General features: G+C 28.7%; 2 protein-coding genes across 2 annotated transcripts in view; both read right to left on the reverse strand.

Annotated features, from left to right (window-relative positions):
• Positions 1-13373, reverse strand: part of LOC107449716 (protein madd-4) — a 130328-nt gene extending 116955 nt beyond the window's left edge. The window contains exon 1 of the mRNA XM_087163990.1: positions 13213-13373. Within this exon, the coding sequence (XP_087020116.1) occupies positions 13213-13251 (39 nt within the window). The 5' untranslated portion in view covers positions 13252-13373. The remainder of the gene's footprint in view (positions 1-13212) is intronic.
• Positions 13374-36295: 22922 nt separating this feature from the next.
• Positions 36296-59947, reverse strand: Trm1 (tRNA methyltransferase 1). Its single transcript, XM_043050853.3, has 15 exons — positions 59651-59947; positions 58563-58653; positions 55861-56048; positions 53709-53824; positions 51115-51227; positions 50118-50266; positions 49602-49685; positions 48506-48575; positions 47774-47908; positions 47433-47518; positions 45733-45841; positions 43860-43930; positions 43084-43203; positions 36518-36611; positions 36296-36378 (listed from the first exon to the last, which is right to left on the reverse strand). Exons 1-15 carry the CDS (start codon positions 59881-59883, stop codon positions 36331-36333), a joined length of 1707 nt encoding a protein of 568 aa, XP_042906787.2. The 5' UTR covers positions 59884-59947; the 3' UTR covers positions 36296-36330.
• Positions 59948-72089: the final 12142 nt, after the last annotated feature.

Here is a 72089-nt window from a genome sequence, read left to right on the forward strand (position 1 = left end):
TTAAGACAATGAACATGTGGCGTAACTACCACTATAAATATTGAATACCAATTCACTAGTATAAAAGACATGTAAACTTGATTCTATCTTGAGGTACCTTTTGATAGGAAGGTTGACATAGTCATTAATTAATTCCCCACAAACATAAATTATAATGCGTATTTAAGAAAATTGAAAAGGGTAAAAAAGCGCTTTAAGAAAATGGATATCGTTCAAAATGCGTGTTTAAGACAACGGACATAAATTAAAATGCGTATTTAAGAAAATTGTCAAGGCTAAAAAGGCGTTTTAAGAGAATGGCTATTGCTCAAAATGCCTGTTTATGCCCAAGGACATGCTCAAAATGCATGTTTAAGAAAATAAACATAGGTTAAAATGAGTATTTAAGAAAATTGACTAGGCTAAATAGGTGTGTTTAAGAAAATGGAACATAATTCAAAATTCGTGTTTAAGATAATGAACATAAAATAAAATGCATATTTAAGAAAATTGACGAGGCTAAAAAAGCGTTTTCAGAAAATGGTCATTACTCAAAATGCCTGTTTATGACAAAGGACGTGGATCAAAATGCGTGTTTAAGACAATATAAGACAATAGATCAAAATGCGTATTTAAGAAAATTGAGAAGGCTAAAAAGGCATGTTTAAAAATTGAACGCATGGAAACGACTCACAATGCGTCTTCAAGAAAATAGACATTACTTCAAGCACGTACTCAATAAAATTGACAAGGTTGAAAATGAGTGTTTGAGAAAATGAACACAGTACTAAGTGTGTTTTTCCCATTTCAATCCTAATGTTAGCAACTGAACTGGTAATTTTGCTTACTTTTTTAAACACTAGGTGTAATCATTATGTAGCTAAGCCCGGGACTTTGGGGTCCGGCTGGTTAGTTGTATAACAGATGTAACTTTTCAGACTATCTCCTCGTAAAGTGGTATTTAAAAAATCGCAATTTTTACAACGTAAATTTATTACCAGTATAATAAATTTATAGGACCGGTGGCAACCCCGTAAAACGAAGTGTTGACTTTTAAAGTCCTGTTAGAATAAAAAAAGTTAGGTTAAAAAAGAATTAGGTATAAAAAAGAAAAATTCTCACAAAGGAAGTTTGAAAAATGGAATAAAATACTATGTATATTTTCTTAAATAGCGTCCATTTTCTTAAATGTAAATTTGGAGTCATGACCATTTCCTGAATTTCGCATTTTCAGCTATTTCCATTTTCTTAAATGTGCATTTTGAACAACGTCCATTTTCTTAAACACTCATTCTGAGCTATGATCAGAATAAATATGAATGAGCGATCTTTGAAATGTTGATAATCCAGACAATAATATTGGAGAATGAAGTGTGGAAGTAAGTTGTTAGTGTAATTAAAATTTTATATATAAATTTAATCTTTAAATTAATAGAAAATTTATCATAAAAAAATCAAATTCAATCAATATCGGGAAATTTTTAATGATTTATATAAAACTACGAATGCAAGCAAAGTAAATAAATTGATCATGGTATTGTCATATTTCTTTCTAATTATGAAACTGTTTTCTTTCTTGTCCGACTAAGAATAATCCCAAGCTTTCTTAATTAGCAGAATACTGTTTCACAGACTTCAAGAGGATTTTCTTTTGTTTATGTCAGCTACGGAGAACAATATCATTAATTTGACCCATACTTTATCTATATCTAATTAGTTCAACAGAGTAATTCTTTTACTAAATGAACTTATTCTAAAATTATCTATTTCGCTTAGTTTTAGGGGATGGCTTATAATATATCATTCAGCTATTCTTCAGAGCTTTGCACCGATTGTAGAAATAATAAATACTTAAATTTACACAAAGTTATTATTTATTTATAAACATGTAAAAACCATTCGTAATTAAGGCTTTAGTGAGTAGGTTATCGCGAGTTATGATTGTAGATTATAAACACACTATTAGAACTTTTAACATTAGATCAAATAACTATGGGCAATATGGATAGTAACCAAAAATAGCATGAAGCCGTGGTGGCTGAGGAGATAGAGCATTCGTCTCCCAATGAGGAGACCCTGGTTCGAATCCCACTGATAGCTGTTCGATACGAATGTCGCACCCGGCCCGCACCGACCACATTGCTGACTTAAAATATCCTTAGTGGATCATAGGTAAAAATCCCCTTGCCGTCAGGCAGCCGTGAGAGATTTTCGTGGTTTTTCTCTCCATGTAACGCAAAGGCGGGTAAGTTCCATGAAAAAGTCCTCCCGTAGACCTTGAAAATTTTAAAAAGCGGTAATGAAAATAAAATAAAAAGTCAATATTTCAATTTTTGTGTAACCACCACTAAAATTGTTTTCCAAAGGAAATATGCATGGATGAAACTTCCTACTTCTAAGCAACTTAAACGATGAAGAGGTATATTAAAATTAAAAAAAATTTCTAGCATTAACCATAATTTACTACTACTACTAAAACTTTTCAAGGACCACGGTAACCCTGTCCAGCTGTTTCCTTGTCTTCTGGATTGGGCTGAAAATTACAAGGCTACTGAGTTGAACTATATATGTACTATATATATGTATATATCTATATCTATCTATCTATCTATATATATATATATATATATATATATATATATATATATATATATATATATATATATATATATATATATATATATATATATATATATATATATATATATATATATATATATATATATATATATATATATATATATACAGTTAAAGTTTTTAGGGTAATGAGAGGTTATGCATCGTATTTTATTTCAGCAGTGTAAAATTTAAAAAAAAAATCACAATTTTTTCAGACACCGGCAATTTTTACATTTTTTTGTGAAATAAAGAGTTAAAATTTGTCTACATAAAAGCTGCTTCATTTTTTTTATTGTTAAAAAACTCTTCTAACGAAAGTTTTTCTAGATTTTTGAAACCTAACAGAAATCTAACAGAATTTTATCGAACATATAAGAATTTTTAGACGATAATTTTGTTGAATAATGAGTTTCGATAATGAGTTTTTAAGGAGATCCTCGATTCTAATTTCTGATGCCAAACGCAATAACTAATTTCCAACTAAGGCAATAACTTGCAAAAAAAAATCTTCAAAAACCTATTTTTGAACAAAAGATTGCCTGATTTGATTCTAAGCTGGAATTTTTTTTTAAAAAAATTTTTTTTAACTTTCATAAAAAAATAATTGTTCAATTTCTAATTTAAAATATTGAGTGTTTGAGGTGAAGCTCCACAGTTATAATTAAGTAAATAAAATAGTTTTGTCTTCCTTATCAGATTAGCAGTTAGGAAATATGGCTTTTATACCAATAACATCATATCCCCTAGTACAAATTTAACTAGAACGGTTTTAATTCATTACTCTCTTTGGGGTATTTAAAACTAGATTTACTGCAAAAATAATTGGTTTTGGTGCTTCAATTTACTGCTGGGCAATTTCGAACATCTTCATTTAATCTTTATGTCTTAAAGGGGTTTTAACTATAGAGAAAAATTATTTTATAGTCTACTATAAAGACATATTTACTTATGTTGTTTTAGTTTGCTTATTACTTGAGACTGAGGAATTAATTTTATTAGGTGTCCAAACTAAATTTTTTTTACAATATAAAAATATCTTCTAAATAAATAGTTTAGGTAAATGAATTCGTAATAAAAATAGGATTTAAAAATAAATTTAAGAAGAAAATAAAGCAAATAAATAAACTGTTAGAAACTGTTTCTAGATGTTTTCTTTAGTGAATAAATAGTTATAACTTAAGTGCATTTTGCTAATTTTATTGCACTCGTACTCTGTGATTGCTTCACTCATCGGATTTTGTATTATTTTTATTCTTATAAATATTAATAATAAAAATGTGCAGTCCATGTATACGAGGTAGTTTATGATCACGATTAAAATTTACTAAAATCAATAATAAACTGCATTTTCCTTTGAGAGTTTCTTTTTCCTTTTTATTATATGTTTACAATTAAAGGGCGGTTTGAGGCAATATAGCTATTTTTCTCAAGGGGGGCATTTCTACTTCAAGCTGTTACTAAGTATTGTTTTCATATAGCACAATAATAATATAGCTTACTTATTTATGTTACAAAAAACCTGCATTCGGTACTTAAATGTGAATGATAAATTTTTCTCTCCCTCTTTCATTAAATTATAGCTCGTTTACATAAATTTATTTTTTGTCAAAAATCCTCTGTGCAATTTTTAAAATGTTGAGTTCAAAGGAAGTTTTCACTAAAAAAATTGATGTTTATGTCAATGTTTTACGTTGTTAAAAAAAACTCATTCAAACGTTACATTTACACTAGATTATAAATCAATATTTTTTTTCACTGTTTCTTTCTCCCCTATTTACTTATTTGACTTAATATAATCAAAGATGTTCAGAGATTCAAAAATGTTTTTAAAGACAGAATGGAAACAAAAATTAAAAATAAATAAAAGTTATAATTGCTTCTCGTATTTAGAAAACTATTCTTCAAATTGTCTATTTAAATATACTTCACATAAGAAAATTATATGAATAAGGTTATAAACAAATATAAATTCAATAAAGAAAATGGGTGGTTATATAAAGTATGTTTAAACCATTTCTGTCTTATAACTATTTTCTTGAAACACAATTCAAATCTTCGCATTTCAGATTGTTCTTTCAATCGATGGAAATGATAAATATTTTATGTTTACAGGAAACCATAGGGAAAAAGAACATTATTTTCAAAAGAGAATGGTTTTGAAAATGGAAATTTGCTACCTCATTCCTAAGTTGTTAAATGCTAATGTAGCAGAACGCAGGTGCAATTTTATGTTTTCTGTTTCTAATGAAAACCAAAATAAAGTTAGATAATCTCGGTAAAAATACCACATCTCTTCAAAAATACGTGTATGAGAAAAAAAGGGAATTCGCATTTATATTGAATTCAAATAAACTCCAATGTCAAGGAAAAGTTTAAAAAAAAAGATTCGAATTAATAAAAATATGCTTTGATTAAATAGCTATACCAAGATACTTATTGAGCTTAAGAAATTTTGATAAGAAATAAACTTTAAAATTACTTAATTTTAATGGTGATCTACGGGTAGGATAGAGCCGCGTTGGCTTAATAGTTGCAGCATTGAACTACCATTGTAAAGAACTTGGTCCAATCTCCATTGGCGACTTGACGCCAACCCATATCTGGTATGCTGGTACCCATCAGCTCGATGGGTACCAGCATATCTGGGAAGTAAGGGCAGCCTGTGTGCAGTACTAACCATATTGCCACAATCATGCTGTTGGTCACGAAATTGTGGAGACTATACATACATGACCCCTGGCCCACAGTGGGATGTTGCGGGAATGCTTTCTTACAATATAATAAATTAGTAAATTCACAAATACATTGTATATTCTGCAATATAAGAAGAATTAAGGGCAATGTAATAAGTTACATTTTGAAATTCAGTAGGAGATTTTTTTTCTTTTCTTGTTGAAAATAAGATTTCCATTATGGCAATAAGATGCTTTAGTGAATTGTTTTTTTATGTAGTGAAAATTCCAGTAACTTGAAAAATATTTATCTGCAATTTTATTAAATATTAGTTTGATGCAAAAATGTCCCCTTCGATAAAAATGTGGCCAATCACTATATTGCTCCAAGACCTTCATGTGCACTTAATCTCCTACCCTAAAAAAAACCTGCTACAACCATTTGCTTCACTTTTCGGTATTTATAAAATATTATAATATTTGACGTTAAAATTATTTTAGAGCCACTATGGCTCAGTGGTTAAGGCACTGAACTGTCATTTCGAAGAACTTGGGATTCGATACCCAGTGGCGGCTTGAAGCCCACCCAGCTTCAGATCGATGGTTGCCAGATTGTCTGAGAAGTAAAGGCGACCTGGGAACAATGATGACCACATTATCACAGTTTATCACATTACCACCGTTGGTCACGAAATTGTGGAGCCTTAATCGCCATGACCCCCGCTGTCTCACCGTCGCAGAATGCTTTTTTTTTTTTAAATTATTTAAATGGCCGAAAAAAGATTTTAAAAAGCTTAGAACGCAGTAAAATTTTCTTATTTTTTTTTTTTTTATTATTGGACTTCGAGCAAACTAATTATGCGTGGGGTGGATTCCAAACCAAAGATAAAATTTTAACATAGTTTTATAAATAGTAGAAAATTCTAGAGAAATTACTTCACATTATTCAATATTTCGAATTATTCACGTTCAAATCAAAGAGATTCCGGAACATCAGTATTTGTTTCAGTTATTAGTATCTGTTATCAACATTTGTTTCAGAGATAAATATCAAAAATTTATAATACCATCAACTTTCTTTCAACTAATAGTTTAAAGTTAAAAATCGAAACTTGATATTTCACAACTATAGGTATATTTATATTGGAACTGTTAGAATGTTAATAATAAATTACTGTTTATTGTATTACTACACTTTTTTTTAAAACTTTTTGATGGTTTTACAAACCCTGTACAACTGTTCTTAGCTATAACAGCTATCTCTAATATTATTACCAACTTACTTTTAATTCTATCTGTTATCTTTTACTATCATAAAAAGTAAAATAAGAACCAAATTATTTGGAGCATTTATTAATATCATTCACCCAAATTGTATGATATTATTTAAGATATAATATGCACACAGGATAAATTAGATTTACCGATCAGTTCAAGAAAATGCAAAAGCAATAAAAGATCTTAAATATAACATAATTTTAACGCATGAATTATTTATTACGACATAAACACGCAACTCGATATAGGTCAGTACAAATACTTAGTTTATATCATTTGAAAGGTAATTTTAACTTAATTTTGGTAGAAATATTGAAGTTATGATGTAATCGATCACTAATCATTGATTTCTGTTTCAGTAAATGTCATAAAACTTACATAGGAATGGAAGGTGAAGTTCTGCGACAGAAGTATATCCTACTTTTTACAAACAAATATAATTGCTTTACCTTAAATTTATACCATATATTTTTCTTTTAAATGAGGTTACATTAAATGTTGTTGAGTGAAAAAATATATTTTATTATTATATTGTATAAAATTCTAAACTATTTCATTCCCAACTTTTTATTTTTACTTGTTTGCATAAAAAAAAGTCTTAATGGAAAATGTAGTATATTATATTAATATTAGGACATAGTGTATATTTTCTTCGGATAGGTCCTATTTTGTTTTCAAATGTTTATGCCTTTATAAGGACTGTTTCTATTCTCAAAAAAGTTGAAAAAGTAGCGAAAAAAGTTAAATGTTTCATTATTGGGATTTATTTTTATAATTATTTAGCACAGAAACAGGATAGTTCTGTTTACTATTTTTTTATTAATAATACAAATGTTTATACTTGGATTTGAGTCCCCGTATAGTGCCTTTTTAAAGCTAAAGTGGAAGATAATGGAAAGAAATATCCACGATGTGGTAGTATACGCAAACTACCACATCGGCTAACTGCCATTCTACCACTTTTTTCACTTAGGGATTTTTCACATAGGTCTTTTTCATATATAGACGTCTCTTAGGGCCTGGACGTTACTGGGTTAAGTTGACTGTAAATGTTCTCGTTCTCTATACTCTCTTGCAAGTTAAGAAAAAGCCATTATTTCTATGGAGTGAGTCTGTTTGCATCTAAGTGCACGCCTAATGCATGTCAAGCTTCCAGGGCGAACAGATATCAACATCGCTAACACGCCAACTCTTGAAACGACGTTGCACAACCTTTTTTGCTTCCTCTCTTAAATCGCGTGAAATGAGGAAACCAAGACTTATTGAATGATCAATTAACAAGCTAGAAGAATTAAGAAAAATGATATCGAAAAATCGTGACCAATATATGCCTTTCTGTTCGCATTTAAAGAAACTGTTGAAAGAATAATAAATATTGTTTCATGCAGACGATTTTCTTCTACGGCAAAACGAAAGTAAAAATTCTTTAACTCGCATTTGATTTGTTAAGGTCATGACAGCATGAAACTCCCTATTTTTAGTGGTCCAATCAAATCCAATGTTCTTCCAACGTCATATAATTGTAGATTTTTCAAGAACGAATGTTCTCCTTATTTATGAAAATATGACGCCCAAGTCTAGGAGGATTCCATTAAGACTACAAAATTATATTTTTTAAATATTTCCATGATATATGTCGTAAAAGATAGCACGAATTAAATTTCTATCTGACGTGTTTAACTTTCACAAGCTTTTATATTAATTTGAAAGTATATTTGTATAATTTGAAAAAAAAAACGGAACTATATTCAGTTCCAGATGATTGCTTAAAACTTACATTGCAATGGTCTTTTCTTAACTTGCAACGGAGTATACTTACGAATATTAAAACTGCAGATTCTCCACACAAACCACAATATAATATTTCACATATTTTCTACCACTTTTTACTTTTGTGAAAAAACAAACTATTTAGATTGTCATATTTCATATATACGACAAAGGCACAGAGGTGAATCAGAACAATGGAAAAAATTTCATACTTGCTCCATGAAAACAATTTTTCATTTAGCAGAAAATTTTTTGGAAGATTTTTACATGAAAAAACTGCTTGCACAATTTATGAGCTCTTGCTTGATGCATAGCCATAGTAGTGCTCTGGAACTAGGCACCTGGGCCACAAAACGGTCCCTATCCCATCCGTAATGAATTTGTTTTAACACTGTGAGGTCCGTGTGGTTGCTAAATCTTGCTAGAAGCTTTATTGCTTTATTGAAATTACATACATTTGCAGGCTTGTTTGCTCAATTTAGGCTTATAAACCTTTGTCTAGTAGAAGGACATGTAGAACAATTTAGAGAAAGAAATCATCCCATTCCCTGAAAGGAAGATTACCCCTGAACTCCACCCCCTTCCGACTAACCGCAATTTTCTTTAAAATTTTCCAAAACCTGGACTTTTGGTCACTTTTTTTTCGGTTTTCATGCAAATAAAGTTTGGAATGAGAGTTTTTTTTCCTCTTTTGTTTATATTTGTTCTAAATATCAAAACCAGTCCCCCTTCCCCCTTGTGCTTAATTTTCAAAAATCTTAATTTTCAAGGACATTTCTCCCTTTACATTTATTGCTCTTTTATTTTTATTTTTTTGAATTTTTATGCAAGCAAGACTTATGTTTTCTTAAACAACTAAAACTCAGCAATCAATTAATTTCTTTAAGTATATGACTCTCTTAATATTTCAAATCCAAGGAAAAGTTTATGTGGAGCGAAAATAATAATCTAACAGAGTAAAAACAGTGAGTCTAACAGAATAACAAATCCATACCTCAGGGGGTACTGAATTAGAGACTGATATTTCTCTGGTTCAGGTCAAAATTACGATCTGTGGATGAATGAATGGATTTATGAATGAGTCCGCCCTTTAAAAAGGGCTGTGACGTATGTGAGGCCGAAGACGTATGTGAGGCCATAGATGGCGCCACTGAAAAACACGAAACGGACTCTTTGCCTTAAATTCGCCTAGGTTATCACCAAGCAGGCTTGCTGGTATTTGGCAAGTGGCTTTAGAAACAACAACCGCGTCTATCATTAATTCCGTATTCATGGAATATGTAAAAATTAAAAGATTTCAGGCATATTTCTTTATCTTTATGCATTTATTTGTACAATAATTTAAGCTTTAATGCCTCGATCGCTTCATAGCAGAGAGCCACATATTGATATTTATTGTTACCAACCTAGGATACCTTGGATATTATTAATATTAGAAATGAATATATTTTGCACAAAATATATAATAATATGCTGAATAAAACTATTTGTATGTTTCAATTTGTCTTTACTTTATTACGTCACAATTTTCCTACAAATAAACTTTAAATAAGCTTCTCAATATTATGAGTCAGATTTCAAATTTTGATGACTTAAAAATTAAAAGAAAAAGAACGTTAAATTTTGAAGGAGAAATGTATTTAAATGTTAGGATTTTAGGAGGTATTGCACTCAGGGTTAGGGAGAATTTATTTTTGTTATTTAGAACAAATATAAAATTGGGAGAAAAATTCACATTCCTAACTTCATTTGTATTTAAAATAAAATAAGGAGGCCAAAGATCATGGTTTTTAAAAAAAATTTTAAGAAAAATTATGATTAAGAGGATAATTTAAGAAGTAAACCCTCTTCTCTCAGGAAAATAAATTAATGAAGGGAAAGGGAAAACTCACGTGATTGTTGTTAGAAGCCTAAATTGAGTAAAAATTCACGAAGTTCAGCAAAAAATCAAAAATGGAAAAGACCTTAAAAATTACAATTTTTAGGGTAGTTGAGAAAAAGTTATAGTTATTGGGGGAAGGGGGAGTTTTTCCCACAAGGGGTGAAAATAATTTTTTTATATATTAGATCCGAAAAGAGAATCTTTTATAAATTTCAAATCTCTTTTAATTATTCTTTATTTTTTCCCCTGCTGAGTAATGAGACGTCATTCCTATGCTATAGTCATTATTTTTATACTTATTATTTTATACTCATTTCTATACTCATCTGTACACTCTTTCTATACTCATAATTTCTATACTCATAATTTCTATACTCATATTTATTACCTTGCATACGCATTGAAGGTATTAAATTTGTGGGAAATTTTCTATCGTTAAGTTAGTTGAAAACGGATTTTGCAGAGAAAAAACATATTTCCCGAAGAGAAAAAAATTTTGGTTTCAATATGCGGATTCATATTCAGCACCCCAAAAAACGTAAATTTACTGAAAAATATAAAAATTCCGCCAATTTCATTAGGTAAAGTCCTCTCTGTATTTTTCTTGGAGAGTTCGTGGTGGTTCATTAGTGGTGGATCAGAACGTTTAATGTTTATTTTCGCAAAAATTAAGAGTGAATAGCCATCTGTTGCATTTTCAGGATTATTAAGTTTTGACAAATCAATAACGTGGAAAATATGTTTTCTCTGAGAGTTATTACAGAATGAAGATGCGTGGGAAAAACTGTTCCAGTTCATCTTGAAATTCGTTTTTTTTTTTTTTTTTTTTTTTTTTTTTCAGAATCATTTTGTCTCATAAGCAAAAATTTTGTAATCTATTTAATAAAAATAAAATTTTTATGAAATTATTTTTCATCACACTTTATTTCATGAAACTCATTTGCTTTTTTTTAGAAGAAAAAACATAGTGTTTATGAAATTATAAAAAAATGAAAGAACATAGTTTTGATTTTCATTTATTAAAAATCTAGAACATATTTTTTCTTTTTAAAAAAGTGTAGTTTATTTTTTAAAAATGCATTTTCGGTTTTTTTTTTTAAATAATTTCTTTTGTTAAAACTTTTTAACATGTTTGTAATTAAAAGTGGTATGTAAGCAAAATTCTACAATATATATTTCATTTCTTATTAAAATTCTTTTTTTTTTTAAAAAAAAACTTTGTAAAATAGTGCTTGTGCTTATATTTTTACGATATGCGTATTCCGAAATCACATTTCAAAAATCAAATTGGAAAAAGTTATAATGCTTCGAGCACTCACAAGATGCCATTGTCAAGACCCATCAAGACATGAAAAGATGAAAACAAAACAGATTTGTAAAAGAAAAAAAGAAGAAAAAAAACGACAAAATGTTGCTAGTGAAAAATGGAAAAAAGTAAAGCTGAAACAAATCAAGAAAAAGAGACGATGGCCAAGGGCGATGACGGTGGCAGAAAGAGGTAAACCTTAGCAAGATTCAATTCGGAGCAGAATGAAGGGTGAGAGAGGAACTAATAACAGTAAGAGAATCCACATTCATGTGAATGTAATAAGATTCCAGAACATCAAGTTGAGCTGATGTAACAGAGGTTGAAAGAATTTTGACTTAATCGAAGATAAATTTATACACAAGTTCTTAACAATATACGACAATAGATGATTTATCGAAAAGCCTTGACATAATATTAAGTTCTAGAATCATCCTCATTAAAGAGTACAAAAAATTATGCACGTTGGTGGTCGCAAATCCATATTTCAGTGAAGAAAAAACACTACTGATACCTAACCACTAAGGAGAACAGGACATAAAATATCAAAATCTGTTTGATTGCTGGAGGAAATGGAGAAGAGCTGAAAATCGATAAGTGACCATGGAAGATTTGTAAGGCAATTAAATTGGTTTTGATGATTTTTATCCCATTTTTTCATCTTCGGATTTCGATAGCGTTTCTGCTTCTTTCTGACTTGAACATTTGCAACCCATGTCCTGCGTAATATTTTTATATTTATATTTTGAAAATACATTCTGAAATTACATATTAATTGCTGTGATTACGGGCCACTCAGTTCATCGGAAAGCTCCTATTAGGATCATGTTATACCCAAATAAAAAGTTCTATGCTAAAAGAGATTTGAATTTTTTTTAAAAATTCAAATACTACAACACTTAACAGCTGATAGTAAACAGAGGATAAAAGTAAAATGTAATTCTAATTTACACTAGATTGCCTGGGGAAGTCATTTTGACTGCTTTTAATTTCAATTAGAAAAACAATGATGTATATAATGACACAATTTCTTAGAATTTTACGGACCTTTAATTTTTTTATTGTTAATATTTACTAATAACTTGTTATATAACAGTAAATAATATAAAAAATATTAAAAATTAATTTTAAACAAATTTCTTTACACATTATTTTTTCTTTTACAATCCAGTCATTTTTGACTGCTTTTGGGCAATATAGGTATATACTAAGTTTCAGTCTTTCTAGTGTTAAAAATCTATTATTTTCATTTAAAAGTACTGGAGTTTAGAAATTTCATAAAAAAAACTCAAATATATTTTAATGTATTTTTGGTTACTAGATTAACGAAAGTTCTGCATAAATGATATTGTCCCTTTTTTTACAGCTGATAAAATTATTTTTGTTCATAGGATCTTTCTGAATGTGTAAAGGAAAAAATTAATTAAAAAAACTTAATAACTTGTATCATACTCAAACACAACATTATTATTTTAATATGACAATCATATGAACAAATAATTCTTTAAAGCAGTTATACTTTTAAATCGTTTTAAAAACATAAAGAAAATATTTTTTTTAAAAATTACTTTATAGATCTTTTCAAGAAGGGGAGAAACAAAAAGAATTAGTAATTCAAATACACGTTTCTTTTTTCTTAAAAAAAAAAAAAAAATTAAACGGGAAAAATATTTCGATTGATTTTAAAAATAAACAATATCACTCACCGCCGCAATACAGCCAATGAGAACGCTTGTTTCCGTCATCTGACAAATTAAAATACGTCAAAATTTGAGAGAAAATTATTTTCTGTCATGAGTGAGGTCTAAATTTGAAACGGAGGCTATGGATTCAGATTCCGGATAAGTGAAACACACTCAGGTAAAACATTCAGCGGCGGCATTGCTTCAGATGTTTCGTCGCCAATTTCGCCAAAAAAGTATTTAACTCTGTTTAACGGTAAAACGTACTCCTTTAATACTTGCTATACTCGCTCGATTTGATAGTCGATAAAATTTGAAGTTTAACACTTTACAAAATTGTAAACGAAACGTTCTGACAATATATATTTTGCAATACAAAGTATATAAAAAACATTTGCATTATTTATTAAAATGAATTTTAAAGTGTCCAGTATTGAAACCATCTACAATTTTATTACAGAACATAATGTCGTTTTCTGGTTTAAAGGTACTGTTTAAATTATAACTAATTTATGTAATCCTAAAATACTGTTTAAAAAAATCGCAAAAAATGCAATAATATTGATTTGAATTTAATGAATTATTAACATTCAAAAAGATACATTACATGAAACTAAAATATTTCAAATGTATATTAATCCTGTCTAGACGGGTTAATTATTATATTTTTAGGTAAGAACATTTCGTTAAAATGTAAATCGCAATAAAACGAACGATTACTTGGATTTTAACAATAAATATACTGTACTTGTAAATATATTAACTTAGAAATAGGAAATGCGTGACACAATAAGGAGGAATAAATGAGAAGTAAACTTACCTGTTAATAATCAGTGACAATAAACTTATAACAGCTCATACTGGAAACGGTTTTCGTCTCTCTTTAGTCACTATATTTTTCAAAAAATTTTTATTTAATTTTTATGATTTATATCTGAAGAAACCTAATCACTTTCTTTTATTTTAATCATTTTCTTTTTTTATGTTAGTTATCCGCTAAAGTCAATTGCGAGCTAATAAAATAGAGATCTGGGAAAAGATAAATTTCTCTACACAATGGAGATAAATAGAACGAGGGAACAATTTTTTTTCCTGTTGCATGAGATTTTGGAACGAATTATATATATTCTTGCGTCGTTGATGTTAAGTCTACAATAGGCTTCTCTCTACACCAGAGGTCGCCAAAGTGGTCTATATAGACCCCCAGGGGTCTATTTAACATAAGCGGGGGTCGATCTGAGCCAGAGGGTCGAATGGGGGTCAATCCGAACCGAAAGGGTCGATTGGTCGAAGGATTATCAGTATTCTTCAGATATGTGACAATTAGAAATAAAAGAAGAAGACTTGGAAATATATACAGGAAATCTTCAAAAATTGAGCGACGATTTAAAACTGCGTTTTGTTGATTTGGAAAACATTGACATCCCTGATTGGATTATTGTGCCATTTTCTGCTCAAATTGAAAACGTGGACATCAACCTGCAAGATGAGCTTGCTGAATTATTATGGGGATTTGAAGCGAAGACGCTTTTTAAAAATTTAACAATAGGCAAATTTTGGACAAATATAAATATAATGCAAAAATATGTAAGACTTTGCGAAATAGCTCAGCCATTTATGATAGCATTTCCAAGTTCCTATATGGTTGAAGCCGGTTTCAGTCACGTAAATTCAATCTTAACTAGGAGCAGAAATAAATAAAATGTGGAGTTTCGAGGGGATTTAAGATTAAAATTGACCAATTTTGAACCCAATATAGCGAGCCTTGCAAAAAAAAAAAAAAAAAAAAAAAAACACCAGGCACACCTATGTCATTGATTAAGAAACAATAAATCCGTAGTTACTTATTATTTCTACTTACTTAACTCTAAAAACTCAGTGGCGCGACAGCCCATAGAGGGCCAAGGCCTACTGTGCCCATCTCAGTTTTCTTGACCTTGGGGCTCTGGGGTGCAGGAGCAGATGTTCCGGTCAGGTGGTCAGCCGAACGCGGAACCCCCAGTGTTTAGTTCCCAAGCATGCTTGGTACTCATTTATTGACCCACTGAAGGGATGAAAGGCTGAGTCAACCTTGCCCGGCCCGAGGATCGAACCAGGGACCTGTGGCACGACAGCGCGAAGCACTACCACTCAGCCACCGGGCTTATGATTACTTATTATTTCTACTTACTTATTTATATTTCAACATTAATATATTTTTCATAAAACTATTGTTACACTATGTATATGTACTATTACTTTAATAAATGTTCAAAATCATAAAATAAATGTACAAACTCAGTATCTAATCGAGTTCTATTTTATTAACAGAAAATTACTTTTATGGGGGTCGATGGAGATTTCGAAAAATTATGTAGGGGTCGATGATCAAAAAAGTTTGGCAACCCCTGCTCTACACGCTACAGTTTTTAAGCAATTTAATTATCTGTTCTTAACCAGATTTTTTTTTTAAATTTCACTCAAGTGAATAGTAATTGCTCCCACTTGTTTGTTACGTAGGGAATGGTATAAAGAAGGCAATAATATCTTTCGGTTTATGACGCGTTACACTAAGATTAAAAAAAAAATTAACTTAGGAATAGAGAATGTGTGACTCAATATGGAGAAATAAATGAGAAATAAATTTACCTGTTAATAATCTGTGACAATAACCTTATAATGTATAACAGCTCATACTGGAAACGATTTTCGTCTCTCTTTAGTCACTATATTTTTCAAAAAATTTTTATTTAATTTTTATGATTTATATCTGAAGAAACCTAATCACTTTCCCTTATTTTAATCATTTTCTTTTTTATGTTAGTTTTCAGATAAAATCAACACGAACTAATAAAAGAAAGATCTTGGGAAAGAAAAATTTTTCTACAACAATGGAGATAAATAGAACTAGGGAACAACTTTTTTCCCTGTTGCATGAGATTTTGGAACGAATTATATATATTCTTGCGTCGTTGATATCAAATCTACAATAAGTTTCTCTCTACAAGTTACAATTTTAATGCAATTTAATTATCTGTTCTAAACCAGATTTTTTTTTTTTAAAATTTCACTTTAGTGAAGAGTAATTGCCTCCACTTGCTTGCTAAGTAGGGAGTGGTATAAAGAAGGCAATAATACCTTTCAGTTAATGATGCGATACGCTAAGATCATAAATTTTTTGTCTTAAGTGTTATTTTCAAAGGAACAGTCAACTATATATGTATATACACAAACCTATTCGTTCCTTATAAACGTGTACGGTGAGACAAGTAATAATCTAAACTTAAAATATCATTTTGGGAAAAAAAAATCAGTATCCTTCAAAATAAAACAAATTCCAGATTTGAAATCCCTACACCTGAATTAAGTAAGATCAAGAGCTTGTACAAACACAACAAAAAAAAATTTCATTAGTGTAATCATTATTTAAAACAAAAAAAAAAGGGGGGAAAAAGCGCTTAAAATTGCAATAACTTTCAGACAAATTGAAGTGTTAGGAAAAGGTTGGGTTAAGTTTGTAAACAAAAATGACCCTTTTAGTATTTAAAATTTTAACTCTGTAGTTGCATTATTGCCATCATAGTATTTTTTCTTACAAGTGTAACTATTATCAATTTCAACGAACTAATTATTGAATGTTAAATTTTTTTATTCTATCGTTCTCCCTGTGCATTCTATACACCTTCCTAATTTCAATATTCTAAGTCTAATTTTCTCTTTATTCTTGCATACTCTCTTTTGTTTTTAATGTACTATTTTAAATTTCGATTCTATAATACGTAAAGAGTATTTCTTTTATACTTTTATTTACTACTGACTATTTCTTATCTTTTATATAATAAATTCTACGATAAACAGAGAAAAAATCTTGATAAAATAACGCTTTTCCGTATTTATTCTTCCATTAGTTTAAAATGAGTAATGGCGCCTTACATCTATATAAATACATACTAAAATCAACATTGAAAGAAATGTAAGAACAACAGAAATGATTAGAAGTTAAAATATTTAAAATAAATCGTAATTGACTTCCCAAAATTTATTTTCTTCATCATTAGCAAAAGACATCCTTAACGAATCAACATCTAAGCATTTCATATAACTAAAATAAAACAAATGACCAAACGATTATAAGGAATTTTACAAATACAATTAAAAAATAATAAATAAAAACTATAAACTCACCAATTCATCAATTGGGTATAATATGAAAAAAACACAACTACTTCGATTTAGTAGGAACAACATATGACGCAATGCTAAACGAATGGAATTTAGTTGTTGTTTATTTAGTTATTGTTATTAGTAGTTGTTGTTATTTGTTTTAGTTGTTGTTGTTTATTTAGTTGTATTTAGTTTCAATAACTTTTCTTTATAATGCAATAAAATCTGGCGAGCAGCTATTTAAACGATCGAACACTTCGTTTGTTTATTTGTGGCTTGAAGTTAGGCTCGCAGAAAATGCCGTTCATGGGTTAAATTTAGTAGGAACAACACAACCTGTGACGTAGGCTATATTATACCCAATTGAACTAGGAGTTAAGTTCTTTGCCGGAGGGTGGTGTTAAAACCATTTGGGCCAGACTGTTATACAGCATCGATAAATAAACATATCAGCTTTCATGTGTTCTAAAATTAGAGTGTGAAAATTTATATTTCTCAATGTCAATCATAAATTTGCGTAATCTCATTCTTCCAAACTGTTTTTCAATGTCATGAAGCAGACGATTTTCGAGAAAAAAAAAACAAATACGTAAATTAACACAAGTTATTTAAAATTAAAGAAATATTATGCTTAACCGTCACCGGAAATTTTAAACATAAATAGGCTTATTCTTATTCGTCAAAAGGGCATTTTAATTTCATGACGTGTAAATTTATTAAAATCGAACTATAAAAATTTTTGTTTCCAGTTAATAATAATAATGATTGCTTTTTGACATTTTTTAAACAAAAAGTTTTAATGCTTTAACACTATATTAACGTCCTTTAAAAAATAGTATAAAATCTCTTAAAATAATCCAAATTTAATAGCTAGAGGTCAGAGTTGGCCGTTGATTACAGTAATCGATTACAACTGTAATTGATTACAGATAATTACAGCTATGTGATCAATTACTTGTAATCACGATTACAAGTAATCAATTACTTGTAATCGTGATTACAACTTTCAAAAAATTTTGATTACAGCTGTAATCATGATTACAATTTTGATTACAGTAATCAATTACTTGTAATCACGGTTACAAGTAATCAATTACTTGTAATCGTGATTACAACTTTCAAAAAATTTTGATTACAGCAGTAATCATGATTACAATTTTGATTACAGCTGTAATCATGATTACAATTTTGATTACAGCTGTAATCATGATGACAATTTTGATTACAGTAATTAATTACCTGTAATCACGGTTACAAGTAATCAATTACTTGTAATCGTGATTACAACTTTCAAAAATTTTTGATTACAGCTGTAATCATGATTACAACTTTGATTACAGTAATCACTTACTTGTAATCATGATTCCAAGTAATTGCGATTACAAGTAATCACAACAAAAACGATTACGAGTAATTATGATTACAAGTAATCAAAATATATGATTACATGTAATCATGATTACATGTAATTTGATTACATGTAATTGTGATTACTTGTAATCAAACTATACGATTACAAGTTATTACGATTGTATACTATAGTCAAATTTTTTATGTAAGTATTCATGTGCTTACATATTTTTATGTACATAGAATGTATGCACGCATGAACGTACAATTTGCGATTCTTATACATACAATGTATACACAAACGTTGTTTGTACGTACAATATTCATAATTATATTGTAATATACTTAATGCAATGCGCATATGCCTAGTACATATAATTATGCATTTATGATACATGTACGCAGGCATGTTAGTTTGTACAAAAAGGCAATGTTTTGTATTTTTGTATACATAGACAATGTATGTATGAACGTATATGAAAATAATGTTTATGCGTTTGCATGCTTGTATGTACTTAAGTACATATATTGTATAAATTTACGATAATAGCACGTATATACAATGTACGTATGTATATAAAATTGTACGTATTTACGTACAATATGTAAGAATGTTATTTAAAGGTGCAATATATGCACATAGTTGCGTAAATAAAATGCGTACATGTATACATGCATATTTATATGTACATCGATATATGTGCACGCAATGTATGTACTTATGTACAACTTACGTATGTACTTGTGTAACTACATACTTTGTTAATACTTATGCGCATGTAATGCATGGATGTACAAAAAAATAGTTACATGCACAATGTACATACAACGTATACATGTACATAATTACAAGTAATGTACAAATACATGCGTACATTTAAATATATGTAATTCGCGATCGCAACGAACTATAGGGGGCGTTGTTGTATGAGACGCTTACCTGCGATTTCCATATGAACCGTCATTCAGTTACTCTGGAGACGTCGTTAATGTAGCGTGTAGCATTGCAACGTTCCTTCTTTAATGTGGCTTATTAAATTTAAAAAAGAAAAATGCTTGATCTTCTTTCTTGTACAACCGAAAACAAAATGGTATCTCTTTTTATTAGAGAAGGAATATCCAAAACACATCGGAAAAATATTTGTACATTAACAGAAAAAAATATGTATATTCTTATAAGAGTTAAAACCTAATGCCCGAGAAATAGTATTGCTAAATTTAATGATATAACATGAAAGGCCCATTTAAACTTTACATTCTATAGTTTTAAGAATCATATTAGTTCAAAAATTAAAATGAACAAAAAGTATACATAAGCCTCATAATTTTATGAAATTTAATTTTGTAAACAACGTTTTTTGACAACAATTTTTATCAAAAAATTTCAAGTTTCAATAAAAATCATTATTTAGAAACTAAGAAACGTAAAATAAAGAATGCTGACGAAACAAAAACAAAAAAAAAAAAAACAATTCTTTTTTGTCGCCATTTTTAGTGCTACGAATATTCGTCTTTAGGATTTGCCAAAAACAAAACAAGATGCAATTTTATTTTTTCAGGAGGGAAATATTTTACCGAAAAAACGAAAATGTACCAATTCCCACAACATAAAACTTTATCTTGGCAAACGTACGTTTTGGAAATGTTATTTCATTTGGAATCTTATTCATCAGAGTTCATATGGCGATATGATTGTTTTGAATCTATGCTAAACTCTATATCGGCTCATTTTCCACCGAAATCCAATTAACTATTTTGATTTTAAATAAAGTGTTTTACTTTATGAACTGTCGCAAAAATTTTAAGTGTAGATTGGCGGCACTTAAAAAACGCCAAATCTGTAGCGGCGGTGGCGTTAATACGTCGTAAGTACCGAATTTTTATTCCATACTTTTCTGAATCATATTATTTCAAACATTGGAATATACAAGAAGTATACATAAACACATAATGTTATACCATTTAATTTTTCAAAAGTATTTTGACAACAATTTTTATCAAAAAATTATAAACTAAAAAACGGAAAATAAAGAATTCTTAGGATAAAAAAAACGATTTTAAGAATTATTAACATTGAAATAAAAACTTTCATATTGTTTCTTTTTTTATTATTCTTACAGTTCTTAATCAGACGTAAAAAACCATTCTGTAGAGAACCATCATCAAATGAAAAAAAAAATATTTACAAGCAAATTTTTTATTGTAAAAATCATTGCACTTACCTGATTTATGATTCCCGGAGAATTCCAAAATGATAAGTTCCTTGTTTGAAAACTTTATTCTCAAATAATAGATACATAGTTTATACCTTCATTACTTTTAGATAACATACTACACAGCAAAATTTTATAATTGATATGAATTTGAATATGTAGCTAAAAACAGAATAGCTGAATTCTAGTTGAACTTATTCTTTCAAAATTAAAAAAAACTTACCAAGAAAACGATTTAAATTAATTAAGAATCAGCACAAATGGCACTATTTCAAGTAACTTGGATAATTTTTTATTGTTGTTTTCCGAATTATATGGATACAGAAATATATACTATTCTATAACGAAGAAGAATATGCTATAACTATTACAATTCTGTATTTTCTGAATTCATATTTATTCACTGGAATGACGAAAGCAATGTTGACTTCACTTTAATTCGTAATGAATTGAAGACAGAAGAAATGCATTTTACCTTAATACACACATCTGTAACAGTATCCGAAATCGGAAGTCATCAGTTGCAAGTTTGTTGATAATAGAAATAAAAAATTATTGAGGAATTTTTCTTCAAATGTTTGGCGTGTTCTGTTCCTGAAAGATTTACTAATATTCTGGAGATTTTTTTCAAGTTCTTCGGCCTTTTCCTTAGGGAAATTTTGTTTCTTATTTGCTGCTAAGAAATGGCGTCTGATTCAGTCAATGACTTTGATGGAACTAAATGAAAACGTGATAAATTAATGTCCGATATTTACAGGCTCCCGCTAGACGGCGTACTCGAGCGTTGCGATCGCGAATTACAATATACACATACATTGAGCATACATTAAAAAAATTTATATGAGTAAAGTTATTAAAATTTGTTTTAAAATTTATTCTAAGGCATATGAAACTCGACCTCATATTTTTTAAAAAGCAAACGATAATTTTATTTTGAATTTCTAAATATTAATTCCACACATAAAATTTACCGTTTTTCTTACCATTTAAAAAATTTCTATGAATCATGCATTATGTTATAAAGAAAATAAATCTGTATTGTCAAACATTTCATGAAAATACCTAAAAATAATTTTTTATTCAGAGAATTTCAAAATGATATAGAACAATTAAAGCTGAAAACTAAATTTAAATATCGTTTGATTTTGTCATTTAACTTGCTTGAGTCATTAAAAGCTAACTTACATGCATTTTATTTATTGCATTGTACACATATTTAGACATAAATGTAATCTACATATGTATACGTGTAATGTATGTACGTATGTACTATGTATGTACATACATTCATGTATTGTACGTGCATATATAGTACATATGGATATGCATACATGGAACATACGTGTATTGTACATGTGTGGATACATTCATTGGACATATATACATTGCACCATATGCATAGATAGGGATAGCATGCATGTACACATGTAAAATTTGTACGAAAGAATTATGCCCAATATATTTATGCACATATGTACTGTATATGTACACACATATGTACATTATATGAACATTATATGTTCATTTCATCATATGTACATTATATGAATAGACATCTGTACGCTATATGTATATACATCTGTACGCTATATGCATCTCAAATGTGTGTATGTACGTACGTTATGCATGTCGAATGTATGTATGAATATATGTAAAATATAAATACGCCCAATGTACGTACAATCGTACACAAATGTATTATGCCTATTTGGATACGTACATTGAGCATGAACATATTATGTATATGTACATAAATACACTGGACATGCATATCATGTACATGTATACATACATATATTGTACATCCTACAGATATACCTATATTGTACATACATACATATATTATACTGTTCATAAATAAATTGCACATGCATGCATGGGATATACATTGTACAGACAATGTATTTATGTTCGTACAAACACAAGTACTTGTATATATATGCGTACATGAACATAGATATACATTTTACATACACAAATATTTGCATAAAATGAATATATTCATTGTGTATAAATTTACATGTCTACATTGTTTGCACATACATACGTAATTATTATCTATATACATAAGTACATATATTTTATACCTACAATATAAGTGTATGTACATGTGTGTGAAACTAAAATGTCTGAATATATGCACTAGATAAAATCATATGTACATACATTTTAGTTACATTCATTTGTACGTATACAAATACATAGAAAATGCAGTACATGTTAATACGTGCAAAATGTATCATTATAAAATACATTCTACTATCTACTGTAAAATATAATCATTTATAAGAATACAATAGTCTTGTAATCGTGTATTTAGATTACATGTAATCACAATTACATGTAATCACAATTACATGTAATCAAATTACATGTAATCATGATTACATGTAATCATATATTTTGATTACTTGTAATCATAATTACTTGTAATCGTTTTTGTTGTGATTACTTGTAATCGCAATTACTTGGAATCATGATTACAAGTAATTGATTACTGTAATCAAAATTGTAATCATAATTACAGCTGTAATCAAAATTTTTTGAAAGTTGTAATCATGATTACAAGTAATTGATTACTGTAATCGACTATGTAATCAAGATTACAGCTGTAATCAAACTTTGTAATCACGATTATAAGTAATTGATTACTGTAATCAATATTGTAATCAAAATTTTTGAAAATTGTAATCATGATTACAAGTAATTGATTACTGTAATCTAGAAAAGTAATCGATTACATTTTTGGCCAACTCTGAGGTTAGGCACTAACAGCGGATAGCTGCATTAAAGGTACATAATTAATATGTTTGTGAAATCACATTTAAGGATCAAATCAGTAAAATCTCAAATCCTGGGTATAAATATTCGAAAAAAACCAGCAAAGAGTATTTCTTTTAGGCTTAAAAAATTAAGCAAAACTGATTGCCAATCAAAAGTCCATTTTAATTACCAATTGAACGTGTCATATGAAATCAAAGACTGATATTAACTTTTTGATTGTAATACTTATTTAGTTGATAATGCTGGCTTCCAGTTCAACAACACAAATTTTTTAATAAAATGAACAGAATTAAAAGAATATGTAGTAATATTTATTTATCCAAAAAACAAATCGATAAACTCTTTCAAAATCTGATAAAAAAACAATGGATACCCAACTAATGTAATAAAATTTGATATAAAATCATTGAATTAATCGTATAATTTGGTGGATATATTTACTAAACATTTTTTTCGTTAATTTTTATGATTTTCCCATGTGCAAATCCATTTCAGGCCAAAATTCATTGCCAAAATTATTTACTAAATAATTTCTTTGTTAATTTATATAATCTTTCCATGTGCAAATCCATTTCGGGCAAATCCGTGGTTAGAATTATTTACTAAAAATTCCTTTACTAAATAATTTCCTTTGTTAATCTATACGGTTTTTCCATTTGTAAATCCATTTCGGGCAAATCCGTGGATAAAATTGTTTGCTAAAAATTTCTTTATTAATTTATACAATTTTCCATGTGCAAATCCATTTCGGGCAAATCCGTGGCAAAATTATCTACTAAAATGCTTTCTTTGTTAATTTTTCCTTGTGCAAATCCATTTCGGGCAAATCCGGGGTTAGAATTATTTACTAAAATTTCCTTTACTAAATATTTCCCTTGTTAATCTATACAGTTTTCCATGTGCAAATCCATTTCGGGCAAATCCGTCGATAAAATTGTTTGCTAAAAATTTCTTTATTAATTTATACAATTTTCCATGTGCAAATCCACTTCGGGCAAATCCGTGGTTAAAATTATCTGCAAAATTTTTTTCTTTGTTAATTTTTCCATGTGCAAATCCATTTCGGGCAAATCCGTGTTAAAGTTATCTATTAAAATTTTTTCTTTGATAATTTAAATAATTTTTCTATGTGCTAATCTCTATCGTGCAAATCCGCGGCTAAAATTATTTGCAAAGCAGGCAATTTATGTTTCTCTTTTCTATTTTATATTTTTTCTTAAATAAACATCTATCTTCTAAAACTATTTATGATCAATTTTTAAAATTATCCAGTATAATATTACCTTGCGCACATCCATTTCGGGCTCATCCTTGGTAACTAACAAATCAAAACTCATAATAACAAATCACTTCAGCAGTGCAGTAAGAACGACACTTTAAAACCCTCTTGTTATACTCAATTTGCGCTTTTGTTTTCATCTTTTGTTTTCATATTTTGTAATCTGGAAATCTTTCTGCGAAAACATTTTTAAATCATTCTTGAAAAATATAAGTCTATGTAAGTTGTTATGATTTTGCTACTCGCTTTATAGTCCCCCCTTTTTAATGTTTTTTCTTTTTATTTTATTTTATTATCTGTTTTTACATGTTATTTTTACTTATTATGAAATATTTTATTTGTAGTTATTTTATAAAAAAAATTTTGAGTGCTCCTCACACTATTGTATTAATATATTTTGCTTTGGCTTTATTGATACAATATCAGAAAGCACTCTGTTTTGCGGATATAATCGTGTGGGCTGAAGAAAAGATTATATCTTTTTTTTTCGGCTTTTTTTCCGGTTTTTTAATTAACATTTCATTTTTTTTTCTTTAAATAAAATGTTTGTTATTTTTTACTTATTATTTCCCACCCCCCTTTTTTTCATATGTCTATAATTTTTCTTTGTTTTATTTTTCATTTTGAACTTATATATATATATACATATATATATATATATATATTGCTCCAGAATGTATTATTTATTGTTTTTATACCTGTTTCTTATTTTGACCTAAGGAAATTTATAACAGTTAAAAGTTAACTTATAACAGTTTAGCTTAACAAAAAAATTTACAAATAAAAAAATCATTGACTCGCAATTGAATGCTTTAATTGCTAACATAAAGATATTTAATAATAGTAAATAAGTGCATCCACACGATGGTGTTCCCACCTTAACGTAGTGTTGTGGTTTGTGTGTGTTGTCGATCCCGAAAGCTATGCCGGTGGGAGCTTCGGCTCCTGGCAGGGTCACCCAAGCCGGACTGGTCGGAGGGGAGACACCAGACGAAGAGGAACACCCTGGTCCTCCAGGTTGGGGGTTAGGCGTGGGGCTAACAACCTCACCCTGTAAAAAAAAACAATTGTTGCGAGTTCTCAAAAAGCTAATATACCCGGACAGACTTCTCAGAGACGAACTGGAAAAGGATTTAAGGAACTGAGAGTAGGATCATGGAACATACGCTCTTTGTACAGGAATAAAGGACTACAAATGCTGATTGATCAAGTTGAAAACTATCAAATCGATATAATGGCCATCCAAGAAGTCAGATGGACAGGAGATGGGATAATTGAAAAGAAAAATCACACAGTTATCTATAATTGTGATAAGAAGAAACACATATTTGGAACAGGCTTTATCCTGAGTAAAAGGATAAGGCCATTATTAATAGATTATGTCACCAAATCATCCAGACTATGTAAAATTAGGATTAAGGGAGCTTTTTTCAACTACAGTTTCATTACTTTTCATGCTCCAACTGAAGACAAGGACAGTGTGGAAAAGGAGCTCTTTTATGAAGAACTGCATGCTTTATATGCATCCTGCCCAAAAAATGATATCAAAGCGTTACTAGGGGATGCAAATGCAAAAATTGGCAAGGAAAAAGAATTTAGATCAATAATTGGCAAATTTAGTCTCCATGACATCTCAAGCGACAATGGAAAGCGACTTATTAACTTTGCTGCAGATCATAATATGATCATACCAAGCACGATGTTCCAGCATAAGAGGATACATAAAATGACCTGGCGACCTCCTGATGGGATCACATACAATCAAATTGATCATTTTTTGATTGATTCCAGGCATAAATCGGATATTGAGGACGTAAGAACCTACCGAGGTGCCAACTTAGATTCAGACCACTTCGTAATAATAGCAAAACTACGAGATAGAATCTCCAACATTCAAAAGATTCGAGGAAAATGTTTGGAAAAGTTTGACTGTAAGCAACTAAAAGATGAGGCAATTAAGCTCAAATTCCGGAATCAAATTGACAGTAACCTTGAAGAATCTAAGGATAACCATAGGGAGGAAGATAGCATAAACGATAAATGGAACTCTTTGAAGGAAACAATCGTTAAGACTGGTAACGAGGTTGTTGGAAAAGCTAAGAAAACTAAAAGGAAAGATTGGTTTGATTGTGAATGCTTCATGATAACAGAAAAAAGGAATGAAGCATATAAAAAGATACTGAATAAGAGAAATTCTAGAAATGCTGAGATCAAATACAAAGAGGCAAGAAGGGAGGAAAAGAGAATTCATAAAACAAAGAAGAAAGCATTTCTCGAGGATCTTTTAAAAAATATTGAACACTTAAGGGGATCTAATGAAAGCAGAGCTTTCTTTCGGGAAATAAACCTAGGACGAAAGGAATTTAAACCCAGAACTACCTCATGTCGTGACAAGAATGGAGCAATCTTGACTAACAAAATGCAAGTATTGGAGAGATGGAATGAGTATTTTTATGAACTACTGAATGGAGTTAGCGATGAACATGAACCACCTACAGAACATTGAAATTTATAACCAACATATTGTGGAACCGCCAACATTAGAAGAAGTCGATGACGGAATAAAAAAGCTAAAGGACAATAAAGCACCAGGCCCCGATGAAATCCCATCAGAATTTCTAAAAAATGGGCGAACAAGTGTCACGAAGAAAATATATGATCTGGTACGAGCTATATGGGAGCAAGAATTAATCCCTGAAGAGTGGAAAACCAGCATGACCTGTGTGATACATAAGAAAGGAGATATACTGGATTGCTCAAACTACAGAGGAATTAGCTTGCTCTGTACAAGTTATAAAGTATTTTCTAATATCCTTTTCAAAAGACTCTCCCCACTTGTCGAGAATATAATTGGAGATTATCAGTCCGGATTCAGGAAGGGGCGATCCACCTCAGAGCAAATTTTCAACATCCGGCAAATTTTGGAGAAGACAATAGAATTTGGTATTGACACGCACCATCTATTTATTGATTTTAAAACAGCCTACGATAGTGTTAGCCGAAAAACTCTAATATCAGCCCTAAGAGAATTTAATATACCGGAGAAACTAGTGAAGTTGATTAGCTTGACATTAAGTGAAACCAAAATCATGGTCAAGATACAGAATAGTCTTTCCCATCCAATAGAAATTAAAAATGGTGTACGACAGGGAGATGCCTTAGCATGTCTCCTCTTTAATCTAGCATTAGAAAAAATAGTAAGGGACTCAAACATCAACACCCGAGGATATATCTTCAACAAATCAGTTCAAATATTGGCTTTTGCTGATGATTTAGATATTATCGCTTGACCGCAGACAGCACTAACACAATCCTTTTTATGTCTAGAGAAGGAAGCCATTAAGATGGGATTAAGAATCAATGAAAATAAAACTAAATATATGCCCTGCACAAAAGCTGGCTATAAAAAAACACAGTTTGAAATTGGAGCATACAAATTCGAAGCCGTTGATAGCTTCACCTATTTGGGGTCTAAGATTAACAACAAAAATGACACTACACAAGAAATACACACGAGACTCACGATGGCCAATAAGTGTTTTTATGGCCTAAGAAAATATCTTAAGTCAAGCCTAATAGAAAGAAAAACAAAAGTGTTACTCTATAAATGTCTTATACGATCAGTGCTTACATACGCATGTGAGACCTGGACAATAACCCGTGGAGATGAAAATATGATAGCAAGTTTTGAGAGAAAAATACTGCGAAGCATATTTGGTGGAATAAGTAAAAACGGTACCTGGTTTAGAAGATCAAATACGGAACTCTACAAAGCATATAAAGAACCTGATGTCATTAAATTTATCAAAATTCAAAGGATTAAATGGGCAGGCCACATTATAAGAATGGAGGATAGCAGGACAACCAAAAAAGTTTTCTGTGCCAGGCCAACTGGTACAAGAAAAAGAGGACGACCAAACCTAAGATTTTTAGACTGCCTTGAAAAGGACCTACAAATTTTAAAGATAATTAACTGGAGAACCTTGGCTAAGGGAAGAATGTCTTGGCATAGGCTAGTTGAGAAGGCCAAGGCCCATCCTGGGCTGTCGTGCCAATGAGAAGAAGAAATAAGTGCATATTTTTATTTTAACGAAGTTGCTAATTTTTTTATTATTATTATCCATCAAAAGCGCAACTCAACTAATTAGCATATTTTTCATCAAATCTGTTCCTAAAAACATCCAAGATCTAAAAATGCGAATAAGTAAGAGATAAATATTAAATCCACTTTAGAATTGGAAATATGAGCTCACAGTTTACGCTTACATATGCTCTTAATTTTTGATTGTACGATTTTAAATCTCGTGATACTTGAAAGTCTACTTATTCAAAAAGGTAGTTCAGCTGATCGCCGGAGTATAGTAAGTATATATAAGTATTATAGCAAGTATTTACAAGTATTATAGTAAGTATATATAAGTATTATAGTAAGTATATATAAGTATTATAGTAAGTATATATAAGTATTATAGTAAGTATATATAAGTATTATAGTAAGTATATATAAGTATTATAGTAAGTATAATATAGTAAGTATTTATAGATAAATGAACTAAGTATACGAGAATGCTTTAATAACGTTGGTTACCACTTCAATTTTAAACTAAAATAGTCTGATAACTACAGATAAAAACATATAAAAATAGGTTATCGGCCGTTTTCCTATAAATTTCACGTTTTGTAATAATCAGAAAATATCTTTTATGAAAAAAATTGCTACCATTTTATTGAAATGTTTTCGGAAAGTAAATCAGTTGGCATCTGATGCCCAACTAGCATAACAATAGCATACCTGCCAACTTTTACTCTTTCTGAGAATGGATTTTTCAAGTGGTAGTAAAACAATCACCGAAAAGCAATCTTACACAAAAAAATAATTGTATTTTGACTCGGTTAAAATCTGTTTGCATAAAGATTATTATGCTTTTATATATTCGTTGTAATTATTTATATGTAGTGGTGGTCAAACTCATATATAATTATTATTATAATTCAAAAAGTCTAATGGCATGACATGAGTTTCGGTACCACTTTAAATATGAAATTAAAATTTTCCGGGAAAACCGGTAGAGTTGGCAGCTATTCAATAGTATGGAATGATATTACGACCAGTTTTCTGTTGATAGGCATTAATGGGTTAAGAAATAAGTGAATCAGTTTTAATATTTAGATACATTTTATTCAAATTTTATTAAATAAGGATAAGAATTAGTAGTAGTTTTGTTTCTTCAAACTTTCTGAACCACTTTTTAAATTTTTCCTCATCAACGCTACCCTGAAAAAGTAGTACCGAAAGATAGACGAAACAAATAGTTTTTTACTAAATGCTATCTACAAAAATTTATTCGTAAATAAAAGAAAATTTATCTAGGTGTTAACTCATACTAATTATCTATGTGCTAATTATCTTAGCTAATGCTAAGATACTGCTAATTATCTTAGTAATTATCTCTACTCATGTGCTAATTATCTTAGTAGCTAGGGGCTCTAATTCGTCTGTATGATCTAGACGTTAACTAACTAACTAATCAAGTTTTTCAGAGTACCTATCCAGGAATGGATATCTGCTCTTTCATCTAAATTGAAGAATATGTGGAGGAAGGGAAGGGAGATGCTGCGTTGACATAAGGTTAAATCAAGGTTAAATCTCAGAATGAACAATAATCAGACTTGATTGTTGATAATCAAACAATCAAGTCTGAGTTATACATAAAAATAAATCGCAAGTTGATACATAATACAGGGAACAAATTGAAGATAAAGAAAAAATATTTACACTATTTACAAAAGGGGAAGACTCCCTATGCACTCCCTCACCTATTTTTTTTATATAATTTCTAGAATTCAATAAATATTCTGGTTAATAATTATCAAGATATAAAAATTTTATATATTAGAGTGGTATTCTTTAATGAGCCCGGCAATGGAGTGCAAAAGATTAAAGAGAAACTAAAACTTACTAAATCGGATACCTGTAAGTGACGTAATTGTGTGTAAATTGTGGCATTTGTTGATTCAAAAACCAATCAAGTTTGATACACACGCGTGACGTCGCTTACAAGTATCCAATTAAATATGATTTATTTCACATAATAAGGCATAATCACTTCACTTCTTCTCCAGTTTCAAGCCCGCAATTGTGGAATCAGTTTGAATAAAATTTGGTTTGAAGGTAGGTTAAAAGAATGCGAAAAAACGACCATCTAGCAATTATAATTTAAAAAAACAATAAAAAAATTTCTATCGTGATAATTGTATCTTCTTAATACAGTGTAAATAAGACAATTTTATTCGTGTGATATGTTTACAAAGTTCTTCAAATGCTCTACAGCCCATTACAGGTCAAGGCCGCATCATTAAGCTTTCTCCAACGGACCTTATCTGACGCCGCGGCTCCCTAACTTTTGACCTTTAGGCCAGACCTGAAGATCTACCTCAACACAACTTGTGCTAATTCTTCCTCTTCTTTTGGTACCCTTTCTGAGATGCCAACTGCTTCGGACTAGTCAAAATAATTTTTAAAAAAACGGTAAATAACTACTAAGTAAATTTTGTAAATATTTGACTATTTTTGCTCGCTTTTTGAAAGGTATAGCATGACGTAAGTTCTATAATGTGGTGAATTATATAAACCTACGAATTATTTAGAAATAGTGGTTGATAACAATCTACTAAATTGAATTTATTTAACCAAGAATCACATTTGATAAACTACCACCTTAAAATATATATGTGCTGTCCGGAGCAAGTTGACTACTCTGCCCTTTGTACACTTGAAAAGGTGACCTTTCTTAACAGGGTCTGGGTTGTCGCATCTAAGTATGTGTCCAAACAATCTGGTACGGTAGGATTTGATGACCCTGGCAATATTAGGTTGTTTATATATTTTATATAGTGCTTCATGATTAAACAAAACTATCTGTTATTATTCTTATTGGGTTAAATATTTTTCGACGAATTGTTCTTAAAGATTTAAAGTCTCACTCTTCATCTTTTTTTTTTTTTTAAATTAGCGCATTCATTCACCATACAGCATAATAGGTTTAAAAAGAGTTGCATAAATATTTGTTTTGGTATTAAAGTTTAGATTAGATTACAAATAATTTTTTAAGCCATCTATTTAGCCCTGAATAATCTAGTACCAATTTAAAGCTTGATATTATTATCCTTAGAAATGATAGTGCAGAGGTACTTGGATTGATCAACGCTTTCGGAAGCGTAATATTTTATTTATAGTAGGTGGGAGTTATGTGGTCTACTAGTTACAGCAATAAATTTTGATTTTTCTTCTTTTATGGTAAGTCCAATGTCTTTAGGTTGCAGACTCTAAGGAAATAAAAGTCTCCACAAAAGTCTCCTTTATTTAATAAAACAAGAACAAATAATAGGATAGCTGCCAACTTGTACAGCTGTCGGAAACACTTTTCTTGTATAGCAATATTTAAATTTTAGAGCATGTATCTAAAGCTTATATGTTTTTAAAGTTAATAACAATAGGGAATAATTTTTGTTTTCTATTGCAAGATATTTTTCAGCTTTCAGAGCAGAACTAATTTCAGGTTTCGATACGTTTTTTTCGTCGTTCAATACGTCGTTGTCATGTTTTTTTTTTTTTTTTTTTTTTGTCTTAAGTGTTATTTTTAAAGGAGCAGGTAATTGTGTGTGTATGCATATAAACTTATACGTTCTCTGTAAACTTGTACATTCAGTCAAAAAACAAACTAAACAAGAAATATAATTTTGAAAAAAAAATCTGTAAGATCAAGTACTTGTATAAATGCAACAAAAAAAGCATTTCCCAGGTGTAATCAAATATGGACATAGCTTCAAGATATCTTTTTCATGCCACTCTCATGAATTTTGATTTTTTAAAAAGAATTAATGAATCTAAATAAATTCGTGATACATTTTTTTGAATGTTAGTCTTTTTTTTTCAAGACCCTTTAACCCCTTGGGGACGGGTGATTCATAAAAGCATTCGTACACAATCAAAATCAGGATGTAAATAAATAAAAAACGGTAGATTAAATGTAGGCATTGCTAATTTAACAGATTTACTTTGCTTTTACTTTAATTATTGTTTGTTTAATCATATATATAATCAATGTTAGTTCAAAGTATAACTAGATAATTTTATTTTGAACTAAAGTAATGGTGAATTAAATAAATCAAACAATTATAACCTCGCCCACAAATAAACTGCTGAAGAACTACTTTGGTTACCAGTTTTATCTTTTTACCCTGATTGATACGGTTTTATGGTGGCACGTATTTGTGACAGTCGACGCGAAAGGGTTAAAGGTCTGTAATTGTCTATACAGGATTGATGCAGTTCTTATAAATTTATAATAGGGGTAGTAAATATGCAGTAACACTGGTAAGAGTTTCGTATTTTAAATACCACTTTATATCGTTTAGATGTAGTGGTAGTCAAAAAATAGATTAACCCTTTCCACTCGAGAGGTGATTACCAGTCACCACTGTCACCTGTAAATTACCCACCACTCTAATTGTGAAATTTTTTTCATCTTAATGTTTAATTACCACTTCTTTCAGTGATCTCCGGGTATTGTAGGGTAAGTTTGTGAAAAAACTTTCAAAATGTTAGTGGTTGCGTCCATTTTTTTTAGCTGTTGAAAGGACTTCGAGTACAAAGCGTTAAAATCTCGACATTTATTTAAAAATCTTAAGATCTGATTTTTAGAATTCTCTTTCGGTGGGTAAAGTTTTCGTGTAAAATACGTTTCACTGGAGAAACAAGAATTTTTCCGATTAAGGAGATGCTTCAGTTGTAGCGCAGCTACCATTAAAATTATTGAAGTATATAAAATAAATCACTAGTATATAAAACATGTTAACACTTAATTTGAAGGTACTTTTAGATAGATGACGGTTGACATTGCCAGTAGCTTATCCATACTATAGTTACTTTTGGGCGACGAACACGCCTTTTTTGATAGAAGGAACACAGTTAACAGAAGACTTACTATTTGTGACTGCGATAACGTCTTCCTCATGCTGTTGCTACTCAGTCTCGATCACTCAGAACGGGGGCCTGTGCCTAACTCGACTGCTAATGCTAATAGCAACATAGGGGATAACAAGCACACAACCGTGAACATAATAGCTCTCACGACTAGCTAGCTCTCTACAATCATTCAATTTAAATTCACAAGTATATAAGTCATGTTAATTCTATTCTATGGATGGTTGAACGTATAAAGCTATGTACAGATGGCGTTAGGGGTAAAAATTCGTCGTAAGACTTCCGGGTTACTACTTCCGATTAATTTTAACGCCAGCAAGAAAAAACGTACAATCCAATATTATTATGCTTAGTGTCTACAATATAACGTGTTCTTTCAATCTAATTTTCAATGAAACAAACAACTATGAACTCAAAAGACTCCGCAAGCTTGGAATGATTTTACCCAAAAAATAACCTACGGTGCTATTTTACACAAATATAGCCAGATAAGGGATAACACTCAAGGCTAGAATTACACTTTACTTATGCTGGGATATTAAATTTGTTTAAGGTTCATGCTCTGTTGGAATTTATAAATTGCAGCAAACTCTTACTAATGGTAAAATTATGCGTAAAATTAAACACAAATAACAATAATATAACTTCCCAGAATATTAAGCCTGTTCACACATCTCCTCGTAATCATAACATAAGCGGAGGGATACACAGGAAGTTTTCTAAATTTCTTCCGGTTTCAGGAAACTTGTTATCCTTTACATTCAGTCAACCATCCATAAGTAGGTACTTTTAAATCGATAACGGCTGGCATTGTTGGTAGCCTAGCCCCATACATTTCTTGTTAGCGATCTTACTTACGTTAGAAAAATGTTTTGGAAAATTTAGGATTTTCAAAGAAAATTACTCTGCTTTGATTTTGTAACAAAATGAGATCATTTGAAAAGTTACAATTGTAAAATATTATGACATCCTGACCCCGATTTCGCCCCCAAATAATTGCGTTTCGTGTTTAACCCATTTCAGAGCGACAATTTTTGATTGAAAATTTTAGACAGACAGCATATTGAAAACTGTAATCAATTTGTGTCTTAAATTTACTTCTCTTAGAGGAATTAAGTTTTAATTCCTCGCAAGGTTCAATGTGCTTTTTTATTTTATAAACGGCGTTAACAGCCGACCCAATTTTGAGTTTATAACTATCAATGTTCAACTGCGCAGCCTTGTAATTTTGAACACAACCCAGAAAAAGAGGGAACTCCCAGATCAGGCATTGGGACAAACTAGTCTACGTGGAGGAGTTTTTGATGGAACTAACTCGTATTTACGTTACATGGAAAGGAAAACCGACGGCAAGGGGCTTCTAACCCACGATCTGTCTACCACTGAGGATATTTTAAGTCAGCAGCTTGGTCGGTGCAATCACATTCGTACAGAATTCACATTCGAACCTGAGCCATTTTATTGGGATGCCAATGTTCCATCTCCTGAGCCAAAGCAGCTCTTAGATCAATGTACTTGGTATTTTTTACGCCTTTCTCACTCCTCTATAGTTATAGTTTTTTGGATTTGGTTACAATTGCATCCTGTTAACTTTTCTTTTCAGCTTCTTAATTCTCACCGATTGTGGTGGAAGAAAGTTAATTGCGCTTGCGAAAGCAGCAGATGGCAGGGAGCAAGCTCGGGCACTTGTCCTCCCCCCTACATGTTTCAAAGCCTTTTGGATTTATTTAATACACAAAAAAACAATATTTTAGTTGTTAAACATTTTAGACAGTTTATATATAATTTAACAAAATAACTTCATCATTATCAGTTTTATAAAAGTATTATCTTTAAGACCATTTATTAATTTTTTTAAAAATTTATTATAGTTTGAACTCCCCAATCTAGTTAGTAGTTTTATAGTTTAATTTTTGCACAAATTGTTTTGTTTCATTATATTGAATTTTAATCAACACAGCGTAAATAATTTTTAAATGCAATTTTTCTTACTGACGAAAGTTTATTAGCATTGTTTTATTTATTTTAGTTTCATAGAAGCAAACAATTTACAGCATTTTTAAGAACATAAAATTGATATTCTGATTTGTCACAAACATATAGGTAAAATTTAGTATTAATCTAGTGTGTTTAATATTCTTATAATTACACTGAAAAAGCTAAAAAAGAATAAAATTAAAAATTTATTAAAGCTATGATTAAAGCAAACGATCTCTACTAGTGACTTATTCCTGATAGTAGATATAAAAACTTTCATTGACATAAAATAATCAGGAATTTTTTTTTGTTCAAACCAATATTTTAAATTGTCTAATATCCATAAACGAATGCAAAATAAAAAAAAGCGTTGAGTTATATTAAAATAAAATTTATTCACAAAAGAAATTTCAACTGTTACAATTAGAATTACAAGAGTTCTCTTCTGAATCTTCATTCTGAAATGAAAGCAATTTTTAATTAGAAAAAATTTTAAATTTAAAAAAATAAATGTATGAATGTTTTGAAAGTAATCTAATTTTACAGAAAACTTTATATTGCCACAATTCAATTTTATTGATGTTAACATAGAATTACTTTCATCTTTTTGCTGACTAGAGACTCTTCTAACTTCTTCTGACGCTTGTTTTGAGATTTAAGCTGCTTTTCTTTTTCTTTACTTTTAAAAAGACTGGAAATAAAATATAAATAAAGTTTAAAAACATGCCTATAGGTATAACATATTACATAATTTCAATTTGTAATTTGTAATTTTTCTATGTATAATTATTCTTACAAAATATACATAATTCTTAATATTTTCTTACAAAAAAGTTTCACAAAATTTTTAAAAAAAAGTTCATACGCTATAACAAGGTGCGTAGCCAAATCCTTCAACAAAAATAAGCACCTTTTGAGTACGTTTTAAGTACTATATATATTAACAAAATGCAAAATAATTTTCAAAGATTTTACATGATCACGATAAAATAATCAGTTTCTCTTTTCTTGATTAAATTAACTATTATAAAATGATCAAAAGGTTTTTCGGGTCGGGTGAAAAATGAAACCTGAAATTGAAAATATCTTGCAAAATGCAGCAGAGTTGCACATGAAGGTGCAAGAATCTCAGACCGAACCCAGCTTAGTACACGCACATGTTATTTAATCAAACATGTAAAAGGATGGGCGCTTTGTCGTTGAATGAATTGTAAAAACATTGAATAGAACAATATAAAAAGTACGTTTTCGTATAATAAGTGGTGAAAATTGACGTGGTAAAGAAAAAAAATCTAATTTTCGAAAAGGGAAAATTAAGCACTTTTTAAAAACACTCAATGAAAAAAGCACCTTTAAGGGCTTTTAAAAAAGGAAAATCCAAAATAAGCACCTTTAAGCACTTTTTAAAAACTCTACGCACCATGCATAACCAAGAATAAAAAAATCCAAGCACTGATTAACATTTCTGAAACATCTTACTGTGTTCCATTTAGTCATGGAAGTAAGATGGTCACTTTACAATAAAGTGACCATCAGTATGATGGTGGCAATGAAGCACTGGTGGTGTAGTTGGTTAAGCCATCACTCATACTGGAGTGGGGAAATGGGGGCCATGAGTTCAATTCAGGTCACTGACAAAAACAACCGGCACGTGCACGCAGCAAAGTGCACTTAATATCTTCTTGATTGTGGTGAGGAAGTTTAGAGAAAGGAGTAGCAGCTCAGGCGCTGTCGGAACTGGGAAAAAACTTACCTGATATTCTGATCATAGGAGTTAAAAGATAGAGCCTTGAAAAATAGTGCTTGGCCATGGTCAGGTACTGTGTGGTAATGTGGTTAGTATTGCCCACACTACAGCCTTTATTTCCCAAACAGGGTGGTACTCAAATACCCTGGTACAACAATGTGCAAAGTTGAGTTGGCCTTAGGAAATGGAACCCGAAAACTTCTAAATGGCAAATGAGCGCTTTAATCACTGTGTGATTGCTTTCCTAATTTATTATAATTAATATCGGTTATTTATGAGCTAAAGTATGCAAAAATATGCAGTGTTCTCCCTGAGCGTTCTGGCCTTTTTGTAAAAATAGGCTGCCATCCCTTAAAAACGCTATCTTTTTATTTATTTTTCAGAAATTTTTTTTTAAATAGCTAATTATTAGCTTTAATTATATAGCTAAAGACCGCATAAGATATTCACATCTTTTATTTGGGAGGATATGGATGAATTTTTTAATGATTTTAAGTTTTACCATTTGATTTATTTTGATAAATACCTTTTAATTTAAAAATGCATCTTTAAAGTTGCTCATCAAATAATCCATTTTTTTTAAGTTTACTTTTTTTTGAAGAAAATTTATACGCAGAGATTGTCATTAACTTGACTTTAATTATTTTTCAAAAGCTTCAACTTTTTCTGTTATTTTGATAATGAGAGAGAACTATTTTGTGAACTATACACATAAAATATTACAAAAGGGTAATTTTAAAATTGAGGATCAAATTCAGTTATTATGTACATAATACTATTACATATTTTGATAAATTATAACGGTGTTAGGTAAGTACCCTTTTAAAACTGAAAGTGCCCTTTACTACAAATAAGCACCCTGTCCTTTTGGAATTCCTAGGTTGAACTCTGAATATGTATTTCTATATATTTGTGATACAACTTTACAAAAACACCTCTAAAAATAAAATTAGTTTTGCATAAAATTGTGTCATCGTTTTTCTTTATTTAATATCAAATACTTATGAGGAAAAGCACCAAATATATATACAGTGAACTCTCGCTACTACGATATCCGATACAACAATAACTCCCTCTATTACGATAATGTTCTGTGGTCCCGCCAAACTAGCATATGGATTAATGTTATCCTCCTCTCAATATAACGATATTTTCTGAAGCAGTAAACCTCTGTAAAACGATTTTTTTTTTTCAAATTTCAACATTATTTTCTACATTTTTTTATTGGTTTTCAAATAATGTAAAAAGCCTTTTTGTCATCTTTTGCCATTTTTTTCATCTTTTCTGATAAAAGGGTCACTGCTGGTTATGATCTTTCACCCCACTGTTATTTCTTTTCACATCAGAGAATGGCTTTTGTATTCAAACTTCATTCCCCCGTTGAGGTACTTAGTTGAGGACCCGTTGAGTTAGCACTGTTGAGGTACTTAGACCACCCTAAGCGCTTCATGTTTTGGAAATTGCCTCCCTCAGTTCTTAAGAAATCACCCTTTCATTTCCTTCATGTTAAAAGCTGATCATGAGTCATAAATGACCACACACATCACAGTAACACCTGAGACCCTGAGAAGGTACTGTTTCTGTAGAAGGTGGGTGGAGCACGTTTATTGAAATTGAATAGGAGAAAAAAATGTTCACTGACCATTGGTCATCGTTCATCACTCACAATTTTCGCAGGAGTTAGTGATGAAGAGATTCTCTCTGAAATTACAGATGAAATGGAAAATAATGATGAGGAAGAAGATGGTGATGATGATCCATGTGAATCACAGTCTGTATTGTCACCCCATGAAGCTCTTCAATCCGTAAAATCTCTAAAGACATTTTTCTCAAGTCTTCCATTCACAAATGAAAATCATTTTCGGACATTAGACTTAATGCATACTTTGTTAGTTGACTTAACAGTCAGAAAAATGAATAAGCAAAGAAAAATATCTGATTTTTCTCAATAAAAGTGTTTTTTTAAGGCAAGTTTAGAATCTTATTTTCTGTATTTATATCCATTGTTTTTAATGCTTAACTGTAATAAACACTTTGCAAATTAATTTTTTCGATAATATGTCAATATATTTATAGTTAATGAATATATAACATTAAATTTCAAAAAATCTCATTGTGACCCAGAATTATATGGGCCCTCGATATAACAATATATCCCTCTACAACAATATTCTTATTTGGTCCGCAAAATATTGTTGTAGCGAGGTTTTACTGTATATATATATGTTTTATCATGATTGAAGATTTAACTTAAATAGTGTTTTTATGAAGAATACTTCTTTTGGTGAAAATGCTGTGTTGTGATTTTTAAACAAAAGACTTTTGAAACTGAAAAAACTGCACTGTCAAAAAAAAAAAAAAATTGTTGAAAATGAAAATCGTAAAATTGCTGATAATGCTACTACAGATTTTTGATTGTGCTAAAATTTTTACAGTGAGAACATATGTAAATGTTATATAATTTATATTACTTTTATATATTGTTACCATTACAAATTTGGTTATTTTATTTGTACTTCTACCATAGGGAAGATTTTGCAAATGGATAATTTCAAAATTTTGGGATTCTAACTAAACATTTTTGGCGAGGGGGGATGTAACATAAAAAGCTTCTATTAATCTTTTTACGTTAGTTTCTTTGCTATAAAACAACTCTTACTTTATTACTAATTAATTATTCTAAACGAAATACTTTCTCACACTTTTAAAAGCCACATCCTGTTCTTAAATCTATTTTTGGCTCAAGTATGCATTTAATTAAGAGCAGGACATTTTTCCCTTTGCTCTTGTGTGGGAAACGTTCGATCTATCTCATAAACCAATAGCAACTACTAAGATTTCCCTCTTTCCCTAAATTAAGACATTTTACGGATTTTACTTTGCAAGATTTTCCCTAACATATAACCAAGGAGCGCAACTTTTCATGTGCACTTTCACTCAATCTCATGACTGCTCTTGTCTAATAATTAATAAATAAATTTTGTACCCTCCTTCCCGACCTATGACCTGTTTTAATCCTTCCACTCGGCAACGACGTTATATATATATATATATATATATATATATATATATATATATATATATATATATATATATATATATATATATATATATATATATATATATATATATATATATATATATATATATATATATATATATATATATATATATATATATATATATATATATATATATATATATATATATATATATATATATATAAGTTCAAAATGAGTGCTGTTTACTTGCAGCTTAAGCGCAATAAATGTTACTTATTGTTTTTCTTAACTTTCTTAGTGTTTTCTTGTATTTATTTATTTATTATATATATATATATATATATATAAAAAATTTACAAATAAATTTGTGTTATAATTTTACAAAAATATCTCTAAATATAAAATTAGTATTGCATAAAGTTTACCACAGAAGTTTGAAAAATGTAGACTAATACTTAAGCAATTCAGTGTTGCACTCTCAATTAGAAAATTAACTAAAAGTGTTTCCTCCTCCAACGAAGATACTAATGTTTTCAATGGATTATACAGTTTATGAACTACGACTAAAATACTTTGCTTGTACACATACTAGTGAAATTAATTTTTTAATGAAAGGAAAAAAAGTGCTATACATATTACCTGCTAGTAGTTTTTACAAATAAGTTTTACAGTAAAACTTATTAACAGAAATGCCTCATATACATTTTATATAATATTAAATACTTTCTCAAGGTTACATAAGTTCACACCATTTGATGTAATGTTATTTTGATGTGATATATAATCATTCTTTTTGGCTAAATGTTGCAAGACAAACAATTATGAAGTTATTTCTGAGTAAATATACCATGAAAACTACACACAGATAAAAGATATGGTGCCAATCAGTAAGTCTGAGCATTTGATTGTCATTCTTATCAACTTTATTCTATCCTTATTTAATTGTTTTTTTTCTTTCAAAAACTAGATACATTTTAAAAGATGTGAGGCAACATAAAATTTATAATTCAAAAATATAATAAACAGAAACATGTAATTTAATTAAAGCAATTAAAAGAACTAAACTTTTTAGAATGTATTTTTAATTCAAAATTTACTCTAGTATTTAAATTTGTCCCACAGTATGGTACACCCAACCATGGCCAAACCTCTTCTAGTCCCATTTTTCAGGTCTCTAATTTTTAACAGTCATGGTAGGAATACCATGCAATTTTGACTGATTATCCTTTTTCCAAACTTCCACCACAACCAAACAGAAGACTTTCAGCCACAACAGATTTAATAAGTCTCTTGCTGTGTATGTGCATCCACTGTCAGGAACGAGCTCTTCGCGAGCAGCGTGAATGAGTCCTTAATTGACTGTCACACCAAAGCGACATAAACAGCATGATAAAATTCTTGACATCAATTATTATTAGGGAATTTAAGAGAGATATACAGTAAAACTTTCGAAAAACAGACTCTTGCGGAACTGTGTCTATGTGACCAATATTAAGAGATGGACGCTATTTGGAATTATAAATGAATTGGTAGTTCAAAAATTACAAGTAGTGTCAAATGGCAAAAAGACATCATGCATTTAATTTTTAACACAGCCAAATAGGGTAGTTAACTTTTGTGCGTTTATACCTTTTTTATATCCAAAACAAAAAAAATTTTATACCTCAATGTAAGAAATGTTTGCTTACAATTATTACTCATATTTCAATTATTCATTTACTAAAGTTCTTATTCAGACATCCACTCTTCCAGTGTCTAGAAGGTGAAAAAAGAAATCACTCAAATATTGGTCGGCACACGCACACATTGTTTCTTTCACGCAAATGCTGGCAATTTCTACAGACTACTTAAATTAAAATTTGACCAATGACACATAAAGTGCTACCTTTCATAGTGTACGTTAAAACAAGATTATTGTGATTAATGCAGACCACTCATTAAAGATGCAGATTATCTTTAGTGGGTGCAATTGAACTGCCAAATTTATGACTGACTTCTGTATGAATACCTAAAAATTTCAACAAAACAAAATCCCTGTGGTTCATCCTTGAAAGTTGCAGATTACCTTCAGCGGGGGCAATTGAACTGCCAAATTTATGATTGACTATTGTATTGTATGAATGCCTCAAAACTATTAGCAAAGACTTCAATGCCATGACAGATGGGAGAAAATATATTTATATATTTAATAAAGATCAGTTTAAGTGGCTATAGTTCAGAAATCGCTGTTTAGGGATACCCCATAATGTAAAACCTATGGAAGACATTTGTTTAGAGGTGGTCGTTAAGGGAGGTTTTACCGTGTCATTTTATTTACTGTATCTTCTCATAAACTAGAGACATAGCTTAAATAGAGTCCCACTAACAAGTGGATTAAAGTGTTAAGAATTTGTGTGATATTATAACTATCATACCTGGTAGTTGCTCTGCATTTTGGGCCCCAGTTAGGAGTGGGGTTAATTTGGAATCGGAGAAGATGATTGCTTCGAGATTCAGGATCAGCATCTGGATGAGTTTCAAATGAAACTTGGGTTCTGTAAAACATTAATTCTAATGTTGAAAACATTTCAAATACTACAAATAGAGATAAGTATATTTAATAGAGAATATTCATTAGCAGTTTCAGAATTGCGTCTGCATAAAATCAATACTCAATCAAAGTAATCAGTTTTTTTAAAAGAGTCAGAAAATGAAAATCTTAACAGACAGAAATCTTAATCTTACAAAATAAAAATCTTTAATTTATGTAACTTTTTTTTTGATGTATGGTTTGTTTAAAAGTATAAAATAAATCTTAAGAGTAAAATCTATTACTTGAAAACATTTTAACTTATAAATATAGCAAACACTTGATTTAATAAATTGATTATTTTGTAAAAGAAGTTTCAATTCCTAAAAATTCACTTATGAAATCTAGTTTTAAATTACATCTTAATATAAAAATTAAAACCATAACATGAATTATTAACTACACAATTTTTCCTTAGTATACATAATTTTTTTTAAAAAATACAGAATTAAGATAAATCCTTATATCAATTATAAATAAATATGAGACTAACATTTTTACATTAAATAATAAACAAAATTTTTTTTTAATATTATCTATAAAAAAAAATTAAAAAGAACAAGAAAAGAGAGTAGTTTAAAGTTTAATACAGGTAATATTGATTTAAAAAAATGCATTTACTTTGAATCATTAGCCATTATTGTTTTTGATGGTTCCAGCTCAAATGTTTTTTTGCCAGGATGTAATTTTGCCTGAAAATGAAAAACAAAATTGAAAAAAACAAAACTCCATCAATATTATGATTTTATACATTAACAGTTTCATCTTTTAACATAGTTTCGAATTATAATCATTGAACAAAAATGTTATTTAGCTTATTCATATTGTCATTCAAAAAATTATTCATTTCTTACAACCTTTTTACGAAGTCATAAAGTTTTGAGAAACATATTTCGATTTTAGCAAAAATTAAACATAAATGCGTAACAAGACAACTAAGGTGTCATATCTCAGTTAAAATTTAGGACAATGCACTTTTTAATTTAAATTAATAGCAAAGCATCTTTATGAATTATCTGTAACCACCTGCAACTAACATAATTTGAATATATATGCATATATAGCAAAAAATAATAAATTGAAAGAATCAATTACTGAGAAAAGTTGACAATGAGGAAGCAAAGCAGTAATATTTACTTCTTTACACTATTTTTTATTTATATTTACTGGTTCAAAGACACACATTATATATATATACATACATGAAAATTATTTTTGATAAACCTTTTTTTTTCAGAGTGGAAATTAAATTATTCATTATTTACATATACAGAAGAGCCTTGATTTTTCTCTTGAGTCCATTTGTTTAAAACGAGGGATACGGAAAAACGACGAATTCGAGTCAATGCAAGATATCAAATAATGACTTGAAAAGTATTGAAGAAGCATAGGATGTGAAATCTAATCAGTTTACAATAAGTATAAAATCTTTAATTGAAGAAATCTGTATTTAATGCAAAATTTTTCATGATGCAAAAGAAAGATGAATAAAAACCTTTTTTTATTTAAAAATTTTGATTTCAAAACACACTGTTTTCTTCTCAGTACAAACAATAAACGTACAACATTCATAACACATTTCTGTTCATTTTACGCAAGCTCACATAAATACAGAAAATTCATCATTGTTTTAAAGCTTCATGGCCTTCCACAAATGTTGGCAGCGGTTTTGTAATTTTTATTGGCATCACTTTGCACTTTTTCAACTTTAGCAACCATTTCTTTAACCCACAACAACACAAGTGTCAACATTTTCCTTAGTTGATACGGAAACATAAAACCTGTTGTTTGAGGCATTTTCCATCAATTCAACATTCAATTTACGTTTTTAATTGACTATAACTAATCCTCTCTTTCTTCTTCATCATTAGCATTAGAAGTTACTGAGTTTCTTCTGGAAACAAAAGAACATCAATACATTTTTTAATGTTGAATTTTCAAATGATAGAGCCAAGAAATCTGCTAATTCCAAAAACGATCTAAGCAGGTTATTAAAATTACAGGAATAGCATTTGTTACAGGACTATTAAAACAAGACAATACGAATGGAAAAAACAAACGATGTGGGAACAATGGATCGAGGTTCAAATGTACAAGTTTCTACTTTTAATTTCAAAAGAGCAGTTTTGAATTGTCAGGATTAAAGTATGACACCAGACAATTGTATTGTTGCATTAAAAAAAAACTTAGTTTTAAAAAATTAATTATTAAAAATAAACCAAAATTTAAACTGAACAACTAACATTGTAACTGAAATTGCCATTCAAACTTTTTAAGAGGGGAAAAAACAGAATAATAGCATTGTTTAAACATATATAGAAAATACTTTAAGTATAAATGTTAACTGTGATATAAATCAATCTAATTAAGAAACTAAAATAGGATATCTAATCAATGAACAATAATACAAATGGCCATAGTATTACAATAAATTCAATTTGAAAACTAAAAGCATAAATATATTTAACTTCTCGTATAACTAAAATAGACAAACCCAGGATTTGAAGATATCCCATATTACTTCTTGAGGAGCATTTGTTTTTATTGAAGTTGGTGAACAATGGGATATTGAAACTTTGTAACCAGCATGAAGAATAGCAGATCTAAAAGCATAAATAAAGTTTAGCTAAATTTTAAATTTTCTTTAATTTTTAATTATATGAAATCAAATGACCAAAACATATTTATCAGAAACTATTAGCAAAATATTTAAAATAAAATCCTTAAATACTTTAAGATTCTTTATACTAACACTTCTTTCTCAACTTATTATCCAACATTTACTAAGATTATACACTGTAAAAAAAGACCAGAATTACAAAACTGTATACATTATGTATTAAATTAATAAACTCTTCTGCAAATAAACCAGGTTCTAAAATATTGGGAAACATGCAAAGTATTCAATCCAAATTAATATGTTTCTACACTAGGTGCTAGGCGAAAATCAAAGCAAAAATCATTTCATGTCTTGCAAAGTATTGCTGGAATTAGTTTCAGTCATTATTTAAAATTTTAAGTGACTGATATCAGAAATTTTTTTCCTTTAATTCTGTAAGTAAAAGAAAATATAAAGCAAATTTAGGAGATTTTGCAACTGGCTAGTAATAGCACTTTTAACGGTGGACACTTTTTAAAACACGTGGCCTCTTTTTCAATTGAAAATTTTAAACAATTAAAAAACTTAACATTAAGAAGGTATTGCATTTCTAAAGTGAGATAATTATATAATATATAAAAACTTAATACAAGAAGCAATTGTGAAATAAAGTAATTTTCCGAATATTATAAAAGATTCATAATAGTTTATAAAAAAAGTGGCAACTGGAAACATTTTTTTATCACTATTTGTTATATTTTCTTGTCCTGTGATGAGTGAAATTTAACTCATACCATTTTACAAAAATGAACTATGTTATCTATGTTTCACTAAATTACTAGAAAAAAAGTAAACAACAATGAAAATCTACATAAATTTCAAAAAAACACATTTATCAATGTTGGGTGTATAAATATAAAGGCATGTAAAGGTATTATATATTTTTTAAACACCATAAAAACCCTATTTTGTTCCTGATTCTCACTATATTGACATCAGTGTTCAGTATTATTTAATGTAGCAAATCACCCTGGGAAGAAATACAGCTACACAGCACACCGTAGAAGAAATCATACACTTTACCATGAAAATAATTAATCTATTTGGACTCCATTTTGCTTAATACATGGGATTTATAATCATCAAAATCGACCTACATCAATTAAAAACCGTTGCTTAATTAAGAAATTCAAGTCAAATAGTAATAATAAATAATCCCAATATAATGTAATGACTTTATTCTGGGTGATTAAGAATTGGTGAAATAAATGCAAATTAAAGTTGAAAAATGGTTAAAAAATAAACAACAACAAAAAAATTGAGAGGCAATAATTTACATGGAAGCACTTTTAATTGTTGCAAAATTGCACAGGCCCGAAACTTATGATCTTTGAAGAAGCTTAATAATAATTTTTTAGGTTTTAAATCAATAAGAAAAACTTAATTGAATTTAAAAGAAATATCACATAAAAATAATTATTATGCAAACTTAGTAAAAGCAGATAACATAACTATAGTATTATAGTACATATAAACACATGTTAGGGCGTGTGTAAAAAACAACAACATAATATGGAAGATATTTTAATACAAACCTCATCTGAATATTTGTAGGAGATATCACATGCAAGACACTTGATAAGCGTTCTATTCTATGGAAAAGTGGACAGTCATCCAATTCCTTTAATAATAAAATTAATATGTTTAAAAAAAAAAAAAAACAGATTTTTTTTAAAAAAAAATGCACTCTTAGCTTTCTAAGAGAGATTAAATATAATTATTAAATAATCATCTATGGCAAAGAAAAGATACTAAAAAATCATCAACTATTAACTACGTCAATAATAAACATATTTTTAAAGTATGAAAACAAAAAATGTTTTATTCTGAAATACATTATATCTCTTAATACTACCACAGATGATTTAATTGTTACCTCTAATATAACATTCAAAACTCCTAACATGCGCTTGGATGTTTTGTAAAGCTCAGCTTCTTCCTTAACAGTCTCCACAGTTTTTTCAATAAAATCTTTGTTATGCAGATTTTTAGACCAAATAGGACCACAAACCTGTCAAGAAATAAAACATTTTTACCTTAAAAAATTTATTTTTATTAAAAATAGGTACTTTTCAATTAACCCAGCACAAGCTTTTTAAAACATTATGTTGCCAAAAAATGTAGACCTACTCCAAAGTTTAAATTCTTTTTTTTTACTATTTTTATTTTGTGATTTTTTAAAACATTGAAAAAGAAGACATTCACAAAAATTTAAATAAAATAACAAAAATTAATTTTTCTTTTTAAAAAAATACTGAATTTCCTTATGTCTGGTTAATTAAAAAATACCAAATATTACGTAACTTTATATTTTCAAAACAAAATATACTAGTTTTCCTAAATAAAAAGAACATGCTAAGGTTAGTGAAGTAGATGGTTCCAAAGTAACTTGATATTTCATTTGACCTTTTCTCGCTTTTCAACAAAAGTGATTAGAATTAAATTATAAATACTCAAAACCTGTTATTTTTCTTTCAAGTAGGCTGAATATGCCAATAAACTAATCTTATGCACTCGACTTTACAGTGACAGAATAAAGGTTTAACTGTAAAAATAATTACTAGTTTTAAACATATCTTTAAAAAATGCGCGAAAATATAAAACTCACCTTAAACGAATGACCACAATTCATACATTTTGAGTCAACAGGAGGACCAGTACCAGGTGAATACTTTTGACTAAAAAAAAAAAACAATATAAATATCGGAAGAAAACTAGTAAATCTAATACTTCGAGAAAAATATTAAAAATATCCATAAAATATTTAAGATAACAATTTTTAAAAAAATCCAGATTCATAAATTAGCTTTAAAAAATATTAATCACATATAAATAAACAGTATCACTTTTAATGAAAAGTTCACAGAATGTTAAACAAGTTTTAATACAATGTTAAAACTTTAATGAGTTTAATTTAACACAATCACTAGTTTAAACATCAATGAGGATAAAAGTCAATTTCATTTCAACCTCACCTTCTTATCACATAAACACTTCTCTTGAAATAACAGTTTTATCACAATAACAGTTTTATCAGTTAAATGTTATATGCTAGGAGTTTTTCTAGACAGTTTAATCTACATGCTGGGCAATTTAAAATTTAAAGTAATTCAGTTAAATTTTATTAAGAAATTCCAAATCCAAATTAATGTGGCTCAATTCAGAAAAAATATTTCAGTTAATAATGTCGAAAATTTATTAAAAAGGCAATACAATTATTTAATAATTACTAACGAATCATTATTTCATGAATATGTGAAAGATTCTTACAAGTAACATGAAAAAGTTTCCTAAATTATATAATGCGGATATTTTACTAGAAATTTTAAATCAAATCTAGTCATTTTAAATCAAAAAATTTTATTAATGGCAATAATAAAGCATGCATTTATATTCAACAAATATAAAATGATATTAATTTTTACAATAAATAACAAAACATTTTAAAGGAATAATATAAAGTCAAATTACTTTTCTCAAAAAATTACCATACGTATATATTGATTGATTTCTAGCAACTATGTGAAGTAAATATATTAGGACACAAAAAATGCAGTTACTTTCAGTTTCATAAAATGTAGTTAATATAAAGCTTTGTCCATTAGTCAGAAAACTCATTTACACATGCAAATAATGAAAGAAAACAAATAGTAAAGTGAAATTATTCATATTTTTAAAACGTTAAAAATTAATAACAGTCATACCCTTTCTCAGTTTTTAATTTTTTTCCAAGTGGTTGTAAATAGTATGATTCACATCCATTGCAAATATAAACCATAGAAAGCTTGCTAAAAGATAAGAGACAAAACATTTAATAAAACTATTGAAAATAATTAAAAACAAATTAAAAGTATACAACACAGTTCATAGACAATATAATAACTAAAAATTAATTTATAAAAATAATGCTGAACAAAACTTTGAAAATTAAAGTTAATGTAAGTACCCACACTATTTGATATATTGTAATAAATATTACTAAAAACTACATCAATTTTGAACAAAAATGATATATGTTAGAACCTTTACTTTAACATAAAAGAATATACAGTAAAATTACGTAGATTAAAATTATTTTTCAGCTTTTAAGATGCTTAAAAAAAACCCCCACCATTTTAATGACTTTAAGTGAATTAAACATAGAGTTAAAAAAAAAAAAAATTCTATAAAATATATTTTTAGTTTTACAAAGATACAAATTAAAAATAAGCATAACTTACCAAACACTATTTTTTACAGCAATCGGGCTAGTGAATATCCGAACAAACAATCTGACATAAAAATCTACACTGAGAGATAAGATTGGTTCGATATACCTTCCATATCTGTTTGCATGTGATTCAATAGCCTGCAGGACTATACGGAGTGCCTGTGAAATGTAACGGTTTCTTTAAGAGTTGCTTTTTTTTTTGAAAAAAAAAAAAGAAAATATGTTTGAAAAATCTATTTAAAAGTGTAATAGTATGAAAAATCTATATAAAAGTGTATTGTAAAGATTTTATAATTTTTATAAAGTATCCCTCTATATTGAAGTAGCTAAATCAGATAAAAATTATTGATAAAAATTTATGCATTTAATTTTTTTAAAAGAATAAATGTTAGAGTAAAAATCCATTTAAAGGGGAAACAGATTTTATATTTTTTTTTTTAAAAATCACACTTTATAAAACAAGTTAAATCAGATAAAGATTATTGATAAATATTTATACTTTTATGATTTTTTAACAAAACTTTTTCCTTCTCAAATACAGCAATTAATCAAAGTAATGAAAATTGTATGTATAAGAATGTGTGTAGAAGTAATATTAAAAGGAATAAAATTGCAACTGCAGGACATTGAACCTTAAAAACAGTGCAGTAAAACACAATAGTCCTAAATAAAAGAATAAGTACATTGAAAGAAATACCAGAACTATAAAATTATCCTAGTAAAAAATATTGAAATATATTTATCAACAAATAATAATTTCTCTTCTAAAAAATGAATTAAATAATGTGAAAGTAAATACTGTAACCCATTTTCCACTTTGTCCCCCTTGATAATTTTTATTTTAATTTAACTTTAATATTTTATAAATAATTATTGAGACCAATTTATAAGACTTAAGGATTACAAACTCAACATAAAGAAACCCTAACAAATATAAATATAAAATAGATCAGCACATAAATTAAGTCAATTCAAAATATGATATTCTCTGCAGAACAAAAACAGACCATTTCATGGCAGCTACCAATCTTAGCAGATACTGCTCCATACTTTGCATGACAAGCTTCTATACCATTACCACATAATATTGCCATATCAGTACAGGTTATCATTAAAAGACCTGTAACAAGGATATACATTTTTCAGACAAAATAAAGAAATGAAGTATGCATCATTTTTTTTAAATAACAAAGAATGAAAAGTAAAAAACTTTTATTAGTAATAAACTATAACTCTAATTAAAAAAATCCATAGAAATGTAATTTCCAATAAACATTTTAAAAAGGAAACAGTAATAATTAAATTTAATAATTTTATCTAATGAATGTTTAACCATATTTCTGCTCATAAACATAAATTCTTATTTTACTATCAGCTCAATAATTAAAAATGTTGCTAACTCTATTAGTTACCAGAATAAGAAGAAAATCTTCAAAATCTTAAAGTTACTAACTCAATACAATAAATAAACAACAGTAACATATTATTTAAAAAGCCTTTACTTTTTCATTACACCAATTTAAATAAAGAATATCTTCAATTATTTTTTAATAGAATAATTCATATTTAAATTATTAAATCTTTATAAAACTAAGACAGTAAATTAAGTAGTAACAACCTACAATACTGTCTTTATTTATCATTTTTTTTTTATTCATAGTGAGTTAAAATGAAAAATGCCACAAGTTCAATTTTAAAAGAATAGCTCAAATTTTTATTGAAATTTTAAATTTAAAATAACATGAAATTAAAAACAAAAGTTAATAACTTATGATATAAATCATTTGTCTCCTTTCTATTTTATATTCATTATGCATTTAAGTATAAATAAAAAAAGAATTAAAAATTTTATTAACTTATCTAAAATTTTAATAAGTAATATTTTCATAAACTTACAAAATGACACTTAAATAAATATTACTATAATACAAAGTACAGTATCTCTTTGGCATATTGGGCTTATCAGGGAAAAAGAAATTATGATACATTCAAAATTGCAAAAAAATGAAGACAAATGTAAAATAGCAAAACAATAACATACAAATATGTTACAACATCTTTGTGAATAAAGTTAGCAATAGAAATGTACTCTTAATTTTATTGCAACTTTATCTTATTATTATTCTAGCCAAGTTGATACGATGGGCAAAGTCTTCGCCTAATTCTACATGGACACAGTGTTTGATTACAAAACACTTTATTTGATGTTGCCTTAGTTGTTAAGAAGCTACATTAATGTAATGTATTCAGTGATTTCAGAGCCAAAATATTCACACAAAGTAGAGTGATGACAACCCTACTTAGTAAAATAATTGTTGTAAAATAATAAACAATGATTACAACCATCATTACAACTAATAACTAATGAAAAAGCACAATTTTTTCTAGCAAACGATCTTTTAAATGTTTGGCATTTCCGAATTACATTTCAGATCATCAATTTTACACTTTTGTGTTCACCTCAGTAGTTCACTAATTCCAATCGATGCTATCCTAGAATATTTTTCTCACTCTCATGTTCTCGAAGCTTATCTGAAGTTGCATTTTTCTCTATTAAATCTGTGCAAAAAAGTTGTCATTGCAGTGAATGAAAACTTATGAAGAAAAAAAAAGAGGGTGTTGGTAAGGTCGGAATAAATGCCTTCTTAACGAGATTTTGCGTAGGTAATGAAATTTATATTTTAGATTAGCAGAGCTCCAAGAAACTTTAGTCAGAACATAAAATATTGATTTGAGGAAATCCACGAATTTGCGGAAGAATAACATGCCTGATCTTTCGGAAGTGAGTCATGTTTAGAAGATTTTACATTTAATGCAGGAAAAGATACCAGTGCTTAAATCTGTATTTTATAACCATAAATTATTAAAATATTAAATGTAATATTTTCGCTTTTTTCACTTTTAATTTTCTTTTAATACAAAATAATGAAAAAAAGTATGAAAAATATGTTTAATAAAAATTCTGCAGGCAGGGGTTTGCTTAGAAGAAATTTGGGTCCGTTATGGACCCTTCACAAAATATCTTTTCATAAAAACAGACCCTTCACAAAATATTTTAACTTAAAAGCGGACCCTTCACAAAATAATTCATCTTTTAATCGAATCCTTCACAACTTTGTTTATCTTCATTATCGTTTTGTTATTCGAATAAACCCTTCCCAGGGGGGAAAAAAACTTATTCACATTATTATTATTTGCACAAATTCACAAAAGCAGGACTCTGGTTGAAAGAATGTGATTTAAAGCTTATTTTACATTCACAAATTACAAGTAATTTTTTCACAATTTTACAAAAACAGGACCTTTCACAAAATGTCTGGACAGACCCTTGGTCTGTCCAGACATAAGAGAAGGGTTAAAGGTCTGAATTAGAGAAGGGTTAAAGGAAGAATTAGAGAAGGGTTAAAGGTCAATGATATTTAAACCCCATTTCTACCTTCAAGAAACAGTAACCTATTCTTCTAGTGTCATGGTGTGAGGAGAATACATAGAAAATGCTAATCATCAATAATTTTATCTTAAGAAAAAAATTCTGTTTTCTGCGAATTCTTGGAAAGAACCATACATCCAAATATACAAATGAGCTTTCCTATTTATTTACCTCCATCGCTAGTGCACTGAACAGCAGCATCTAAGAATGGAGAAGCTGTTCCATATGGATCCAAGTCCACCACATCAAATCTGTCCTTCACATGACGATTTTTGTACATTAGCAAACTGTTGAAAAAATTTAGAAATATTAATAACAATATAAACTTTCAACACATTTTCTTTATTATGACATTGAAGGCAAATTATTTAAAAATACAACTAACACTATTTCATGTCTCACTATAGTAAGTTAATATACTATATACCTAGAATAGTAAGATATCCAATGAAAATATTTTGGATAGTATCTACTCCATAAGATATAGACACGCTTCAGAATTTTTGCATATTTCATTAGACTTTATAAAATATTCAAAAACTAAAGTCCTACAGTGTGGATAATTTAAAATCGTTAGTATAATACATCATTTTCAAATAAAATTCAATTTATTTCTGTTTTTCTAGTTTTTTCCAACAATATTAAAATTTTCAAAAGTTAAATAGGAAAAAGTGCTTGCAAAAATTTATTATTTAGCAGTTGGTCTATTCAAAAACTTCTGTTTTAATCACACATTACTAAATTCATAAAGATTTTATGTGTGTATAATTTGGACATAATTCAAAACAAATGTCCAAAGGGGATATTGATGATGAAAAATTGAAAAGGGTTCTTGAAATGGATGATCTATCAATAAGACTTGAGTATGCTACATGCAAGGCATTTGTAAAGCAATCTTTGGTTTATGATATAATCAACATCTGAAATTGAGGGATAAATTCAGAGAAGTTTGAAGAATTATCATTGAAAAGACTAGAAACATGTAAAAATAAATTCTAGAGATATTGAAAAAGTAGAAACATGAGAGAAAAAAAGTATTATGCAAAGTTACATCTTTTAATTTGAGTTTAATCCTAAGACAAGATTACTACAGTAAAAATTAAATTTAGAGCAAACACCTGAAGGAAGGGGTGACATAGTATCTTTCATATATGATATAGGGTTAGTGATTTGGTTATTTTTGTTGACAAGTGGGTAGGAAGAGTTCAAAATAGCCAAAAATATTTTTATGTGATATTTGAACAGCCCTTAAAGTCATTTATAAAAATGGTTGAAACAATTTTGCCTTACATGGAAAAGAAATATTCAATACTCAATTACTTTTTTAAATTATTCATTCAGTTTCTCTTAAAATTTAAATATTTATTTTTTGAAGGAAAAAAAAACTTTGCTAATTATAAATGCAATCCCTAATTGCTTTCCTTCAGGGTTGGCATGATTTAAATAATTTGATATAAATAATGATTAAAATCGCAATTTAAATTACTTGATTTTTTTTTAAAGTATTTTAAAACTAGAATTTTTTTTTGACCCAATTGATTTTTTTTAAAGAATCATTATGTAAAAAATATATTTATAAATATATTCTTTAGGGTGTGATTCTTGTTAAAGTCTGACTTCATTGATAATGAAGGTAATATCGAAAGAAAAAATGAAAGGGCAAATTATTATATTTAAAATTAAACTAATAAATAAATAAAATTAGAGACTAAAAGTAACTGTTAAATTATAATTTTTCATTGGTTGTATGTAAAATAATTTGCTGATAATAAACATATTTCAATTAAACTCATTCAGTTTTAGGTTTATTTGAATACTTTATGTACTTTTAAACGATATTAAACACATACTTAGTGTTTGCTAATATTAAAAAAAAAAGACTTGTTCTGCCGAGAGAAACTTATATCATTTATTTTTAAGGATTCTGATCTAAACTAATTTACTCTTCATTGGATATCTAACAGACAAATTACCTCTCTGTCTTTAAAATTTTAGTATGTTTAGCTTAAAAAAAATTTGATTTTGCTTATTCAGAGATTAATTTGTAACAATTAAAAAATATCAACTATTTTAACTATATTATTAAATTTTAAATAATATTAAGAATAGTTAATATATTTTATCGGATGATTTGGCTGGTTAATATATAGTATATATATGATTTAAATTTTTAAAAAAATCTAATTTAAATCAAACAAATCTCATTTTCTTACCTTTTAAAAAGAAACATGAATTTCACCAACCCTTTTTTTCTCACATTTTGCAATTTATGACAGAAAAAAAAACATTTATTTCTTTTTTAACTTTAAAAGATATTACTTACGATGCATCTTCATTAATTGATTGAACAATATCTTCAACATGATTGTGTTTGATATTTCTTTCAATGCTAGCAAAGGCCTGCCTATCTCGATCATTAGCAATAATTTGCTCTAAATTTGGCACTTCTTTGGCAAAGCGTATGGATCTCAACCCAGAAGCTGCTAAAGCTTCTAATACTTTAAGTTTTGGCTGAAAAATGATAAATCTGAGTTAAAATAAATAAATATACAAAATTAAAGTAAAGAAAAGAGTAAATCAATAGCAAATTGTTTATTAAATTACCATCAAATTTTTTTATCCTTAGTACATATTTATATTTCAAGTTAAAAATAGTTTAAAATATGAATGATTGCAAAAAAGATAACAGAGTTTTTTTGAATCACACCTAGTATATTCAAAATTTGAAAATATAGTCATAAGCTTTGTACATGAAAAATAAAAGATAAACATCTCTAAAACAACTTTAAAATTTACTTTAGGTTAAAAACTATTCATAAATAAAGTAAAAATGTGAATAGCCTTCACATGTATTTGAATCAAATGTTAAAATTATAGAAAAGGGAAGAAATTAAAAAATCTTAATTAAAAATATTATTTTAATAATTAAAATTATAAATTATAATAGTTTAACACTCTGAGTACTTAATTCCAATTTTTTGCAGCTGATATTTTAGAGTCAGTTACAGCTAGTATTTTACACACCTTAAATATTGTTGCAGTAAGGCAAATTCCATAATCATAAAATTTGCAATGAGCTTCTTGGATAAATAGCACTAGTCAAAATCTGCTTCACAATGCATAACTTATGTGATATTACCTATACAAGTTGACTGTCAGGACTAGGACTGGGCGATATAAGAAATTTTATATCGTGATGCATCGTCAGTTTTGCATCGCAATATAGCGATGTATCGCGATACAGTATTTTTGAAATTCATTTACTTGTAAGGCGCAGAAAGTCAGATTTCTATCAAAACTTCATACTCAGATTGATTTAAATCAATTTATGAATTTGATGTACATGTTTTGCTTAAGAAAGATATTAATGTTATATTTTCTAAAAATGATCGCGCAAATAACGAAAGATTTCTTAGTTTAAAGATAAATAATGAAAAAATAAATGAAATTGAAATTTATCAATATATTTACCTAACAATATAGAAAGAATATTTAAAAAATAAGTTTGTTAAAAATTATTCGTATGCTTAAAACAAAGTGCTAAAAAAATTTAAAAAAAAAAAAAAAAAAAAACACTATTTTTAATCATTATTATTTAACATAAATAATAAAGTTAAACTGAATAATTACCGAATTCTGATCGAAAAAACAAAGTAAGATTTAATTTCTTAAAAATAAAAACAAAAGAATTATGATATTCGATAATATATTCCACTGACAATATTGAAAGAAAATTAAGAAACACGATTATACTCTTTTATAAAAGGAAGTGCTAAATGATTTTAAAAAAAGAAGTCGCAATCGCAAATATTACTAATTTTGTTGAATAAACAAAGTTGATTGACTTATGTCTAAATCCAAAAGAGGAAAAATGAGTTTTGTTATAATTTTATTTATAAAAATGAAAACAACTAAAGATTTATAAATTTAAAATCAGTAATAAAAACCCATTAAATTATTATTTTATCCAAAAAGTTTTTAATAAATTAAAATAAAGTAAAAAATAGCCTAACAAATTTAATTACTTTTTAATTTAACTCTTTATGGGCACCTTAAATTAGATTTCCGTTTATAATAAATTCAATAATGTAAAATAATACTTAAACATATAATATCAAAATTAATCTTCACATTTAAAAATAAAAAAGAAAGTTTTGTTTAAAAAAAAATTACTTAATTAATTAAGAAACAAGCGATCACAAAGTCAGTCCCACTGAAAATAATCTACAAGAAACGATTTTAAGTCGCGACAAAGAGGAAAAAAAAAACTAAGAGGTGCGGAAACAAACAAGCGAGATCACGATACATGTTCTCAAAACTGATTCTGATTCTACCGCTCATCAATCAAGGCCGTTTCAATATAACGATACGTACATCGTCTTCCCCAGCGCGAGTTGGCATCCTTGCGTGTCTTGTATCACTATATCGTACATCGCTATATCGTTCGTCTTCGTTACTCGACGGCTTAAATCAGATTTCTGATGCATCGCCTGGAACGAAAGTCGCTGTATCGGTCTGCCGATACAGGCGTTAAATCGATATGTCGCGATATATCGATTTATAGCCCAGTCCTAGTCAGGACTGTTAAAAATAAAATCTAGCTGACAAGAGCGAGAAAACTAATGAAGCATGCAACGCCAATATCAAAAATTTCACAAGCGAATTTTATATATTTTTTTACATTTATTTTAGAACAGAACGAGACTGGCTTTTGCTTGAAGAGGCTGAAATTGGTTGTAGATGTGTCTTTTCTATTTTTCAATTGCACTAAATCACATTTTCAATTAATTCATTGGTAATTCTGCTAGTCTAGACCTAGACCACTCAGCTATTCCCTGAGACTGACAAAAAATAAATAGCTTGAGAGGGTAAAAAATTAAAATTATGGGTGTATTTGACTGTATTTCCAACTCTCGGACTATTGATGTCAGTATTTAGCTACAGATGAAGATGATGAATTCTGAAAGCAAAGAAAGTAATCAACAAGCTAAATAAAAATTTTCAAATGCAAATGCTCCAACTTACACACTCCACATCTCCGGTGAACTTTCTAGATTTAATCCTATCTTCTTTGACATAACTGCCATCACACGAGAACTGTTTTAAAATTGCAATGCTAAAAAAAACAATTAGAAATAATTTAATAAAACTCCGATTTAAATAATAACAATTCATATACACCGTAAAAAATATTATCTATGGAAGTTTACCAAAAATAATGTAATGCTTGAAACTTAAATGGGAATGTTTCCATGTCGTAATCTACAGCCGAATAATTGACAAGCTTAGTTCACTTCCGGCAGCGGTCCACAAGAAAATAAAAAAGCATCACAGATGGGGACCAACTCATAGCCACCCCCAGGAGAACCACTATCTGTTTTTTTAAAATTGTTAATTAAAGAATCAATTTTGCAATTGCAGTTGGTTCAACAAATCATGATACAGAAAGAATTCAACTTAAATTAATACACAATTTGAAAAGGTAAAATATGTATATATGGGGAGGATTTCCGTAACATGATCTATGGCAGAATTATTGTCAAGGTATGGCAATAAATTTCTTAAAAATCACAGAAGGGGCCCAACTCGAAACCATCTAACCTCTACTTGTATAAGTTTCTTTTAAAAAAACAAACTTGCACGTTTAAAATTTATTTGGCGCCTTGGCGATTGTAGTTGGCAAACAAATCACAAGACGACATCTCTAAATCTCTAAAAGGGGGTATTTCCGTACCGAAATCTGTCCTTCCAACAACGATCACCAAGGTGCCAAACAGATTTTAAATTTTCAAATTCCAAAAAAAAAAATAAATAAATGCGTAGATGTTTGCCCGGAGTGGCTACGAGTTATTCCCTTCGAATTGGTAATTTTCTGTGTTTTTTTTTTTTTTTTTTTAGTTTCTCGCAGGCCGCTGTCCAAAAGTCACCAAAACTTAAGAGTATATTATGCCACAGATCACGATACGGAAATACTCCTTAACACATGTAACATGACTACATTAAAACATAATTACAAATTTATGCTCATATGAAAATCGCTAGTATTTATGATTAATTAAACAAGAGGTTAATCATTAAAAGACAATAAAAGAACAATGAAATAATATATTTACCTTAAATCTCTATTAAACTCTTGAACTGGATTGTAAAAAACATCATGAGAACTCGGAAAAAGAACTTCAGCTTGGCCTTCAGCAACCACAGTGTAAGGTGTTTTGTCAATATAAATTAATTTTTCAAGCGATTCATCGGTTGATAAATGTTCCTCACTACATGAGTTCATGATTTGTTGACGATTAATATTTTTATACTTTCTTAAATAGGCACGCAAAATTCGCGAAAACATAAACACGATGTGCTTGTCTTCTCTTTATTTACAATTTGATTGATATATTGATTGTAAAATTGATATTGGACTCTAATTCTTGATTTAAACTGAGTAATATTTATTAGCTTGTAGCTTGTTACATTGTTTTTTAAAAACAGAAGATATTCTGATTTATGGAGCATTCTCATTGCAGACAATTTGCATATGCGGCTGTGCGTCAAGCTGATTAACGTCCACCAATCGCTGTAGACAGATGCGTTTAGTGAGTTTGTCGAGGGAGAATGTATTTTACCTATTCGCGAAAGCAACGCTTGAAACTGCCATCTGGGGAAGGAACCGGTTCCATGTCTTGACCCTCACCCTTTCCACTTTCTCCCTTCTTAGTTCCCAACATTTGAAATTTTAATAGTTGTTGTTTATTTCATGCTATGTATTTTAATAACAATAAACTGGCAAGTATTAACAACGCAATATTAAGTCTTTGATGTTGAGTTAGCAATAGCCAATTTAATTGATTTAATTTGAAAAGATGCTGCTGGTTGGGATAAAAATTTTAAGTGAAATTAATGATCAAAATCACAACATGCTTGATCTAGTATCCCATTAATTTTTTCAGAGGAGGTACAAATACGCGAATAGAAAAATTCATAAATCATGGTTGCTAGTTTTTTAAATTCTGAAAAGTATTTCGAATAAAAGTTCAATAATTTATTCAATACTACTAATCTTAACCTCCTTAGCATGCAGTTTAAGTTTGAAATATTATTTGAACTAAAATTAAAAAAAAAAATGACGATAAAAATTATTTTCCTTTTTAAATCACAAGATTAAAAAGGAAAGATTAAAGGACAAGATTAAAGGGTTTAAAATCACAAGATTACGGAGTTAAACATTGGTCACCTTACATTCAAAATTTGTTCTGCTGTTCAAACGACAGTTATAAAATAAAATAATTGCATTACATATTGGGCAATTCCATGAAAAAGGGGAAAAGCATTGGAAAATTCAAATAAGAATAATGTTATAATTTTGGATGTTTTCTGAATTAGAAAGGTTTGAAGTTTGATTATTCATAATTATTTTTTTTGAGAATTTAGTTTTTTAGTGTTGGTAACCCATTGAACATTGGCATTTACTTGTTCTGATTTGGATGAAGAACATAGTCAGTTTTTGAAAATCAGTAAGTTAACATTATTTTAATTTCAAAATGTTCCAAAGAATAAATATTGTTTATTACACTTAATAGAAATATTGTGCAGTGTTAAAATAAGTTTTTGTTGTTAAATTCACTTAATTATATAAATTTCAACTAAACATTAATGCATGTTACGTAAGTTACCAAAAACTAGAAAAAGTTTTTGTGTGTAAAAAAGAACAAGTGATACAAAAGTAAGAATAATATTTTTTCTTCCTTAGAAGCTAACACTAAATAAGCAGCAATAGTTTTCTTTTCAAATATTACTTATTTATTGTTTTGTGCCCCATTCAATATGTGTAACATAAGTTACTGACATGCATGCAATGCAAGTTACCAGTGGCGTATCTAGGGTATGGCAAGTATGGCGAATGCCATGGGCGCATTATTTCAAAAAGGCGCAAAATCAATCAACATCAACGATTATTTTTTTAATTAAAAATTGTACTAATTTTTTTTTCAAGTTATGGCAGAATTAAAAAAAGCATCCAACATTTAACCTTTCCTCGAGGGCTCGAAAAGAAGACATCGAGGTCTTTCGAGGAACTCTTTTTATAACTGGGGGAGTGAAATATGAAAGGGAACCGCTAATAATAAAAACAAAGTAGGTGACGAGCGTTAAACAATTTTAACCTCCCACTGTTTTTCATTTTTTTAATAACTTCGTTTGAAAACTCATAGACCACCTCAGTTAGGGATAATAGGAGGGCCAAGGTTTCCAGCGCTTTTACATAACTCGAAGAGCGCGGGAAATCTAAGTTGTTATATTGGATTCAACATTAAAAAAAAATGGGGGAAATAAGAAGAAAAAAAACATTCCACATACCCCCTCTTTTTAAACAACTTGACGTCTGTGTAATAACAATTCCTACACGTTTCTGCATTCATTCACTAGACCAGGGGTCGCCAAACTGTTTTGATCATCGACCCCTATATAATTTTTCGAAATCTCCATCGACCCCCACAAAAGTAATTTTCCGTTAATTAAAATAAAACTCTATTAGGTTTTGTATTTGTACATTTATTTTATAATTTTAAACATTTATTAAAGTAATAGTACATTGTGTAACAATAGTTTTATGAAAAATATATTAATATTGAAATTTAAATACCTTATTATTAAATAATAAGTAATTATGCATAAGTAGATATAGTAAATAAAGTAACTAAAGGTTTACTGCTTCTTGATCAATGAGATGTGTGTGCCTGGTGTTTTTTTGCAAGGTTCGCTATATTGGGTTCAAAATTGGTCAATTTTAATTTTCGTCAAAATTGGCAAATTTTGTAATTTTCGTAAAAAAATACAAAGTGTGCTACAGTTTTGTCGCGGGCTGTACTAATCCATATTATTAATGCTTACCTTCTTTTTTGTGCATTGGTAATTAAAATTGATATCTAAACCAAACGAATGGTTTTATCGAAACAATAACTAATTATCCAAAACTATAAAAGTTTTAATAATGTCACTGCAAATATTCAACACAGTTTGCAAAGATAGCTGAAACTGCGTATGATATTTACATTTGTAATGTCAATGCTCGTCACACGTGACATTTGGACAAGCGCACATCTGTATATGACTTATAAACCGCGCTGAGTTCGTGCCACTGGGTGGTGGTACGTAAATACTTGTTTCACCCCAATAAATATACGTTTATTAATTTTTGTTTTATAAAGAAACTGATATTGAGTCAATTATAAATAAAAATTCACACATTTTACATACTTAATTAGGTATGTGTGATTTGCGCATTGAGAACTGTTTTTTTTTTCGATCCACAATCGACCCTTCCGATTCGGATCGACCCCCATTCGCCCCCCTGTCTCAGATCCACCCCCGCTTTTGTTAAATAGACCCATGGGGGTCTATATAGACCACTTTGGCGACCTCTGCACTAGACACTTTTTCTTTCATTATACTTTCAAGTTGAGCAACAGAGGATTCGAAATAAATAAAAAAAACTTTATATTCATGAATACATTCAAGATAAATACTAAAATAAATCAGTAATTAAAAGTAGCTTTTTCTTTTCTACTATTATATTTACGATGATTTCGGCAAAAACCAAATTTTAATTATAATATCGTAATTTAAAGAATAATGCAGAGTTTTTAATAATTATAATTATAACTCTCTTTACTAACTTTTTGATACTTTCCAATAAAAATATTTTTAATTTCAGAGAATTTCCTAAATATTTAACATTTAATGTCGATCAAAATCCTTTGACAAAAAGACTTTTAGCCCCATATTTAATTTTATAACCGTCGTTGAACAGCCGACCTAATTCCGTAGCCTTGTAATTTTGAACTCAATCCAGAAGACAAGGGAACTCCTATATCGAGAAATGGGAGAAATTTGCCTTCGTGGAGCTAACCCGCATTTGCGTTACATGGAGAGGAATACCACGAGAATCTCCCACGGTTAGCCTGACGGGAAGGGAACTCTAACCCATGATCCGTCTACAACTGAGGATATTTCCATGATATTTCACGTCAGCACTGTGGTCGGTGCAAGCCGGGTGCGGAATTCGTATCAACTGGGATTCGAACTCGGTTCGCCTCATTGCAAGGCGAACGCTCTATCCCCTGAGCCATCGCGGCTCCCATATTTAAATTAAAAGGAATTTAAACTTATTTTTTTCTAAAATGTAGCTTCTTATTGCTTCACGATACGTCAAAGCTGTAATAGAAAGAATTTAAGTTATCGCTGATAAAATGAAAAGACAAAATGTAAGCTCATTATTTATTATAGAAAATTACAGTTAATTTTTTTTATTTTATTTTTTTAGTGCATTATTAATTTCATTTTTTCTACTAAAAACGAAAAATAAAGCACAAACTTAACGTGAAATTTTTTGAGGAAAACGAAAAAAAAAAATTTTTTTTTCCAGGTATAAACGATGATAAAATAAACAGTTTAATAATGTTCATTCAGAAGGGTTATTCACGAGTAAGAGTTATAAATATTGAAGTTCCCAATATTATAAACAAGCAAGACATTATTTATAAGACTTTATTGAAACTGTAACTCAGAGTCAAACTATAATATTGCACAAGGGAAAAAAAAAACACTAAAATAGCCACAAAAAATCATGGTTACATATAAAAGTAAAATAATTAACTTAATAACATAATTTAGATTACAAAAGTATGGAATATGTACTAGCATTAAGAATGTATATTGTAGAATTGTATTGAATGTGTATTGTAGTACTATGTATGATGTTATAGCTCTTGAGTAGCAAATATATAGATATAAGTCAATGCCTTTTTCCTCGGCAATACATAGCGTATTTGTTTAAAATCGTGTCCTTTTTTATAATAAGATGATAAAAACAGAAAACAAATCCTAAAAATAATATTTATTGATTTCGTTTATCTAAAATAGTTTACTTAGACAGTCAATTAAATTTAAAATAATTTATTTGGAAAAAATGCTTTTCTACTTAGATTATTTGATATTATTTATGTATAATTGAAAATGCTATACGTTAAATATAAATTATAATAATATAAGCTGAATCTTTAAATTTAAAATATTTATCTATATGAAAAAATTAGTAGTACAACAGACTAAAAAAATGGAAGGCGAACGAAAGAAACTTTGGAAGTTCAAAAGTTGGTGACAAACGTAAAGAAAGTTAAAAGAACGATTTTCGGGGGAGGAAATGAATGGAACCCCTTCAGGCAGAAAAACCAGATGGCCAGATGGTGATGACCAGAGGACAGAGAGATGTGAAAACCATGGGGTGTCCCAGTCTTGCTTAGACTAATTACTCTGTAGTGAAATGCTTGTAAATCTTAAATTTTATCAGGGGTTAAAATCTCTTTGAAAAACGTTTTCGGAATTCGCTGAATAGATTTCAAGTAGAGCCCCTTCTATAAATTAGCGTAAATTCTTCCTCAACAGGAGATTTTTACCACTGATGACTCGCTCTATTTGAAAAATAAAGGGCAGGCGTTATAAGTAGTTAGGTGCTCATACAAAAAATTCTGCTCGTTTTAGTTAATGTTTCAAGATTTAAGCCAAGAAAATCAAATATTTAAAGTCTTTAGATTTTTATAATCTATTTTGATGCAGTTTCTGGACTTTTATAGTTGGTTCATAGATTTAAGAAAACAACGTGTACTACAAGGATTTTCTTTGATTGTAAGTAATCATTTCCTAAATATTTAAATTAATGCATTATACTTAAATTATTAATACCGTTATATGCGTTCGTTATATTTTCTAGAAATGATGTCGATATGCAGGGATGTAAGATTTCTCCGAAATATTTTATTAAGTGGTAGAGAGTTAAAAACTAAACCTTGCAAAATTTTAGATGATATTGGTAAAATTTGAAATTCTTACTACAAGGTAACTGGAGTAAAATTGTATTTCATGGAAAATTTCGAATTATACATACGTAGTGGCGGAAAATATAATTTTAAATCAGATTTACATAAACCAAGAATAAAACATCAAAACATAAATTTTGCTACCACTAGAAAGAAGTTCCCCATTAAGTTGCAAGTTAGCATCTCTGTATGTGTAGATCGAGTAGGACATTTGCTCTCCCTCCTTTTAATGCTATAAATTAGAATTTATAATATTTTTTAGTTTTTATTGTTACTGTTTTATGACAGTACATTTAATATGCACATAGATTTTTTGTATTAATAATTATATATTGTATAATTAAATACTCGTTAATGCATTATAATTATAAATAATATGTAATAAAAAAAGCAACGAATGTTAAAATTTCTAATGTTAGTGGGAATATATTTTCTTAATTTTCCTGAAAAATAATTGCGATAAGTAAATAACTTTGCGTTTATTACGTAACATTCATTACGTTCAGCAAATAGTTTCCAACAACCGATAAATGTTTCTCTTTCGATTCATAAATAGATAGATTTTGAGTTTAACCACTTGTTTTTTTTCCTTCTTTTCTTTGAAGGGTTATATTAAGGAACAATGCTTTAAGTGTAAGTTTCAATAATCCTTTTACTTACAAATTTATTTTTTTTAATTCATAAAGACATGTTTGTTTTGTACTTTTAAATTACATTTATTTAATATTTATCAACCTTTCTTCGAGTTATGGAACACGCTTCCATAGCATCTCGGGTGCAAAATTTTGTCATCTTTCTTTCCCCTATATCTTTTATTTTATTTCAGATTACAATTTTCTTCCCTTTTCAAAAAAAAAGAAAAGAAAAATTAGATTAAATAATTACTTTTTTTTTAATTTTATAAGTCTTTTACAATACATATCACTTACATTATGTTTATATCACTACATATTATATTACTTGAAAAAAAATCAATAAAGTAACAATCACAATAATTATTTTTCATTAAATAATTATCCTTATTTTAAGAATATAAAAAAAACAATAAGCATTTTAAATATTGAAAAATTAGACCTTGTTAAATAATGAAGTATACGCATTCTTATAATGTATTTTCATAAAGATACAAAAAAAGCCCTCTTTTCCTCAAATATTCCAATCACTTATATTTCTCTTCTTCCTAAAAAGCAAATTTTAAAGCTAATTAATTTTGATTATTTTTTTAAAAAAAGTTTTTTTCCCTGTTATACAGGTTGGTCTAAATTCATGTTGTTTGAATATGGAGTTAGGATTCCTGAGAAATAGAATTAAAAAAAAGTCGGATATTTAAAATTTGATTTCTATTTTGACTATTGACTATAAATTTGACTATTTGACTATAAATTTGACTATTTGATCAATTTCGCTAAAATGTAGTATTTTTTAAAACAATGTAAAAAATGTACATCTAACAATTGAATTTTTTTACGACTATTATAAATAAAATAATAAATATTTACGAAAAGATATTTTTTAACAAAGGACCTTTATAGTTATGGGAAAATTTTTTTGAAATTCGATTGAAAAGCTCTCGAGTTACTTCTCATATTGTGACTACCCCCAATACTTATAGGGGTACAGAAATCCAAATCAGTCAAAAAAATGGCATGTTTATTCAGAGAAAGTACGTTTTAGTGTCTGATTTCGTAACTTGAAATATTGTCCCTGCACTTATTAATTAGCATATTTTAAGTCACCTCCTTGAACCATTGACATGAGAAGAACGTGAAGATCTGATTATTATATCAAAAGTTATCAGGGTAGTCCGTTTATTTATTTATTTTTTTGCGCACCGAACGTCTACAAACTTGTGATTCAAATCTGTTTAATTTTTTTCTGCTTTCTCTCTAATTTGTTCCATTCTGATGCGAAGAAAATTTTTCATAATTTGATTTTTTTTTTTGGTCTATTTCTTAACTTTTTGCCTTTTTTTTTCACTGTTAAAAAATCAATTATTTCTAGATATTCTTAAACTAAGACGTCAACTTCCTCTAATTTATTTCTCATTAAAGAATGTATTATTGTCGCTATTTTGTCTAGAGTTCTGTATTAATTACTATATGTATATTTTTTCTTATTATCGGTTATTATATAATGTTTGTGAAACTTAATTATGAAGTAATTAAGTAATTGAAGTAATTGAAACTTAATTATGAAGTAAGTAATTAAGACCATCGGTTTTTTGTAAATAAAAAGCTAACGAAGTTATAAAATTTGATTGTAGCTATTTTATTTGTAATTGTCATAACAAATCGTAATTATTTACACTGTGATCTTTAATGAATTTGTTATATCTCGATGATTTTATTGTTTTGGTATTAGCAAAGCATGATTATTTCTAAAAACAATTAATTTTATTCAGTTTAAATTTTGAAAATAATGGGTAATCGTCTGGTTATGTTATAGTTCTTCTTTAATTCAGAGACATTTGTTGTGCGTGCGTATTTTTGTTACCAAATTGTATTTGTTGCTTAATTTAACAAATTGTTAGAATTGTTATTGACAGTTGAAGAAACGCAAGAGAATCTTCTTTAAATATGATAAAGCAGACTTTTTTTTTATTTCTAACTAATGCTGATTTCGAACACACTTGAATGCATTATAATTAAAAAGAGATAATTTTATTGTTGTAGTTAATTTTTATTTATTTATTAATCTATTAAAAAATATTGCGTTGCAATCTTTTCGGAAAATTTTATAAACGTTGTTGAACAGCCGATCCAATTGTTTGAGTTTGCGACTGCTGATGTCCAACTTCGTAGCCTTGTAATTTTGAACCCGATTCAGAAGACAAGAGAACGCCTGTATCGAGCATTTTGGAGAAATTTGCTTTCGCGGACCACTTTTTTGATTGAACTAATCCGCATTTGCGTTACATGGAGAGGAGGATCACGAAAGCCTCCCGCGGTTAGTCTGACGGCAAGGGTAACCAATGATCCGTCAAAGAGGATATTTTACATCAGCACCGTGGTAGGTGCAAGCCGGATACGGAAATCGTGTCGAGCAGTCATCGCTGGGAATCGAACCCGGCTCACCTCGTTGGAAGGTGAATGCTCTATCCCCTGAGCCACCGCGGCTCTTTTTGCAATATTGCCAAAAGGCTTAAATACTTCAAACAACGCTTTTATTTCGCATCGCATAAACAAAGAGATTATAAATATTTTAGGAAGGGCGCCAGTGGGAGATTTGCCATAGGCGCTTCCTTCCATAGATACGCCTCTGCAAGTTACCAATGTGAAATGAGTTTATTCCTCTTGAAAATTGGCATACAAACTAAATAAGATGTATCCAGTTACAATACCAAAGTTTAAATAAATTATCACTGCCTTAAGATATTAATTTTAATGAAACTCTTTGCTTTAAGTTATTAATTTGGGTGTTGGCATTCATATGCTTTTCAAAGTTGAACGAAATCTTTCGACAGGCACCGGGAGTTAAGGATGTAGTTATAATTAGAGATGCTAATGGTAGCAAAAAGAAAGTACAAGCACGGCATCTTCATCATTCAGTTCGAGAAATGCACCAAATGTTTATGGAAGAAAATCCAGAATGCAAAATTGGAAAAACTAAATTCTTTGAGCTCCGTCCAAAGCATGTCTTGCTTAGTAGCAAACTTCCAGGCAATGTTTGTGTTTGTAAGCATCATGAAAAGTTCGGATTGACTAAGGAAGCCTTCAGCAAAATTTATAATGTTCCATCTTACGAAATTCTTTAGAAATTTATTTTATGTTTATAAAAAACAGCTGAGTGCGAGTCTCTAGAACAGATGAGTGGAGTGTCTAGTCTATTCTCAAAATCTCCACAGATTAAAAACATTAAGCAGATCCACAATTTAAGAGTACAAGAAGGCATACCAGAATAGTTTTTTTAGTGAAGGATGTTGAAAAAGAAAATGATGAATTCAAGATAAATGCTGGGGGTTGATAAATGGTTAGATGAGGACATGTTATATCCTGGTATGGTAATGTCTGTTGCAGAGAAAGAATTTAAAGTCAATGTAATGGCTGCTGTGGGAATCTATTGTAAATGGCCAGAAAAAAGAGATGAAATATTCTACCAGAAAGAAAGCATGGTGAAAAGAATTGAGCCCCCTGTACTAGTTAATAACAGAGGACTTAATAAGATTGCAGTTATGTGTGAATCAAAAGTATCTGAATTTACTTCATGTACACTTTTTCTCCCTTGCACTATACTGTTTAAATAACTTAATTTGCATTTGTACATTATTTGATAAAAGTTTGATGCAAAGGGAATTTCGTAACATAAGTTACTGTAACGTAAGTTACCCACTTGAAAAATTATATTTAATTTAACTTTTGAAATAAAATCTTAAATCTAGGCATAAGAAATATTTAAACATGTCAGAAAAATGATACATATGATCTTAATCATGAAACTTTTGTATAAGAACAGAATTTTGCCTTCAAGTATATTGCAAATTTATGCCATTCCTTTTTCGGTACTGTAAGTTACCACACTAATTTTAGGCTTTTACACTGTTTAAATTGAAAAATAATAATTATTTTAATTAAATTCCTTTGGGTTTTGATTGTAATTTTAAGAAATCACTTTATTTTAATATGTGTATTCATATTATTTGTTTGCTTCTAAGTTCTCAAAGCAATAAAGTTTATGTGAATGTAACGTAAGTTACCGTGGAATAGCTCTATTACTTATAACGTAGGAACAAGACTAGTTCTGGTGTTCTTGTTAATAGAGTAGATAATAGAATAGAATAGAACCTTCGTTTGATCGCCTATTAATATCAACGTTTCACTGTCATAAGCTCCTAGCCTGAAGAACGGATCTTCACCAAGTTTCATGTAGTTAGTGTGCGTTACTTTTAAAAGTTTATTCAATTCCAATTAAGTTTCAACAGTAGTTTAAAACAAGAAAATTTTCTACTAAGCTATCAATGCACACGCAACAATTACTTTACTGTGTGTCAGTCTTGTTACAGAACAAAGTAGGCATAACCATCCATACTGTTTATCTAAAAATACATTTTAACAATATTTATTTAACATTGTAAATTGAGTTAAACGTTTTGTTCCGAAAAAATTTCAGACAGTTAAAAAGGTGCCTTGGGTGCCTAACCGACACCGAAATGAAAAATTTTATTGAGTGAGATAAATACTTGAACTCCATTAAAGTTTTTTATTATTAATCCTCATATTTCACCATTCTTTGACTGAAATTATATAGAGAAAATACTTACGAAACTTTATTTCTGAACTTATTTATTAGTTTTGATGCTATATATTGTCAGATTTTTTATTTTCTGATATTATCTTGCGATAATATCAGAATTAAAATAATAAACACAATGTTGATAATAAAAATACTCACAAGTTTGAGATAGACTTGCGTTAAAAGAAAATTGCTTCCGATATCATACTGAAGAATTAAAAATAGACAAATTTTAAATGCATTCAACTGTTTTCATGACACTTAAGCACTATATACTATAAAGATTCTTCTATACAGAACGTTATATTTTATAAAATTTTTTCAATGCAAATATCATACCTGACAAATTAAATTTTTTAAAATATTGAAGATTTATTAAAAAGTTGTAATTAAGAAGAAAAAAAATTCATAATAAACATTACAACAATTTCACAGCATAATAATTTTATTTAAAAACAAATTACACTAAAAATTAAACTTTATTCAAATGCAATACATTACCTTCATTGTTAAAATTAGTGTCGATAACCTTTCGGTAAAACAATAATAAATAAATTTGGTAAAACAAGTTAAAAATATAACTATTATTAAATTAAATAATTTATTTTTTATGACTTTAAAACTATTTGATACAGTTTGAGTTTATTCCTCCAATTGCAAATCTTCATATATTTGAAAATATATTTCCAAGCAGTCATTAAATCCTTTTAAGAAAGTTTTTATAAAACGTTCAGGAAAAGTTAATAATGTGTGTACCACACAAAACAGGGATGAATCTCACAGGTTTCCCTCTTTCTTCAAACTTCAACTCCGCAATCAACATGAGGACTTTCCGCCATGGCAGATTTAAACTGGACCTTGCTGAATAACCACACTGGTTGTTTCATTGGCTGTAAGGATCAAACTTAGAACTCCCAACTTTCCATCAAAGTGTACAATTTCCATTTGATCAGTAGCCAGTAGCCTTACACAAAATCAAATCGGTTCCGAGATTCTGCATTTGAAAACAAACAGTTTCTTCATAATAAATTTTCTTGAAGATGAATTAGCTGAATTTATAAAAGAAAATAAATTGAACTTTACAATATATAAAATAAAAAAACACAAATTTAAAGCTATTAAACATTCAATGTCTATTTGAAACTTAAATTATTTAATTAAAACATTTTTTTCAAATAAATCCTCCCAAAGTTTGGCTCCCATTGTTTGGTCAGAAGAGTAGTCCAAACTTTGAGTCCCTTAATATTAATTTTACTTTTTGAGTATTTCTCCATATCTCGAGAGCTTCTAAGCGAATCGAAAAATTTTTGCACACAATTATAAAAGTAGCTTATCCAAAGATAATTTAGATGTAGAATATAACTTTCAGTAAATATTTTTTATTACTTTTTCTTTAATAATGGTCGGAAAAATTGGGAAATGTATAGTATACAAATTTATTACATTTTTTTTTTTA

The sequence above is a fragment of the Parasteatoda tepidariorum genome, chromosome 5 (assembly GCF_982258835.1).
Source record: "Parasteatoda tepidariorum strain Cologne lab strain chromosome 5, Ptep-v5.0, whole genome shotgun sequence".
In the NCBI taxonomy this organism is placed as follows: domain Eukaryota; kingdom Metazoa; phylum Arthropoda; class Arachnida; order Araneae; family Theridiidae; genus Parasteatoda; species Parasteatoda tepidariorum.

What these genes read in the sequence shown, in the direction of transcription:
- Trm1 (XM_043050853.3), bottom strand. Translation starts at nt 59,883, where the DNA reads ATGTTTTCGCGAATTTTGCGTGCCTATTTAAGAAAGTATAAAAATATT. An exon ending in TCAGTGCACTAGCGATGGAG is followed by an intron (nt 51,228 to 53,708) that starts GTAAATAAATAG and finishes TCCTTGTTACAG; the next exon opens with GTCTTTTAATGATAACCTGT. An exon ending in ATTGTGGTCATTCGTTTAAG is followed by an intron (nt 47,909 to 48,505) that starts GTGAGTTTTATA and finishes ATTTCTTGACAG; the next exon opens with GTTTGTGGTCCTATTTGGTC.